Source organism: Rosa chinensis, chromosome 5 (assembly GCF_002994745.2).
Source record: "Rosa chinensis cultivar Old Blush chromosome 5, RchiOBHm-V2, whole genome shotgun sequence".
Taxonomy (NCBI): Eukaryota; Viridiplantae; Streptophyta; class Magnoliopsida; order Rosales; family Rosaceae; genus Rosa; species Rosa chinensis.
Genome location: NC_037092.1, coordinates 18,201,005 through 18,272,894, shown reverse-complemented (window position 1 = coordinate 18,272,894; position 71,890 = coordinate 18,201,005). Strand labels below are relative to the sequence as shown.

Genomic DNA, 71,890 nt, shown 5'->3' with positions numbered 1-71,890 from the left:
CAGGTCATTTTGAATTTATGGCCACAAGAAACTAATGTAAAAATTTACTATAATCTGGATGGTTGCAGACTTGCAGGTATATGGGTACAGAATGGCACTATGGGCAGAGCATTTAGGACTTGTTGAAGAATGTTTCAATCAGCCAGAGTCTTGAATGTGATCAAAGGGTAAGGTCATTAGGTGAGCAGAAATGGAGTCAATACTAGAGCTTCTGCAAGGTCCTTGTCCATCATGTGTAGGATCGATGGCTTAAGAGATCGAAAGACTGCTTATCATCTTTGCCTACAAGAGAGCTTCTACAAGAACAAATGAAGGTGCATTAAAGGAAAGCAGCAGTAATCTATGTAGTTTAGGTCTTCCTAGCTAGAACATTTTACAAGTATAGACTCAATCTCTGTTGTCCCAGCTTGAATTATAAGGATTGTAGTACTGTTGCTATGGTCATATATTGAGCATTACATATATTGAGCATTATTTCTGGAAACGTTTATATGGATATTCTTCTTGTTGTCCAAGTTCCATTCATACAACACAATACAAAACAATGTGTTGTATGACTGTAAAAGAGTTCAAAATTAAGGCTTTTCCAACAACAGTCATTGGTTGTTAGCCAATTTAATTACGATATTCACACCACAACTAAGCAAATATAATTGTTGTGTGAACTAACAACCAACAACAAAAGAAAACAAAATTCTGTTGTGTGAGATACATAACACACAACAAAAATAAATCATCTCTGTTGTCTGAGTGATCAACAGACAAGGGAGATAATTTTACTTTGGTTGTGTGTTACATATCTCAGATAACAAAGAATGAGTTATATCTGTTGTGTGTTATTAATCTCAGACAACAAAGAATAAGTAAAATCTGTTGTGTGTTATGAACCTCAGACAACAAAGAATGACTTATATCTGTTATGTGTTATGAATCTCAGACAACAGCAAAATTTCTCTCTGTTGTCTGAATGTACCAAGGCATCCCCTCACATGCCATGCCAGGCACATGACTGCACAGAATTCACACAACGGAAATATGTTTTTTGTTGAGCAAATTGTTATCACACATTGGTGAAATCACCGTTGTCTGATTTTTCAATCACACAACACTCACTTAGACCATGGTGAGCTTGGTCATCAGACAACAGAAATCCACTGTCGTCTGATGGCTTTTTTGTAGTAGTGAGAGTAGTATGAATAGTATTGGTTTGGATTTTGGGAGGTGGATATGAAGGTTTTATGAAGAGAGAAAGAAGATGTAATGGGGTGGAATATGGGTGATGCCTTAAGAGTGTAATGAAGGGATGCTTATATAGAGAAGAGAGAGAGGAGTAAAATGATGAAAGGAAGCAAAAGGGAACAGCTCAAGCATTTTAAGAAGCATAGAGGTAGAGTATGAGAGTGGTAATAGATCCTAAAAACAAGGGAAAAGGATATGGAAGAGATGAAATAAAAAGAGGGAAGTAATAATGAGCTATTAAAGAGAATAAGGTAGAAAAATATGGCTAAGGGAAAAGAGAGGAGCAGCTACCTCTTTAATATGCATGGAAAGCATAAAAATAAAGAATGTTGGAGTGGTTTTGGGTCACCAAAGTCAAGATGACAAGCATGAGAGAGAAAGTGTGCAAGGGATGCCTATTATCCAAAAGATAATATGTTGGATTAATCTTGTCATAGTCTTGTAGTATTCTTCTAGAGCTATCCTTGATAATTTCAGTATCATAGACCTTCCAAAAATGCACAAGAAATCCGCCCAAAGAAGGTTCTAGGCCAAACTGCCATGTTTTGACTTTGTTTTCTACTTCTGAAGCTTCGTTCAATTGAATCTCAATCGAGACTTTAGAATTTGCCTTCGACTTCTTGATACCAAATATTTCATGATAAGTGTAGATCATCTTGATAAAATTTCAGAGCTTAGTTCACCTTGATTTTTCCGAAAATGCTGTCGGAAACCGTACAGGTCCTATATTGCATTTTTTTCTTTTAGTCAGAAATTTGGACTGATCTTTTGAAGGCCTTCTACTCAGAAATAGCTCTTTCACTATTCATAATAAATGATCCTTAAGATGTCTATAATGGACCTGAAAAGTTTCAACTCATTTGGAGTTCGTTTGATTAGGCTGCCGCCCCTCGTTTCTTGTTTAGCTCGCTTTCTCCTAGCCGGAGTGGAAAATGTGTTATGGTTGACTTTTTAGTTCATTTCCATGTTTCTCCATCATTTCCTAGCATGATAAGGAAAACGTAATAAATACATATAAATAAACACAAAAGTTAAGCAAAAGTAGCAGATTAGGGGAATAATGGAATTTGATTAGTCAACATTAAATTGGACTTTAGAACAAATAGTTTTCATGTTTTAGGGTACAAATATGTATATGAATTATGATTCAACAAGCACCTTCTTTCCATGATGACATGTGATTCAAAGAACAATTGCAGTGTTGAGAACAAGGTGGACTACGACCTGAGCCTATATTAGGCCCCAATTCAATGAGCTTTTAAAGTTTTGATAAATAAAATAGGACACACTTTTTCGAACGAAAAATTTATCGACGAACAATTTATCAGAAAAGTCTTCCCATAAAAAAATAAGTTTGTCGTTATAAAACATTTATAAATAAACAGAAGTTAAAAAAGGATGCACCATTTTTTGTGTGGATAAAAAATGGAAATAAATTTGCAAATCTATGTTCCTGGCAAAGGCTCCCATAAAAAGTTAAAATAAGAAGAGATAAAAGGAGACACGCATTAAAAACTCTAGAACTTGCCTCACGCGCCTAGGAGTTTCTTTAACGATTTCTTGTGTTGTCCGACCATATGTCTTTGCGGTGTTGTCGTCGGACAAGCTGCCTCATGTCTTTCCTATTCTCTTTGAAGTGCTAGTGTGTCGACCCTTGTTAGAAATCATGTGTCATGGACAATAGCAGCGACTAGCGGTGAGTGGTGGTGGTCTGTGTGGTGGATGAGTTTGTTTGATCTAATTTTGGTCACGGGGGCCACTCTGATTCGAACAGTGATAAAGGGAGCTTGGATCTAGATGCGATTGCTGGTGCATGGTGGTGGTGCAACGACAGAAGAGTAGGGCTCCTAGTTTCCTTTGTTCATTGGGGAGTTGAGCACTCAATTTAGGGGCGATTTGGATGGAGGATGGGTTGTTTGGCAGAGGTCGTGGTTATGAGGCAACGATGGTGGGGCGATGGAGGTTGTCCGTCAGGAGTGGTGGTGGTCTGGAGGTGGTGTGATTGGGTCAGAGATGTTGCTGTGATGGGTTTCGTGTTGGGATTGTGGGCTTGGCTAGCGGGCTGTTCGACCCCATTGCTGATTGGGCCAAGTTTGGCTATGGTTTACTTTGTTGTTGATTTATTCTAGTTGTTTTTGTTTATTGTTATATTTTAATTAAGTTGTGCCTTAGACGAGCAATAAATTCCTACAAAGGTTTTGTAGGACTATTCAGACTACATGCCTGTGTGTGCACTCAAAGTGTCTTGTCTGGTCTAGGTAGTCGGCGAGTTCTTTGCTTTGTCAAATGGTCGATACCTTCTAGTGACAAGGTGAGGGTAAATGTCGTCAGAGTTATCCTTCAGCGGCGGACACTACTAGAAAAACCCCCCAGTGCATACGGATGAGAATCCATGTGAAATCATAGTATTCCACACGGAAATCCGTGTGAATAGGCCAATACACACGGTACAGTGACGGATTATATATCTGTACGTATTACTGGCATTGCTAATGCTACTTACACACGGAGTTATCTGTCCGTGTGAATATATTCAGTGGGTCCCACTTAAATCACAACTCTATCAATTATTGCACAAAAATTAAAAAAATAATCTGTGTGTACGAAATATATTTATTAAACTTTATTAAATTATTTACATATTTATTTTTTGGTCCCTCAAGTTTTTGTCTTTTTCATCCCCAATAGCACCGTATCAATACCACCAATCCATGGGGCAAGAAGAGTTCAATTACAACTTGTGCTGCTGGATATCATATCTTCATAAACGCTACCCAATCCATTCATCTGAGCTGCGACCATTCAATATAAGCCACTAGCCACTACTCCTGCTTCTCACCATTTACACAAATTTTCGCTGCAGTAAGGAGGAAGACATAGATCAAAAATCATAAATTTAAAATTTGCGTAGCAAGCAGGAACTGAAAGCTATTATCCATGTAAATTCACATAGAAAGAGATAGCTGAGTTACTCAGATCTACAATATGAAGGCTCTGGAGGGCTATAAGCATCCCAACACCACTTCTTCTATCTTAAGGCAGCCACAGAACCTAGAAAACTCTATTGCCAAGCCTGTCGCAAGTTCGAAGTGTTGGATCCAAAGGGTTATGGCTTGAGGTGGAAGACCCATACTGATTTGAATCCAAATTGGAGGATATTGGAAGAGAAATGGGTCGAGAGATCATATTAAAACCAGCAAAATTAGATAGATCTACGAGAAATTGTAAAGAGAGGAAATTGAAATACCCATGCCTTACTTGGGGATTTGACATCTTGAAAAACATATATGAGCTTTGTAATCGGCGATAGAAAAGCAAATTGGAGCAAAAGGGTTTCAGTTTCAGTTAATGAACTGAGAACCCAAATCGCGATTGTGAAGAAGAAGCCATAAATCTAGTCGGCAATGAATCGTGTTCGCAGAGGGTAGCAACGTCGGCGGGAGGAGCAGCTTCCTCATCGGCGGTGGTGGAACCGGAAGCGGCTTCTGGGCTTGGATTGCTCCCTCCAATGCCAGATTAGTCAAAGAGAGAGAGATTAGAAGAGATGGATTTTGAGAGAGAACTTCGAAGAGAGAGGGATCTGTGTTTGAGATAATTAATGAAGAGGACATTGGACTTATCAAAAAAGCTTCACACAGATATCTGTGTGAAACAAAATGTTTCCCAGAGATAATTCCTAAATATAATAAGTTTATTAAATTTATTTACTTTTGTTTTATTTTAAAATAAACATTCACACGGATGTCCGTGTATACAATTAAATAATAAATTTTGATACCTATGGAAAATCTAAAGAAGTAGATGAATTAAATTTTTACACGGACATCTGTGTGAGTTTCTGCCACGTATGCACACAGAAATCTGTGTATTATCATAATTCATACGGAAGTCTGTGTGTGAATTTTTGCAGCCCCACTTTTAGAATATATTTCACACGGATCTCTGTGTGAATGTTGTTTTCATACAAAAATCTGTGTATATTGCCGGTTTACTCATACAAAATCTTATCTGTGTGAATATCCGTGTGAATGTCATATGTGTGCATTGGGGGGGGTTTTCTAGTAGTGGGATTTATCCTTGGGCGGGTGGCAACATAATATGAAAGCTGTGCTTTTGGTAATTATGCTTCGTTATAATCGAGTTAACTTTCCGTTGTGTCACCACTTCATCAAAGCAAATGGAGTAGTCATTAGAGCACTTTTTGCTAGTTAGTGTCTGGTTGAATACATATATTTGCTAGAGACTTCTAATATCATTTCAAGACGTTCTCTATATACTTATTGTAATAAGGAGTTTAGGCTTAATGTCGACAATTTCATTAACAAAGATTTGAGGGCAGCCGCACCAACTCTTTATTCAAAAAAAAAATAGGACACGCATAAGCCGTCGAAAACTTCCATAAAAAATACCGATAAGGGGAAGCCGAAGGCAACTTAATGTATTAATTTATTCAAGATCATTCATACACTTGCTTATCAAAATTACTAACATTTTGCATGTGTAGATAATACATAAGTTGCACTGTAATTAGCTGCATGTAGGTTTCAATTAGTTTAGTCGCAAGGCTTCAAGCACATGCACTGTCGTAGGACATGGGAGCATTTGCCGTAACCGTAACCCTCACTGTGACATCTCACTACACAGTTCCTGTCCTTGACGCACAGCCCCTTGAATGTTTTGCTCGGGACTTGACATATCCTCGCTTCGCTGCGAATCACCATCTCTTCTATACAAATGTTTACAAACGTCCATTTAGTAGTTAACTAAATGATTAAGAAATATAATGATATATTGAGAAACAGACTTACGAGACGTCAGGAGGACGATGAAGAACAGAACACGCCCTAAGAACTTCCTGTCCATGCCTTCAGTTTTTGGCTTCTACGAGTACGTACTGTCTGATCAAAACTCAGTTGTATTATCTTATACCAATAACATATGCATACTTGACATCCTAGACCCTGCTTTTATAGTTTGGATTTCAAGGTTTGGAAGGATTGACTATTAATGTAAAAATCTGCTTCTGGTGACTTTTATTAATTATGGAAATCTGTGTAGATATCAATATATGCTAGCTCAATCTCAGATGATCAGATAATGTTGCATTGCAATAATATTCCGCACTTTCTTACTGCATCGCTTTAACTTTTAGCCACTTTCTTGCTGCATTGCAATTAAGTTCTACCATTTTTAAGTAACAAATAACTACACTTTCCATCAATGCAATAACTTACTGATTTTGTAATCGAATTTTTTTTCTTTTTGATTTTCAATTTTTTTTCAAATCCATTACAATTCTACTTCACATAAAAGTCATTTATCGGGTTACATATCAAATTATCTTTTCACTATGTCACTGCTATGTTAAAGCAAATGGAGTAGCTACTTATGCACTCTTTGCTAGTTGGTGCTTGTTAGAAGACAAGTCTCCTGTAGAGTTTTCTGATATTATTTCAGAAAATACTCTAGATGCTTATTATAATCAGGGGTTTAGGCTCAATGTCCCTCTCTTATATTCAATAATTTTATTAATTAAGATTTGAGTGCAGCAGCACTAGCCTTTTATGTCATTTATCGGGTATCCCATGTACTTCTGATACTTTTGGGGATCAAAAGTCTCACTTTTTGACGGGGGATAATAGTTCACATTCTCGTACACGCCCGCATTCATTTAAGCTATATATCTGGACAACCCAAATTAGATGACGTGGAGCATGCATGTGCGATAGTTAGATTTACATACATAGAACATAGAAGAATCCAGTCTACGTACTACCAATATAAAATAAGATAAAGCTTCATGACCAAAACCAATTAGAAATCATTGGAGAGGACCGAACCCTGCTAAACGTACACATTTACAAGGTGTCACTTTTTCAATATGGGGCAAATACTCTACAATATTCTGAAAAAAAAAAAAAAAATTAGAATATAAATTGTAATTAATGATTGTTCTACCAAAATAAAAATGTTATTGACGATTATGGTTCTCGCGTCTGTTGCATATCTGTCAAATTCTTACTTAATAGATGCATCTGAGGAGTCATGAAAAAAAAAAAAAAAAAAAATCTAGTCTATCATGAAAAAGAAAGTTCAGAATTTTTTTTGTCCAAAGTCGGAAAAATTAAGAAAATCGTGAAAAAAAACAAGGCTCGATATTTCAAGTTCTGTCAATTGAATAGCAATTTGAAAATCGAACTTAACCAACATTGAGTTCATAATATGTAAGAATTTGAATAAAAAGGGATTGACATGATTCGGCATGTTTGGAAGTGCTACGGGGTCATCTTCTGAATTCTACGTGTCATATGAAATTCATGTTACACCCCACATCTGATATACCTTTTTACTGAGTTACGTGAAATTCGTTATGGTTACCGTTCGCGGTTATAATTTTAACGTTTAGGGGGTGGTTAAAAATTGACTTTTTATGAGTTATTAATTTGAGAAAATTTTCCTTCATGAAAGTTGTAGAGGGCGTTAAACCGAGCATGTGCATATGTGGTACGTAAAAATCGGAGTTCGTATGCAAAAGTTATGAGTGAAATACAAAAGTTAATGTTCATGGTAAAATTTGAATAAATATGGAAAGTTACCCGGGTAGGTTTCCAAAACCGGAAACCCACCCCTCTTTCTCTCTCCTCTCCCTCGACTCTTCCCCCTTTCCCTTCGGGTTTTCTTCCTCCCTCCGATTCTTCACTTTCCGGCCACCATCCGGCGTGCAACCGGTCACCACAGGGGCGCCTCAACCCGCTCTTGACACCAATGACCTAGGATTTTAGAGTTTTGGCCGTGAAAGTCCGGATCGAAGCAAAGATTGCTCAGGCTGCAGTTTTGGGATTTCGCCGATTTCCGGCCATTCCGGCCACCAGGTTAGCATCAAAGGTTTGGTTTTTGATGGAGATCATTTCCCCTAAGGTAGTTCGTTCCAATTTACATTGTAGTGATCGAATTGACAATTTTTCATTTCTAGGGTTCTTGAGATTTCGGGGCATTTCTTCACCGGTTTGGTTCGGCCACTTCGAGGTAAAATTGGATAATGTTGTAGTTGGGAAAATTGTTGGGCCTGTTGTGTAGATGCTAGTGCCGGACTTTAGTGGTCATCGGAGGTAGTGGTCGCCGGCGCGTGGACCCCACACGCCGCCACTGTAGGTGGTGCGTGGTGGCGCGTAGAGCTGCGTTTTAATTGTAGTTTTAATCCCATATACCCTATAACGATTGTAGAATGTAATACATGAAGTTTGGTGGAAATCGGAGGAATTACGAATTGAGTTTAATTGATTAATTATTGACTTTCGCGAATTCGATCGCCGATTTCCTTTCGGATTCACTTTAGATATTACATTGATGAAAGATTAATGTTGGAGTATTAAGGATGGATGTTGTAGAGAGTTGATGAGTCGGATTTTAGGAAGGGGGATGTTTTGAATTTCCAATTATAAGTATCGTAAAGTTAAAATTCCGTCATGTGAATTATATATATTTATGAATGTTATTCGTACAGGACGAGAGGAGTCTCCATACGAGGAAAATACCGAGCGACGTCAGGATTGAGCATATATCGTGAGAGGACTTTTATTTTTCAAAGAATGATGCATGCATTTATTTAATTGGTTCCGAGCTTATAATTTGTTTATAGTATAAATTTCCCGAGTATATGGTTAATTTCAGGAAGGGTTTTGGTTATTTGATTATTTGAAGATTTTATGGCGTGCGGGGTCACGTCATTGGTTTATGCCTATTTTTCCTTTATTTATTTATTTCCGGTATGATTTCCGGATTTATACTATTTATATTATACTTATATTCGGCGATTTGAGATTTCTATGAGATTCGATGAAATTAATCTTTATACTTATTTATATCCTATTTATTTTGATGATGAGATTATCTTGGCGTGTGGGACACGTCGTGGGAAATTCATTTACGAGAATTGGGGAAGTTTTATGGATTTATACAGTTTTCGGATTTTCTTTTGCCATACTTTGGGTGACTTATCATTGCTAGCATTGATCTTCCGCCTTTGTGGCGAGGTGATGGGATCACCGAAGCCCTCCGCCTTTGTGGCGCTGATTACTGTCTCCGTGACAGTGATTCTGAAGCCCAGTATCCTATCGCTACACTTAGTGGCGTAAGGGTATATTACGGGAGTAATGGGAGTACTTTAGCCTGGGAGGCTATCACCCGAGCCTGGGTGGCTCACTCGTATGGCTATCGTCTTCCCCTACTCATTATACTATTTTCGACTAGCGGGGCTAGTCCGATTTATTTTAGCCAGCGGGCCTGGTTCTATTTCTTTGAGTATCGGAGTTTCCACCTTTTCTTTTATTCGTATGTGACTAGCGGGGCTAAGTGGCCTTAAAGAGCGAAACTCCTCTTATTTTATTTTTGTTAATCATCGCATGCATCGGGAGTTTTGATTGATATAAATGTGAAAAAGTATAAAATCCCTTTTTCCTTTCAATTATTTATTTTTGTCCACTCACGCTAACGTTTTTATATACTTTTCCCTGGGCCCTTCGGTTTCAAATGCCCAGATTGCAGTATTGCTGCTCGGTGTACGAGTGTGAGCCATAGTGACCGTACCTGCTTCCGCCATCACATTCTGTAGGTTACCTGTTTAACCTATTGCACTCCTTGTCTATTTATATTCCTAGAATGCTCTGATTACTAAGGGATATGTGACCCAAACTTGTATGAATTATATTTGAGGTCTACGACCTAACTTTGGTGATTGTAGTAACTTTTAACTTTTGGAGATTGTGTATCATGTTATTAGCTTTGAGATGGGATTGGTTGAATTTGGGAGCAGGGTGGCTCCAGGAGTTATGGTTGGATTATTTGAAGTGAATTTTGGTTTTCCGCAGGATTTTGGGTTATCCATTTTTAAGGGAGGTTATGCCGAAATTTTTGGTAAATCTCCTTCAAAGGTGGGTCCCGCAGGGCCACTTCTGATTCCAGGGCGGAATTCGGGGTGGGTCTTGTCAATTCATGTGTACCGTAAGCTTAATATTCGTAGAGCATGACTTTGAGAATACTGTTGAACTTGTGGAACATTGAAATATCAAATCAATAATTTCTTTATATTAATTTTCTTGCTTTTTTACTTTGAAAAATCACAAAAAAATCCGTGAGCGATTTCGGAAGTCCATCAATTGGAACACATTTTAAAGATATGATCTTACCAATTGTGAGATTAAGAAACATGACAATTTGAATAGAATTGGGGTTTTGCATGGTTTGGTACATTGGGAGGTGTCATGTACCGAAACATTGAACAAATTTTTCTAATAAATTTTATTGTTTTTTGACTTTGGAAAATTGTAAAAATACACACACACACTTCGTGATTTTTGTTTTCCGTCCATTCAAGAAGTGTTTAAAAATTGTTATTTGAGGGTGAAAAAACTTTTCGTGAGAAAATAAGAACATGCGATTTTGGCTAAAAATCGTATGCCATAGTCAATAATTTTGGGTAGAACCATAGAAATCATGGTCTTGAAAAGTTTTTTTTATTTTTATTTTTTAATTTTTTTTAAAGAAAATTATGGGGTCTAGTTGTCACGGGGTGGCATGAACTATAATTAGTTTATTGTTGTAAATATTATTATCTATGTGGATGTCCAAGTAAATACTCATTAGTTATGTACTGTGATGTAAACCCTACCTCTATATAAAGGAGGCTAATGAGACTGAATGATAACACTTTTCCCTCCTCCTAAATATTCTCTCTTCATCTTCTTTCTACTTTATAACACGTTATCAGCACGCTTGTTCTATTTTTTATAAACTCTATGATGATCCTAGAATTTTTGGTGTAACGTTGTTACTTCTGACCATAATTCATGATCTATGAGTTCATCCTATTTTTGGTGTTGCCTAGCTATATGCATATATACATGCTTATTGTCTCTTATATATAATCACTAGCGAATCAATATATTTGATGTTCTTATATCTTATAATGGCACATGTAATCTGATGATCATATATGTCTGCCATGATAATATCTCCTCTGTTTATGATGGTGGGTGCATGGAATTCTCCACACTATAGTATATCGTTAATATTGTCTTACCATGGTTATATCTTCTATTCATACCTACAAGCTATTTTGGCTTTTCGAGATCTTCAGTGACATTTAACGGTGAGCAATTTCAACTACTAGTAAATAAGGTATATATGTTTTGAATTGAGTTTTCAATTTGATCCTTCTTCTTTTTATCTATTAGATAAACTGGTACATCATACTCACTTTTACATATATATTTTTTTGGCTGGAACTTTAACAGATATATGGTTGTCAATATTATTCTCGTGGACTATAACATATTTTAATAATCCAGTTATAGAATTATATACATATATATGATCGGTGCCTATTTCAGTCTTTCAATTGAAAGAATTTCAAGTATATATTTATTTGTTTTGACCATTTGATTCACCTTCTTCTTTCATTCAATTTGGAAAATTGATATTGTGGTGAACTATTTATTTTTTGTAATCAAAATAGATCGAGACCTGAAGTCTCTTGATTCGATTACAGAGGGCCTGAAGTTCCTCGAGAGTTACATGATCAAAGCTGTGACCTAATTTTTTTTTTTCAAAGCTTATACAATTAATGAGGGCCAGAAGTTCCTCAGAATTATACAATGATCAAAATCTCATGTTGTTTGATCCCTGATCACATCGGGACCTGAAGTTCCTCTAATATCTTGAAATGTAAATTGAAAAATTGTGACATGAAGCTCTTCAGAACTTATGCAATTACGATTTACGAGGCCCAGAAGATCCTCAGAGCTATATAATCAAGTATATGAACTCAAATGTTTCTTAATCCCCAATTATAAGAAGGCCTGAAGTTCCTCCAATTATCTTTTGATGTTGGGGTTCCTTCCTCCTTATGACTATTTTTGAATTTGGAATTCAAACCACCTTTAGAACCTGTAGTTCAAAGTTGGACAATCAATCGAAGCTAGAAGCTTCTGACTAGCATTTAGATCAGAGGACTTGGTTCTCCTATTGTCTTTTGTGAGATGAGATACAAGATTATCATATATTGTGAAGTTAATCAGATCCAGAAGTTCTGTGCAATTTTTTCATTAATGGAACCAGAAGTTTCCACAGTTAATTTTATTGCTAGTTTATCTATTTATTTTTCTTCCTTGCAATTTTTCTATTTTGTTATGTACTTTTGTTACAATACTTATCTTTTAAATTAATTTTTTTTGTTACTCATACGGACTAGCAGTCCTATACCTCGAACATATGAATTTCGAATGTAATATTTTTGAACTCAAAGTTCAAAATTTCATAGTAGAACCTGAAGTTCTAACAGTAAAACTCAAACCCGAAGCTTTGAGTATAAACTCAATCCTGAAGTTCTAACAGTAAAACTCAAACCTGAACTTGAAGCTTCACTTTAGTCACCTCGAGCCTGAAGTTTCGAAGACCAAATTTATTTGAACCTGAAGTTCAAATTACGAAATCTTAGAACTTGCAGTTAGTAGAAAAAAAATTCGAACCTGAAGTTTCGATTACACATATTGACAGGACCCGCCCCGGATTCCACCCTGGAACCCGAGGTGGCCCTGCGGGGCCCACCTTAGTGATAACTCTACCGAGAACTGGTCGAGTCACCCCTAAAGTGGACTACCCAAAACAGTAACCCACAATAGATCAGAGCCAAACAAAGAAGTGCGGAAGCTATTCGTCAACTATGCCTCGAACCACGTACGCCCGACCTCAACTAATAACGCCTGCAAACTGGGCATTTGAAAACGAAGGGCCCAGGGGAAAGTACATAAAAACGTTAGCGTGAGTGGACAAAAATAAACAAATATAAACCAAATGGATTTTATACTTTCCCACATTTATTTCTTTTAGAAATTCCCGATGCATGCAATGATTAACGAAAACAAAACAAGAGAAATTCCACTCATAAAAACCGACTAGCCCCGCTAGTCCCATATGATTTAAAAGAAAAAGTTGGAACTCCGATACTCAAGGAAAACAAGACCAACCCCGCTGGTTAAATGAAAATCGAGCTAGCCCTGCTAGCTAAGAACAACAATCAAAGAACATAGGGGAAATGGGTTCACCATACGGGAATGGAGCCCCTCAGGCTCTACCTACCCTCGACTGCCATTCGCACATAGATTGTGCGAGGAGGAGAACTAATAACCTCAACTACCATTCGCACATAGATTGTGCGAGGAGGAGAATATAACCTCGACTACCACCCACGTGAGGAGGAGAAAGCTACCTCACTGCCACCCACAAACACAAAGTAAGTGAGGAGGAGACCTAAACACATGACCCGCGTATGGTGAAAAAGAAGATAGTCGAAAGCCAAGCAAAACTGTATAATTTCCCCACTTATTTCACAAAGTAAAAATCCAAATGTATAAAGACGTGACCCCGCACGCCAAGCTCAACTCAGGTTCAAATATAAGTAAGGTATAAATAAGTATAAAATTATACTTCCTCGAAACTCATTAATAATCTCAAATCGTCGAGTAGAAATAAATAAATAGTATAAATTGATCCGCATGAGTCAAAGTCCTCAAATCGAGCATAACGAAATTTAATTCAAATGTTCAAACCAATAAATCAATCATAAACCAAACAAAATAAAATGCTCGATAAATAAGTTGATAAATCAATATCTTAAAACATGCGGAATTTAATTTGCATGCATCAATTAAAATCAAAGGTCCACTCACAGTACTATTGGGTGACCACACAAACGAGTTCCTTTATCTAGCCGTAGCTCGCAACATTGCCCTGTACACAATTAAATTTCCGTAAACGGCAATTCGATAAAATAATTACGAACCTAAACGAAACCTGAAAATCTCTATCTCCAATACTTCTCAAATTCACCCCAAATCTCTTCCACAATTCCAATTCCTCAATTTACATATTCCAATAATGAAAACGAGGGAAATCCGACGGCCGGATGTCCCATGATTCCACCACAAAACTCCAAACTTCGAAAATTCACAAACAATTCCAAACTCCTCCAAAATTCACCAAACTTCACATATATGCCCAATGATAATTATAGAATTTAACTAGCCAGAAAATGAAATTAAAAAGCTTCCCTAGCCGCCGCTACCGCCGCCCACAGTGGCGGCACCGCCGCCACCGCCACCAGCTCCGATGGCCACCAAACTTTGGCAGCAGCACCTACTCAACACACTGATTCAACTTCTCAACTACAACATTCCCAAATAACAACTAGAAACAGTCGAAATCAATCCAAGAACACAAACCCAGAAAATTTCAAGAACCCTAATTCGATCCGGCCCCTACACTTCAAATCGCGTTACAAGACCATAGGGGAAATGATCAGTGGTAAAAACCAAACCTTCGACGAAGAAATGGGGACCGGAGGTGGCCGGAATCGCCGGGAATCGGCAAAAGTCCCAAACTGCAGCCGGAGTGGTTTAGGCTTCGATCCGTGGTTTTCCGGCCAAATCGTGGAAAACCAAGGCTGCTGGGGTGCTCGGAGGGAGGAAGCGCTCCTCTGGTGACCGGTGGCACGCCGGTTGGTGGCCGGAATCGCCGGAAATCGGAGGGAGGAAGGAAAGGGTCGAACCGGAGAAGAGAGAGCTCGGGGGGGGAGGAGAGAGAAAGGGGAAGGGTGGGTTTCCGGAAATGGAAACCTACCCTAGGTAACTTTCTATTTTAATCAAAAATTACCATGAACAGTAACTTCACATTTTTGGCCATAACTCTCGCATACTAAGTCCGATTTTTACGCACCACATATGCACGCGCTCGGTTTAACGTCCCCTACAACTTCCATGAAGAACCTTTCCTCAAATTTTGACCCGAACAAAAGGTCAACTTTTAGGGCCACAAAAAGTACTAAACCGAAAGTAAAAGTGAAAGTAAAGGCTGTTTACCGTCCAAATGACTAGTAAACCGGTAAATTCAGGTTCGGGACGTTACACATATAATTCATTTATAGTTTATTTGACTTTATATCAACTCTAACCAGAAGTTTCGAGTAAATTTTCATATATCGATTGATACATTCTTCTTTATGCCTGCTTAAAGCATTTCACCTTAGAACCTGAAGTTCTAATTGTGCAGACTCGAGCCTTAAGTTTCAAGTGGATATATGGCCAATTTATTGAAGAGTTTTAATCTCGGTCAACCTCAAACCTGAAGTTTTGAGGGAATTATATTGACACCAATTTAAAAGTAAGCAGATATTTAACCGTTGGTCTATGACGAATGAGTATGAGTATACCCCAAATTTGTGATTGTGGATTTTGTAATTAAAAGAGATCAGAACCTGTAGTTCCTTGATCCTTAATTACATGAGGACTTGAAGTTCCTCAATGACCAAACTAACTAGATGACCATCTAAAGTCCTTTACTCATAAGTTATGGTCATAAAGTTTAAACTCGATATTTCGAATAATCATTTTGACCAGAAGTTCAAAATGCATTTGAAGTTATCAATCTACATCGAACAACAATACAATAATTGAATGTCATGTTTTACCTGTATAACACGAACTAGAAGCTTCGTGTATATCTTATGAGATCCACTGTTCAATTCTTGCAAATTTGATTTATGTCATCTTCAAACTTACGTTTTGAGTGATTTTCAGGCAATGCAATTTTATCCATGGTGTTCAGAAAATATTATTAAGGCTTATGCTTATGAGGGTAATATAAAAATCATCTCAGATCTTACATATCTGATTTATGGCTCCAGAAGAGCACACATTATTGTCTCTTTGCATTTTGTGCCTCCAATATTACCAGAGATGTATAATCTCCCCATCTCATAGATCTCATTGTATAGCAAGAAAGCCAATTGACATGGCTACACCATGGAATGCCACCAGAAGTGGATCATGGCAAGAGAGAAATCAGGAGTCAAGGTAAATACTACCCTAACAGCCACACATGTGAGGAAATTAAAAATTGGGTGTGTGTCACCTATGGTACACTATATGGTGGATGTTTATCAAGCCATTTTCAAAATGGCACTAGTCAAATTAAATTTCATTGACTAATAAGAACATTGAGATCATCATACATCCCTGATGTCTTTTGCTTACAATAAGCAACTTGAAAGCACTATTGTGCTACTCCATAGATTTATTGTAACCTTTTGAGTTCCCATTAAAAGTAAATGTTTCTTAATCCGATTAACTAGGAACCTGATGTTCCTTAAGAGGTTGTTATAAATTGAAAAAAATTGAAACCTCAAGTTTCTTGAATCTTCAATTATATGAGGGCCTGGAATCCCTCCTCTTTATGACTACGTCATTTATATGGGACACAGAACTTGAGGTTCTCCACATGATGAAGTTACTCTATTATTATGGATTATAGTCTTCAACTTGAAATTCGGAATATATCATTTTGGCCAGCAGTTCAAAATGAATTTGGTCCATTCCAATTGTCAATATTTCACAATTGACGTTTACTCAAGCTAAGGTAACACTCATATCATGAGTTGTAGATCTTGATTTATGGCTCCAAATGAGCTACTATCATGTTACCAAATTTGAAATATTGTTGCATTAATTGCCTCCTATATGGTTGGAGAAGACTTTATGCCATCGGATATATACTGTATCGAATTTTCACAATACATTGTGGCATATATGTAATGTCATGAACCAGAAGTTCATTGAACCAAATACACTATTTGGCATGATCGATTACATCATCTTTTGTCTACCATGTTGCGTGGAATCACTTACAAATTTGATGATTGTTAATCTTACTCACAAGCACATTATTTTTTTTTTGCATATTTGCGAGTTGACACTTTAATGAGACAATAATCCTCCTGCCATGAGGGGGAGAAAGATTGTTCCTGAAGAACGATATGAATTGGTGTGAGATATTTATCCACCGTCTCATTTTGACTTCGAGAAATATCAAAACTAGTGAATTGATAAAAGAAAGTGACAAAATCATATGCTAAATGCAAAGGCATCTGCTTGGGTTAAAGTCCTTGAGACCGACCATATTAATACAAACAATGTAGACTCCATTTGATTTGTGGGATGCAAATGTATCCAATTGACATGGTTCTCCTGAAGAGAATGTCATTAAACAATATCACAACTCCTAATATGGCTACACATACAGAGGGTGTAGGTACGCCATTAGGAAATGATGTCTTAGTGATACAATAATAAATCAATATGGTTGATGATAATGGACAAAGCATTTTTGACCTAAAACTTGGTTTGGGTTCGCCACCAGCCAATGAACATCTTCACTCCAAAGAAAGTGATAGATTTTTGAATGCATGTTTTGAGCATGGTCATAATAAGACAGTCTTCCCGCCGTTAGGGGGAGGAAAGACTACTGTCATTTGAATAACAGCGTGAATTTGTGTGGATTGTATCCACCAGGTCTAAAGTTTTAAACTCCTAAAACATGGAAGATTATACAAGCCCTATAATGCTCTATATGAGATTATAAGTAAAAAGATCCATATTCGCTACATATTTCATCTATGAGAGATGATTGTCCTAGAAACAACAATGTATGCCCCAGAAGTGGCATGGGTACCCAATATCAATAAGCTTATTATAGTTAATGCATGCATATAAGAATGTGTGGGATCTATGATTGTTGATCATCGATGATAATTTACATTTGGTAGCTACCAAAAATCTTTAAGGGCTGTATGGATGCTATACCACGTTTCACCATGAATGTCGACAAAGTATATTATTGGCCAAATTGGAAAGAGGCAATTCCAATGAAATTGAATAATTGAAACGTGATGAAATACTTGGACCTTTAACCCTACATGGTACAAAAGGGTATTTATCAAAAGTGAAGATAAATCATTATGACACAATGTCTATTTATCGAGACATGAGATTATGAATATCTTCCCTTATACGAATGACAATTTTCTATAAGTACAGTGTTACATATAGCTGTTATATTGACGAGAGATTTATGTCATGTTGTCATCATATATTATGAAGATCTTAAAGACACATTGCTAAAAGCAAAATCTCAAAAGTAAAGTGTCATTATAAGTGTATTGCTTATCAATCCTCAAGGGATTCAAATACATGAATAATTCAAATGCAAGTCCATGAAAGGTTGAAAGAGCCTAAAGCTCACTCATGGAATCAAAGAGTCTAAAGCTAGCTCAAATGTACTCATTTTGTTCTAGTCAATGAGATCTAAATTGCCTTAATGAGTACTATGAAGAGACTACTATCAAATTCGAATTATGAATATAATGTTGCAACATATTCTAACTTTCGCAAAGTAATGAATTACTTAGAGCTCTTGAAGTGCTTATATGAGACATATCAATACACAAATATATTGATGTGTATGGCTAGGTATGCCATGATGATTTTTCAATGTTTTAAACTATACAAAGTTAAATGTGTCAATTTCTTTATATTGTTTAGCTATTACTTTGTGTATGATTTTGAGCATATGAGATTGTTTTCTAACCTTATCATATGAGGTAAGGCTTGTTGAAAATCATCTAGCTTTGTTAGTATTGCTTTAACTTTGCAGGTATGAAATTTTGTGATGAGCCCCTATATGCAAAGCACACATGGTCTCACTTCAGTGATAGACACATCAAACTACTATATACGGTACATGTAGCTTATCGCATACATGAATGAGGCTTGCAACAATCAGGAGGAGATTCTCATCAGGGGGAGCATCCAGAAGCATGCTACCTAGGACATATGCCCGTTGTGCTCTTTTTGTCATTCGACCAGGGTTATTTTTTGTCCCACTAGGTTTTTGTTACCTGGCAAGGTTTTTAACAAGGCAACAATAAGCATGTCCAATGCCATCATTCATTGGTGGACATCCAATGGGGAGTGTTGTAAATATTATTATCTATGTGGATGTCCAAGTAAATACTCATTAGTTATATATGTACTTTGATGTAAACCCTACCTCTATATAAAGGAGGCTAATGAGACTGAATGATAACATTTTTCCTTCCTCCTAAATATCTCTTCATCTTCTTTCTACTTTATAACATTAATTTATAGCTTTTATTATTATTTTCCCTACCTTTATACTTCATTCCATGATATAAGAAATGATCTTACTCATTGATTTTATTCTTAAAATCTAATTTTTTAACCTGACTTTTAGGTTCTAATTAGAAAATTCTAATAACCAATACAAAATTGATCGAGTGTGACATAGTTGCATAAAATTAATCATCACAACAATAAATACTCTTTACATAGTAGTAACGGCGCATATTTGCTTATTCATTAGCTAGCTATAAAAATTCACTATTCGGATTCACGACCTCAATCTTATGTGTTTATAAAAAGGCATAAATAAAAATATAACTATATAATAAGTGAGCTTCACGTTGAGATCGGTAACCCAACCTCTCTGAAGACTCAACAATCACAATGATGGTTAATCTCATCCACATTTATAATTCTCTCTCACTTATGTCTCAGATATTTCAATTTATCATTATTTTAGATAAAAAAAAGTGCCAAAATATGACAATTTCTAGAAATCATTGGTTTGTACTAGAAATGTAACTTATTTATTTATTGAACATGCTAAATAGCTGTTACATAAGTTGGCACAAATAGTTGCATGCTAGCTTCGATTAGATTAGCAAGGCTTGTAGCACATGCACAGTCGTCGGATATGAGAGCATTTGCCCCAACCGTAATCCTCACTGTGACATCTCACAATACAGTTCTTGTGACTGAAGCACAGCCCTTTGAAAGTTTTGCTAGGGACTTTGCAAATCATTGCTTCACTTTGCATCACCATTTCTTCTGTATAAATAATTAATGACACATGAATTAAACTAACTAATTTGTTAACAATGAACTACCTAAGCTCTTGGAATGTAAATATTGAGAAAGACTTACGAGAAGTCAGGAGGATGATGAAGAACAAAGCGAGCCCAAAGAACTTCTCCATCCCTTTGCCTTGTTACAAAGCTCTCTTTGATTAGCACTCCGTTTATAAGATTATATCGTAGCTAGACCTTGCTTTTATATATAGTGAATTCCAAAGTTACTTTGGTGAGGAAAAGTGATCAGGAAATGTAGTTTTAATGGCTTTAATTAATTAGAGATCGAGAGTAGATATGCTCAATCTCAGATAATAAATTATGAAATGACTTTTTTTCCTTTCTTTTTTGACATTTTGCAAGCTCGATCATCTACTTCACCGGATATGGGGAAAAAAAAACAAATTACTTAGAGCATCTCCAACCATTTAGCTATAAGTCATTTTGACATTGGCTTTTTGGTAGAGGAATCTCCAACCATGCTCTTGCTTTAGCTATTTTGACTCTTGAGCCATAACTGGAGTCATTTTGACTCAAGTTTGTAGAATAAAAGCCAAATTTCTTTGGCTGAAAAAATGGTGGGCCCCGCTACATATGCTGTAATTGTAGTTAATTAATTCTGGAAAATGATTAATTTATTAAATAACTTTGGTTTTTGACTAAAGATGGTTAGAGATGCAAAAATTGAATGAATAGTGATGACATTGGGGGAGTCATATTTTGCATATGGCTTTGGCTTTTGACTAAATGGTTGGAGATGCTCTTATTATATACTAATGACTTCATCATCAAGCAGACCAAAATGTCACTAAATGTTAAGCAACATGCATGGGTGAATTCTCCACCACTATAGTAAATTGTTATATTTGGACATGAAAAACAGGGTTGCTTTCCCAACAAAACTGGAATAAGGTTGAACTGAAAAGTTTTAGTGAAATCTTTCAATGTCTTGTTGAACAATTTTTCTCCATATTCCACTTTTTCTTCAAGTTTTCTGCTCGATCATGTCGCTGTATTTCTCTATCCTATGAGTACGTACATGTACTTATCGAATTAATTAAAAATACCTGATGATTGTTTCTTTGAATAAAAGAATTTCAATTTCTTTTAATGAAATGAAGAGGAATACAAGGAAAAACGCGTGTCCCAGTGATAAAGCTAATAGAGACCGAGCAGAAAATGGTAGAACACAAAGCAACACTCGTTCACTCCCCCGAAAATCTAACAAAACAAGAAAAATACTAGTACAAGCAAAAGAGCTGATGGATCAGTGATGGATGCTAAGCTTATATTGACGTCATACACACACACAGATCTTAATCAATTGTATCATAACAAATTAACACATGAGCTAGCTAACACATCTGAATGCCTAGGCTTAGTTTCTATAATTAGAGACAAGGCTTGGAGCAGCGAGGCACGGGCCTAGAATATGGGAGCATATGGGATAGCATTTCCAGTAACCGTAACCGTAACCCTCGGTCTGTCATCTGAGAATACAGTTGGTGACTCTGAAGCACAGCCCGCTCAATGTCTTGCTTGGAACTTCGCAGATCCTTGCTTCACTGTGCACCACCATCTCTTCTGCATGGATAAACAATTATAACCTTAAGAAACTGCCTAATTCTCAAAATATGTGCCACCTTTACATCTAGATAGTAGTCCAGTAACATATAAGATATGTTAGAGAGGGAATTGCGAGAAGTTAGGAGGATCATGAGGAGCAAAACAAACCCAAAGAACTTCTTTCAATGGCTTTCAGTGTGGATCCATGTATGTTCGTTTATAAAATGAGTTTGTTGCCCTAAACCATAGACATCTGTATTTGGTCATATTACTATATTAGCATTTAGCAAGATCTGCGCTGCCATCTGGGATTGATCCAGAAAGCCTTTTAGAAAGCCCATCATGCGAACTTCACTCCTTTTAATCAAATCCAAGACCGGGGAGAATGTATAAACAATGCAAGCTTGACCATGATGAAAGGGGTTTTCTATACCAATAATAAGATCAAGTAAACTAGTTCGATTAAGAAATAGAGTACTTGCTCTAGACGGTATCGTACTAAATTTACTTATTATACTGTAGATGTTCCCCTATTAAAAGATAATGGCACAAAATATAACAATCAGCGACATTCGGACATTGTGCAGGGAAATGAAAAGTGATTCAAGCCATTATATATAGAGTAGCCTACAACTTTATTAATATCAAACAGTACTAGCTAGTAGCTCACGCCTCACACACATGCATTGAGCTTCTTTAATCGATAATGAAGAAGACAGATGGCTAGCTAGTATACAGCTGCATATAGAATACATTATTTAGGCTAGGGTTCTAGCAAGCCTTCAAGCATCTGCATCGTCTCAGGATATGAGAGCATTTGCCGTAACCGTAACCCTCACTGTGGCATCTCACGATGCAGTGGGTGTCACTGAAGCACAGCCCGCTGAATGTCTTGCTTGGCACTTCGCAAACTCTTGCTTCACTCTGAATCACCATCTCTTCTGCATGTAATCATATATCATAAACAATTATTTCTAAATAGTGAGTAAATACCAATTTTAATTGAGGAACTGAGAGAGGAAAAGAGACTTACGAGAAGTTAGGAGGATGATGAAGAACAAAACAAGCCCAAAGTACTTCCTCTCCATCTTGAATTGATATATGGTTTATTACACATTCGTGACCCTTCTTTTATAGCATGCAAATTCGAAGGAAGAGACATTCTAGACATTAGTCGGTCACAGGTGGATCTGTGCATGTATAGCATTGACTTCATTTGCTTTAACCATGGACATCTGTAACGGGTATGAATATATGTCTTGCCATCTGGGTCGATTCAGCATGCTTCCGCTAGAAAGAAGATTCATGCATGCAACTTCACTCCTATATAGTTAATCATTTGAAAAAAAAAAAATTATATTAATTTCATCTCTATGCTTTAATTTAAAGGGTTTTTGTCGATTTGTCCTATTTTAGAGATTTTTTTCCCACTTATCTTATTAAGTTTTTTTAATTCTCTCTTAACCAAAACACTCTAAGGAGGTATTTCCTAATACCCCATTAAGAATTTTTTTTTTTTTAAATTTTTTTTAATATCATTTTACCCTCACCCCTTTGTTACTTAGAGAGAGAAAAAAAATGAAAGAGAGAGAAACCATAGGAGACTTCGCCGGAGCCCCGTCATCGGTCACTGGCCGTAGCTCACTGTACTTTTCTGAAAACCTCATCGGAAAGGTTTATTGCCCCAATAGACATCTATGGTACCCCAATAGAGGGGCAATAAAGGTCTATTGCTTCCCAATAGACGTCTATCAGCCATGTATTGCCCTCTAATAGACGTCTATTGCCTCCCAATAGATGTTTCGAATACCGAAATGGAAACTAATTTTCCTAAAATTACACAAATAAAACTTTGATTAAAGAAAAAAAAAAAGGAGATTACATCAATTCAAAACGTCTATTGTCCCCCAATAGAACATTTTTTTTTCAATTTCTTTCCTTCTAGGCATTCAGCCCCTATTTTATCAAAAAAATAATAATAATAGTCTTCACCTTCTCATGCTTTATCTCGACTGAAAAAAAAAAAATATCCAGTAAAAAAAAAAAAGACATAGAGGAGACTTGGCCAGAATCGAACTGGCTTCTACTCCTCCTCTGGCAAGGTTGAAGTGTCCCACTCGCACATCAAACACTTCACCAGGTATGCCCATTAACGCTAAGGACATCTTCACCAACTACGCCGCCGAACGCCTTTGCCGGATCCGACTATTTCAACAACTACCATGACCGGGTCAACGTCTCCAATCTCCGATTCACTTCCTCGACTCCAGCTCCAATAATCACAAGCTCTCCTTCACCAGCTACAGCCCTCGCTTTCGCCTCCACCAGAATTTCATAGCTGTGGTCGCCGGGATGCACGCGCTCGAGATGGAACCCGACCCAATGACGACTCTGGTTCTGACGGAGCAGTATGATTTCAAAGGGATGTTGAAGGTGGTGGAGAGGTTCAAGGTGACGGTGATATTCTGGCCGAGGACGGAGACCGTCTCGGAGATGGTTTGGTACGGCGGCATTCAATTGATGATGAGAGAGAGAGACAGAGAGAGAGAGACAGAGAGGAGTGGTTGTGGCTGTGGCTGCGGTTTCTTAATTAGACTAAGGGCAAAATTGTCATTTTTCTTTAAATTGGGTTAGTGGAAAAAAAATCTGTTATTGGTGGGGTAAGTGGGAAAATTTTGGGCAATTTTGGTGTTTTGGGTCAAGATCCCATTTAAATTTGGAGCAGCCTGGGTTTGGGCCCATTTTCTGGGCATGGATTGGGCTGGTTTTTTTTATTTATGTTTTTAATTTAATTTATTTTATTTGGTTAGTGTTGTCTTGCTTTTGGCGTGTAATAAGTCCCTGCATGTATCTTGTAAGGATAGTCTGGCCAAATGTCTGTGCCTACATTCTTAGTGCCTCGTCTAGCCTAGCGAGGGGAGGCGATCCATTGTTAAATGGTTGCAACCTCCTGGTGGCATAATGAAATTAAGTGTCGTTAGATTTATTTTCCAGCGACAACATAGTAGGAAAGCTGTGATTTTGGTAATTATGCTTTGTTGTAATCGAGTTATCTTTCTGGTATGTCAAAGCAAATGAAGTAGTCAGTAGAGCACTTTTTGCTAATTAGCGCTTGTTAGAATACAAGTATTTTATAGAGTCTCATGATATTATTCCAGAATGGTTTCTAGATGTTTATTGTAATAAGAGGTTTAGGTTCAATGCCCCATTTTGTATTCAGTAGTTTCATTAATCAAGACTTGAAGGCGACTGCACCGGCCCTTCTTTCAAAAAAACAGAACAAAACAAAAATCTAGAGCGGCCGGGTTGATTGTTAATTGAATTTAAATTGCTTGTAATCAATCTCCAGCGCCAACGGCATTTTATCTTCTAACATATTTGGTGAAGAAATAAAACTCCAAATTTTGAGTGTTCACTATATTTTACGAACATTCATGCTGTACGTGATTGTTGAACCATCTATTCATTCTACTAATTGCTCCTGTTAAACATCTACCTGCTCAGGGTCATTTGTAGTTTTGTACCATGAGAATTTATCATTTGAATAGTTGCTTTACTCTACCTTTTTTTTTTTTTTTTACAGAAAAGAAACTAATTATAGAAATTAAAATTTCGAAATACCTAAACAGTTCTCATTACAAAATGAAGCAATGAAAGGAGGAGCAATATTCCACCCTACAAAACCAGTAGTTGATGTACCATACTATACTTAATTTCATATTTATACTTCCCTTTGGTCAATACGAATTAGAAACACAGTAGATTAAGTAAAACAATAGTAGGTTAAATATTTGGGTTTTTTTTTTTTTTTTCCTCCTTCTTCGTAGCTATAAAAATTAAGAGTTCGGTGTTAGCTTTTGACTATCTATCATGTATAGCTTAGCTAGCAACTGCTAAAATGCTTTTCTTATTTATTTGACCATTTAGACGGACCATGTAATTTTGGATGAATCTAGCAGAAAATGCATTGGCCAAGAAATTACGTTTATTTGACCATTTCCGGAAATAAGCTGGTTCTCATGTAATGCAAGGCAGTGTTCAAATCTTGCAAGAGTTGGTTCACTATCTCATGTAATAAGGTGGTTCATTTCTGGCCTATATATGATCGTTGTGGGTGCTTTGGGAGAAAGTCCCTTGTCCATAAAGACTGAGAGTACTGGGTGCCGTATATCACTTGCTACTTCTGGACTTAATCTACTATAGTCACCCACTAAACTTAGTAATTAAATTTAAAGAAATTATAACTTGAATTTCGCTAGAGATCACCTAGTCTAACATAATTTCACTAACATATTATTATTCTCTACCATAGCTAGCTACTAAACGTTTTTTTTCCTCAATATCGGAAGAAATGTCAATTCATTAATTATTCACTGAGATTACAACATCGGAAGTCACTTCAGTGTAGCTATTAAAGAGCTGTTACTTAAGCATCCTCATCTTTTTCAACGATATCAGACTCATACAGCTAAACACTAGCAATTCTCGAAAAAGACTCAAAGAGATGAGATCCATATATTAACTTGTGACATATCCCTTACGCAGAAGAGATTGCATGCCTTCCGACCATCAAAATATAAAAAGTAAAAATAAAATCCCAACGCTAATTACAAAACCGTAGGCCCAATATCCCAACTTTAAAGTCATGACAGAGAGAGCGCAAATTACTGTATCAAAGCCCTGTCATTTTCTTCGTCCATCACAAACTCTCATTCTTCGTCTTCGTCTTCTTCTGCTCAAACAGGTCTAAATTCCAGATTAAATTCTATCGTTGAACACTTGAACTCTTAGGTTCTTATCTCACATTCTCACTGCTCCTACATTCCCACACTTGTGCATAATTGTACTAAAAACAAAATAAATTGGGCAAAACTCAAAGAGACACATGAATACGTAACCCACCCTATTTTCGAATCCTAGATGCGCACTGCTTGGGGAGTTAGAAGTTAACCTGATTGGAGATCGAGACTTGGTATCATGGGACGAATAATACAAGAGGTGGTGATTTTGGACTTGATTTGCGAATTAGACATGGAAAAATTGTGCACCATACAAGACCACGTAAAATTAGTGAGTCATCAAACAACTTTGTGTTTGTTCTATATGTTAAGTCACAAAATTTGTTTCAATTTACCCTATTTATAAGTTTATTGAGATTTTAGATTAAGCTATATATAGACAATGTTTTTTTGTTTATATGAACCATTCCTTCATAAAACTTTTTTCTTTGGATAAGAAACGTTATTTGATGTCATTATATATCAACTATCTGTATATTACCAATTTATGGCACGTTTACTTACTTGGAATGGAAAATAATCATGAATCGGAGACAAGTGGAATGAGAGAAGAAAGGAATAAGTATTGATTCAAGAGGAATGATTCCTAAACTCATCTCCCCCCTTCGTAATCGAATTCCTGAGTATTCAGAAATCGGTTCCTGATAAGGAGGTGGGACCTACATCCATTCCGATTCCTTCATGTGTTAGTAAATGCAGGAATTCTTTTACCCGGAATCATTCCGATTCCTTTATGTGTTAGTAAACGCAGGAATGTTTTTACCCCGTAATCATTCCCTTTCCTTCCAAGTAAATAAACGTGCCCTTAAGGTATTGGAGTAAACTATAATGACGGAATGTAGTTCAGTAAATAGATATTTAATTTACGTAAATAAAAATGATATATGTAGGTAGGTTAATAATCACTTGCCGGAAGAATGTCATTGTTGGGTCGAATCAGTTTCTGGACTCCCTCATGGTGTTCGACTCCAAGCAAAGAGAGAGAGAACGTTTTCTGATTTGTGATAGATTATTATGAATCTAGAATTCAAAATCCAACATCATCATTTTGTCCTTAAATGGAGTAAATAAGAATTTTAATCTGTTTGGTGGACTAATGGGGAATGTTTTGTGTAAAAATTGGGTCAAGGCCCATATTTGGGGAATAAATATGTAGGTAATTTAATAATGACCAACCAGAAAACATTCGTACCATTCTCATTGTTTCACAGAAGCCTTTCTTGTTCGGAATACCTATTGGCTTTCAAGCCTTCAACAGATTACCTAATATAATTATTATTTAAATTTGGAGTATCAGTTGTGATTATTTATTTGATTATGATATGTTTGAAGTAAATATATCATCACATGCTTAAGGTTAAGAATTTTAGTTTCTATAGAAATTTCGGAACTATAAATGTAAAAAAAAAATTAGACGAAAATTCGAGGGTCGATACAAATTTCAATATATTTCAGTCAATATTGAATTTTGAATATATTTTTTTTTTTGGATCAAAAAGAACTTCATTAATAATGAAATATTACAATGAGTTGTGGAGCAAGACTCGGCTTCAGTATACCGACATGGTGACTAATGCCCGAATAGTGATCCAACTAGACTTCGCAATGGAAATCCATACTGACAGACTGATGGAGCCATGAAGGCCCCGACTCCAAACAAAGCAAAGGTTGACTAACTTTTAATGCCTCTTTTGCAAGACGGTGGGCAACCCTGTTGCCTTCCCGCTTCACAAAATGGCAACTACGAATTGGAAAAGACTTAATTAAAGACTTAACTTCAGCAATAATATGACCTTCAAAACTTAGATCATCAGAACTATCATGTAGAGTGTTGATGACTGAAAGGGCATCACCTTCAACTTCCAGGTTTGAGAATCCAACATGGATCGCAAAGCGGAGTCCATGTAATAGTGCTAAGGCTTCTACTGACCTAGGAGGGAGATTGCCCACCTGTGGAACCGCTAAAGCTCCTTTTAACGACCCTTGATGATACCTGAAAACCACACCCAGTCCACAAACTCCATTCTTCACATCACAGGCCCCATCAAAATTCATCTTCATAGACCCTAATCTTGGAGCTGTCCACTTCACTTGATCTTGGGACCCAGTAACCTTCCCAGCTTTATTTGAAGCCCTTATATGCACACAATGATTTTGCCACTCACCGCTAAGCTAGCAATCTCAGTAGGGTCCATTGTCTTTTCTCCATGTCTAGAAAGATTTCTATTTCTCCAAAGCCACCAAGCTACATAACAGAAATATTCAAACTCATTGCCATCTACAATGGATAAAACATGGTGCACAAGGTCCATAAAGGAAGGTTCTTGCCACCCTTTGCACACCCCATGTAGAAAAGTCTTCTTCCATGTCTTTTTTGCTTTTGGGCACTCCCATAACACATGCAAGACTGACTCCAAACGGTCGCCACACTGCCAACAGCAAGAATCTTCCAGAATTTTCCTTCTTTTCAGATTTTCCGCGCATGGCAAGAAGTTTTGCATTGCTCTCCACATAAATACTCGCACTTTATGTTGTGTCTTGATACTCCAAATTCTCCCCCACACTTCTTTCCTTCTATTTGAGCTCGAACTAGGCTCAGCACCTCCTTTACAGACATGCATATCTTTTGCAACCCAGTATCCCGACTTCACGCTATATACTCCGTTTTTGGTGTAATGCCATACCAATTTGTTGGGAGTAGTTCTTAACCCAAGTGGCATACTCAGGATCATATCAGCTTCATGGTGTAAGAAAGTATCTTTAATCAAAGGGACATTCCATGCTCCAGAGACTATGAACAAAAATTCTACCTTTTGCTCCCCTGAAAACGGAACCAGACTAACCACGTTAAAATGAATCGGATAAGGCATCCACCGATCGGAAACAATACTCACCCGCTTTCCATCACCAATCCTCCACCGTGTCCCCCTATCAATCACCTGTTTACCCATAGAAGACTGATAGGAGCATAAATGCGACGAATATAGTGTGAAATCCCTTACACTTTTCTTAGTTAATTCCTTGAAAAAGTCGGTTTTAACTTTGTTTTCTTTTTAGGTAGTTCATGGAGTGATTCAAGAGAAATAGGAGCTGAAAGGGAGCAATGGAGCCATAGATCATGAAGTACTGATGCAGAGGACCAAGTTTGATCAACCTTTTGGCCAGAAATTACAAGGTAACTCCACGGAATTCATTGTGCAAAAAAGTTGCTGCGAAGCAGAAAACTGCAGTTTCAGAATCAGCTTTCTGGGAACGGTTTTGAGGAGAAATTCTTGCACCATTCCAGATGCACTTTTTTGGAAAGGGCCAGCGATCCTTGAAGACATGATGTTATACTTCAACTACAGCTAAAGAACTGGTCAAAAGTGTCAACAAGGAAGTAGGAAATCAAAGTCGAAGTATGCTTCCCAATAAGGCAGAAACTATCAGCTTTTCACGAAGCTTTTTGGGAGATCTTTTCCGGCGACTTTCTTGGAGTTTTTCCAGAAGGTTATTGATCATTCTAGATGATATGATGTCATAGAGCACGTGGGAGTCAATAACCATCCAGAAACTTGTCAAGACGAAGTCGTTCCTTCTCCAAGAATGAAGCTTCAGAGTCAGAAATCGAATCCTAGTCAAAACAGGGCATTTTGGCCGAGATTCTTCTTTGGACGGATTTCCAGGGCATTTTTGGAAGGTTATTGCTGCTGCAAATATGAAAGAGAGTCCTAGAATGATTCCTCAAGATTTTGGGAAGATTATTAAGGCTTGAAAATCATTTAATTATGCACCAAGTAGAGTAATCCTCAAGCAACTAGGGGAGGCTTTCAAAGCAGAATTGGAAAACGAAACTTTGGCTGAGTATTCTATATATATAGAGGCTCTGAACACGTTGAAAGACACCATCCTACAGCGCCATCTTCTGCTCCCAAACCCTAGCACACAAAGTCTCAAAAATTCCCAAGTCTTCAAGAAGAAAAACCGTGCACAACACCATCCATCTTCCATCAAGCTTAGCCGTGCCCCATCTTGAAGGAGTGCCTGCATCTAAGGCTGCCTAAAAGTGAATTCGTGGCTCTCATACTCTCCCTTTTACAGTTTTTATCATCTTGTAATCTAATACTCATGCTTTTATTTGTTGAATTTAAGACGATGTGTGGCTAGTTACTTTTTGTTAGGGGCGAGGTTTGAAGCCCCAATTATGTAGAACATATGTTTGTTTAAATCTAGTTTCTTGATATTTGGTGTGAATTGGTTGTTTATTTCTGATTGATTCAAAACTTTTGCATGTGTATGTTTTATGGTCGCGAACATAGGATTTATGCATGTAATTGGAGTTAGGTTTAGAAAATAATTCACCTAATCGTCTTGTTTTCTAATCCACAAGTATGCAAGGCTTTGAACAAAAGTTGATGTTTTAAACAACTAGAAGAGCATGCTAGGTAGGCGTTCCACACTAGACTGCAACTCTATAATCAATCGTTTCCATGAGATCTTAATGCTTCAAATGTGTTGACACTATATGTGTTGTTGATAGGACAGCGTTCTATACCTTGATTGCATGTTTGATAGGCTTAGCTATTGTGTGTTCACGTAGACTAAGTAATTAGGGAAACTTTAATAAGGGACATGATCTGCTCCGACTTGTTTCTTGGTTGATTTCTGTTCACACCTTAGTAATTGGAACTAGGTTAACTTAACATTGTTCGAAAGTAATTGGTGGTGGATTTCCGAGTCTCTAACATATTCTCCATCTTATTTTCTCAAAATCAAAAATCAAATTCGTTTTCCTTTTATTTTAGTCAAAAACCAAAAACCCCTAAATATTTGTTCTTGTTTAGGATTGAAACGCACCTTTCTATCCCCTTCTGTTTCCTGCCATCTTTTTCTCTCTTTTCTAGTGTTTGACGTTTTTGTTTTTGTTCAGTTTCAGAGTTTGTTTGTTTGATTTGTGTTTTAGTTAGTTTAAATTAGTTTGTTTTTACTTTGTGTGATTAATTTGTTACCCTCAATCCCCGACTTGAACGATCCCTGCTTACTCTATATTACTAACGACTACATCTTGCAGGGTTAAGTTGAGCGCCTATTTTGGGCGTATCAAAGACCCCTTCAGATTGCAGACGGAGTGCGTCCCAATGTCGCGTTCAAGAAACATGTATCTGGAAAATACTTGGCTTGGAGCATATTACGAACCAAAGAGTGCTTCCCCCAGAAAATCCGCCAAACCGTCTTTGCCAACATAGCTTGGTTAAACGCTTGTAAATCCCGGAAGCCTAGCCCTCCTTCCTCCTTTCTTCGACACAACTTATCCCAACTACACCAATGGATGCCTCTTGAATCTCCTCCTTTCCCCCACCAAAATCTACTGACCTTGGATTGGAATTTCCTACAAACTCCCAATGGCAATTGGAAAACACTCATAGAATAAGTGGGAATAGCTTGAGCCACTGCTTTAATTAGCACAAGCTTACCCGCTTTTGAGAGGAACTTCCCTTGCCACCCTTGTAAATGAAAATCCAATCTATCATTCAACCTCTTGAAGACATCTTGTTTATTTCTCCCAATTGTTGTTGGTAGTCCCAAGTACTTCTCATGAAAATCAACTACTGGTACGTCTAGAATTTCTGTCACTTCATTCTTCACATCTTCAGTGACATTGGGTCCAAAAGAGAGAGCAGACTTTTGGAAATTAATTTGGTGACCTGCTGCATTCTCATAAAGTAGAAGGCATTGTTTCAAAGTAACGCAGTCCTGCACCGTTGCATTAACAAATAACAAACTATCGTCCGCAAATAACAGATGAGAGATCGATGGTGCGTGAGGAGCCACTCTAACCCCGTGAATGAGAGCCATATCATCTGCATGTTGCAAAAGCCCCGATAATCCTTCCGATACAAATAGAAATAAATATGGAGATAATGGATCCCCTTGCCGGATTCCTCGAGATGGCTTGAAAAACCCCACAGGTTGACCTTTCCATAATATTGAGAAGGATACAGAACTAACACATTTCATGATCAGATTCACCCACTCCTGCACAAACCCTAGCTTCAACATCACCTCTTTCAGAAAGCTCCACTCTACCCTGTCATACGCCTTACTAATATCCAGTTTAAGTACCATTTTGGGTGACACCGTGTTCTTCTGTGTTCTGATGGTATGGACTGTCTCAAACGCTGCAATTACATTATCTTGTATATTTCTACCGGGAACAAAAGCACTCTGAGTTCCAGATATAACTTCTGGAAGGAACCTCTTTAATCTTTTAGCTATTGTCTTGGAGATGAGCTTGTAGACGATGGAACAGAGACTAATGGGTCTAAATTCAGTCACATGCTTAGCGTTTGAGCACTTCGGAATGAGAGAAATCAGTATATGATTAAACTCGCCAATATCTTTGCCATCATTTAACATCTCTAGACAAAAATCACAAACTGAGTTTCCAACAATATGCCAGTAATTCTTGAAGAATAATGCCGACAACCCATCAAACCCTGGTGACTTTTGTGCTGCCATATGTTTCAAGGAAACCTCAATCTCCCATCTTTCAAACTTTTCCATCAACTTATTGTTCATCTCATCAGACACACGACGTGGAATTTTGTCAAGCACCAGGTCAATATTATCACAGCCCTCCGTGGTATACAGCTTCGTGAAGAAAGACATAAAGGCTGCTTGTACTTCATGTAGTTCCTCACACCATACACCATTCACATCCTCCACTCCTTGCACCTTGTTTTGCTTACCCCGTCCTTTTGCATAAGCATGGACAAACTTGGTATTTTTGTCACCCTCCTGCAACCAATCTATTCTAGACTTTAGAATATATTTTAAATACCATTCAGACATTTGAGATTCCGAAAAATTCCGACCAAAATGTAATAGTTTCTAAAAAGATTTAATCCCTTGCCCGTTCACTCTTATCAGTTATAGTTCAATATGTTCTCTTATTTCTAGACCGGAGAAAAAGAAGAAAAAATATAACCCAATATTAGGGTTAAGAAAGCCAATTTTTTGAAACAGAAATTTGATTTTTTTATTTTTTATTATTCACTCAAAATACAATAAAGTCATCAAAGACATATCAGATAGTGCACTAAATATTTCTCAAAAAAAAGTATTGTACTAGATAATGCAAATTCCATATCAACAATCCAATCGACTGTGAGGGTGTAAAAATTGTAGATTGAATTAATGGTGATATCTCTATTTTGGTCGTCTTATTTTTACAGACAAACCGAATCAATCACAAGGCAGCACAACTCATAATTCACCACTCCAGCAGTCCATGGACTTTGGCTGCATTCAAGCAACTAACTACTTTTGATTACGCCATTCTCCTTCAAGTACTCGACAAATTCGTCTATGAGATAGGGCCAAGCACCTTCCGCATCATAATTTGATAGTGATGAATCAACAGCCTACGAAAACAAAGATCAAATTTGGGTAGTAGAAGGAAAAACAGTAGTCCCTATCAGATTAGAATCAAATCAAGTCAACAGAAGCCTATCTCATACAAGTTACAAACACATTGGTGCTCTTGTTTCTTTTGTTACATTTCAATGCTTGATAGATAACTTACCCTTGCAAACTCTAGTAGTTGGGACCATGTGTCCCTAGAAATTGCCTTGTTATGCCGAGCCTAGAATCAGTGGAATCAAGAAAGAAAAACAATTAAACGGATGTAAAAAATACACAAATATTATACATGCAAAAAAAGAATCCCTTGTTTCTCGCAACTGCAGGACATCTAATGCCACTTCTAACCAACATACTTTCTAATATGAAAAACAACAGGGAACGGTAATTTAGTAACAATCATAGGACTCAAAGTAACGGAATGAAGCCTCCAATCTAAGAATACCTATAAACATTCATCAGAAGTTCTTGGCAATTTGCATGTCCTTTTCATACCAAACATGCACACTGTTCTAGCGGTTACTGTCAGCTAGGATAACTGACTACTGCAAGTCCAGAGTAGCTATTTTCAACAAATGCTAAAAATTACCTGTAAGAACTGACACCAATGCTCAACATATGGCCACTGCTTTTCAGCAAACAGTAATTGCCACATTCCAATTGCAGTATCCAATGCCAGTGACTTCTGACCCTGAAATGAAAAATAAACAAATTGTCTATGTATCAATGCCTGAATATATTTCAAAAACCTTATCAACAAATATCTTATTGTTCCAGGTACTGCACAACAGAGGATGATACAAATCTTTTTTAAACGTCTTGATTAAATAGAGTTCTTATGCACATCTTTTTTCTTTCTTCATTTTATCTTGAGAGGTTCGAAAACTACCTACGTTTACCGCTTGGGATAATCCCAATGGTTTACTTTTTATGCCCATTGAGGGGGACATGTTCATAAGTCTGAATAAGCACCTATCAAGACATGTATCAAAGGACTGTTTCTACTTTTACCAATGATATATGAGAGATAAGCATTATCAAGAATGCAAAAAACTCTAAACCTCTGTAAACACCCATACCTTTTCTTTTGCCCAGCCAAAAGCAAAATTATATATCTCCCGAAACTTCTCTGAAAGATGAAAAAAAGAGAGGATCATTTCAGCAATGAAGTACCACAGTACCATTCCTCTCACAAAGTGCTAATCAAATCGGTATTATAAAGAAGGATCAAGCTCTTCAAACAAATATAAACATGATGTACAAAAGCATTTCTTGAATTACTGTACTACAGATATAATCATATTTCACCTACGTTCATCTCTTAGCTCAGATCGCATAAAGGGCATCTTTTCGCGGAACTTCTCCAGAGAATCTATCCTGCCATCAAAAAATGTAAACTTCAGTCCACTGAGTTTATGTAATTTGGAGGTTATAATTTAGGTAGTTTACCATTTATAATAAACATACAGTACTTTTAATACCTACCCTAGTGCTTCTAATCCATCTATGAACTCATTCTTGGAAAATTCACACATGGTGGCTGCCTTCATGTGCCAGGAAACAACTAACTGCATCAACATAACATAGTAGCAGATACAACATCAAACTTATAAGCATAAATTGGCAGACTCATACAAATTGATAACCAAAGTACTGATAAAATCCAACACTTATTTCAGTTTTAATGATGCTTTTATTCAGTTCAGGGAGCATTAAACCTCATATCTCACTAATATAGATATTCCATTGACTAAACTAAGAAATTAAACTCAATTGAAGAATGAATTCAGAGACCACTAACATTTGTCATATTAGTATTGTCAAACTAAATACTAAACTTAGAAAAAGATTTTGCTTTCATTTACACATACCATGACTATATCTTGAGGATCCACCTGTCAAATAACAAACAATTACATGTTAGCTAAAAGGAAAGGAAAGAAAGTAATTACAATCCACAAGAAACAAGTAATATGTCAGCTGAATAATTGAGACAGTTACTTTCTGCATAAACTGACCTTGAGATCAGTGCAAAGGAGACTGATACCATCAGCGAGTATCATGTCAACACTTGGATCTGGAAAAGATTACTTCATTAGTAAAAAGGAACTTATGCAGAGCTCATAAAAAAAGTAATAAAATAAAAATGTGAATAAATTATTCAATATAGGTGGAACATTATAGCAAATAACAAAGCATACATTTGAAGGTGTGATATAGTTAAGCAGCATGCCCCTTAAATTATATTTATATCTATAAAATACTAAAATAGGCTCTCCAGGATTCACATGTCCGATGAAATTTCTGACCCCAAAAAGAAGAGCCCAATGATTTTTTTCACATACCAATAAGCAGGTAATTTAGGCCAAGGATTGGCAACTTAACAAATAAAGCATACCCAAATCAAAGTCACTCTTGGTCCTTGAGCAGCACATAATAACATAGTTGATGAAAATACTTCATGAAAATCAATTCCATCAATTTCTCTTGTATTAAATAAAGTTCAAAACAGATTTGGAAATCCATAATGATCGCTACTATAGGATTAGGACTGAATCCAAACTCGTATGAGGATTTTGTTACAAATTTAGACTGACATTGCAAAATTGTGAGAATATAAACTGGTTTACATCTGGGTCTTCTGGATCTATTATGAAGGTGCAGAAAAAGGATAAAATATTGATTCAGGAAAACACCAAGTGGCAGGACATAACTTGCCTTTATATCTATTGTATAGTTTCTCCAAATGTCTAGAATCAGTATGTGCTTGAATCTGAGGCTGGCTGTAGAATATATCAAATGCTCCTTCAAGATGCCAATCACTCGCTTTCAGAGTCTGCAGAGAGACTTTATCACTGCATATGATGGCAAGTTAAAATTACCAACTATTCCAAGAAACATGCTGAAACTGCAAGGTACAAAAAAGTACTAAACAAGCCCACTAAATATAATAGAAAGTACGGTGGTTGTGGAGTATGCATGCACTATTCATCCAACTCAAGTTCCCCAACTCAGCTCAACCTTACTCTTTTAACAACAAAACTGCTACAGAAAATAATAGTACAGGAACAAGAACAAAACTAACACCAAACAAGCACAATCTGTCCATAGAAAGGACAAAATTATGTGGAGAACAGGTAATAACATTTCAATGGCAACTGGTTTTAAATGGTGTTTAAATGAAAATGCATTAAAGCAGCATTGCTAGCAGAACTCAACATATGAATGGGTCTTGTTAAGAACCTCAACACAGACATTTTTCTATTATTCATCTATTGTGATATTTTCAATGTGGTTAAGGCATGTCAGGATTACAGACATAGCTATGTTTATCAGCTCTCACCTGCTGATACTTTCTATTTTGTCAAGCCCTGCTTTATAAGTGCAAGGCACCAGAAGTATCTCATTTAAGCTAAGTGCAGAATATTCCAGAATAAAGCAAAACCCAAATAATTATCAGAGTAGATGGCTGTACCAGTTACACTTCGATTGAAGTATCATACTATGAGAACTCATTTCAATGACGTTTTTCAGCTTGAATTACTTTAAAACTCATTTCAATAGAGCTCATACAGTTTTCCTTATAGTTTGGTTACATTTGATAGCACTTTCTACAAAACCATTACTCCATTTTCATTTTACAACAGATCAACCAACTATATTCCAACTATGTAATGATGATAGACTTCAACTTGCATACACATCAACTATTTCATACTTATGATAGGGAACAATCATGCTACACTATTGGCTACATCATTATCATCTTAACTTAGATGAATTTAACGATACATTAGATAAGGAACACTTAAAGTTGCATATGATTGCTAAATTACCTCGCTCCAGTTATTGTCATAAACTGTTGCATCTTCTCGCGTTGGCCTCTACCCAACTTGCTCTGTCAAAAGGAAAAGAGAGAGATTATGCCTATATCAAAATTCAGGTATCTGCTAGTGTGTAGATGTACAGGTGAATGCATATAAGTAGCAAATACAATACAAAAAACCAAGAGAAAAGTTTGCCGACATCTATAATCGCAAACTGAGTAACGATTACTACGTGATACCCTACATAGAGTTTCTTTTTTCCCCTGTCAAGAAAATCTATAAAAAAATCTGAAATATAACAGAGTTTTCTCTGTTTGAACATCAAAAGAAAATGTTTTTACACGCCCCAAACTTTGTCTGCACTATCATGCTTCGAAACTAAGAAACCAAAAGCCTCTCTTAACTGAAATTACACATCTTGACTGAACTTTCTAAATTTAAGAACTTGTGTAAGTTTTCAACATTCTGAAAGGTCCCAGTTATCTCTCCCTTTTCCTCAGCTTTCTAACCTACCAAGGAGAATGTTCAACACAATCAACAACAACGCCATAGCCACTAAAGGTTGAACCTTTAGCCTCACCATCACAAAAAATGTGTGCTAAAATTCACAAACCAAGTTACATCAAGAACAAACACAAAAGGAAAATTAAGAAAGAAGAGATGAAAGGGGTAAAGGCAGAGACTTTCAAAGACCAATATGTATGCATGAAATGAAGAATTCAAATACAGAATCGAATCAATGGCAAGAGATAAATCTAAGTGCGGAGAGTGAAAATGAAGCTGAGAATTAGAAGTAGTAACCATTGTGGAGGTGGGAAGATAGCCGAATCTTAAACCTCGAACAGGTTGTAGAGAGAGGATGTTAGGGTTTGATGAGTCTCTCTGACGCTAGTACGCACAAACAGAGTCGCTCGCTCTGTATATATCTCAATAGACAGGATTAGGGTCTGGGTTCTTAACCTTTTTTGTGTTTTCTTAATTATTTTCTTTATTTTTATTTTTATTTTTAAAGTAAATATGTTAAAGATGATTCTTGATTCGTCAAATTATTTTCAAAGCCGAATGAGTCAGTAACCGTTTTTTTGATACATTTATTTCATAATTTTTATGAAATAACATTGGATGAATTGATTTGTGCAACCAAAATAGTTCCTACATCAAATGGGGTTCACCTTGTCACCAACGATTTTGTGATTGGTCACCTTTAGATTTAATTTATTATCAAGTGCATACCAAAATTAAATGCATGGATTTTGAGTGTTTTAACATTCAATATTTAATTCAAGGCAGAAATATCACTTTGGTCATCGAACTATGTTTCATTCGACATTTTGGTCATCCAGCTTTTAAAAACTTCACTTTGGTCACTCAACTATATCACCGTATATCAGTTTGGTCTCTTCGTCTATTTTCTTCGTTTACTCCATTAACTCTAAGGGTATTTTAGAGATGAAAAGTTTTGCCCGCCACAAAGTACTCCAACTTTGATTAAACAGAGTCTGGACACCACTTGCAAGCCAATAATGCCATAACATGGTTCTGTGTTCCACCTCTCTCTCTCTCTCTCTTTTTTTTTTTCTTCTTCGATGAAGTCCAACTCTCTTCCTTTAGAAAGTATGGGTGTGGAAGAAAGAAGCCCGCAAGTTTTATGAATCAATCGCATCCCAGGCATCAATTCCTCACCCTCTATTTTCTTCTATTCTATTCTTTTCCTGGTACATTGCGGAGGTACTTGATCCCCTCCCACTGTACCTTTCTCCAATTTATTAAATTATCGTATATGTGCCCCCAATGAATCTACCGCGCAACGAAGATTATTGTTTTAGATCCAATTTTAACGAAGGTTTCATTCAGATAAGCTAATCCATCTCCTATCCAATCTTCTGCCAAACACAAGATCAGGTTTGGCCAATCCACTCCCCAATCCAATCTATTCCAGCATATTTCCTTCTCCAATCTAATCTTGTGTGCCAAACACGGCCATAGGCAGAAGAAAGAAATTTGAAGGGTGACCGCAGCTCTTTTCCACAAGAGTAAAAAGAATCAAGGAATCAATTACATACCTTTGTAGGTGCAATCTGATAATCAATTACCCAAAGGTTTTGCCTTGTGGCTTGAAATTTGATAAACATAGAGACATAGAGAGAATCTTTTGGCTTAAATTCTGGTACAGAGAGAGATAGACTTTTAACTTGCAATCTCCAACACTCAAGTCTTTTTTAACTGGGTTGACAAATATACCCCTGCACGTGAGGTTCAGTTGCCACATTTAAACAGAAAAAAAAAAAACTGAGGGACCAAAGTGATATAGTTCAGTAACCAAAGTGAAGTTTTTAAAAGTTAAATGACCAAAGTGTCGAACGAAACATAGTTCGATGACCAAAGTGATATTTTTTTCCTAAATTCAATTGAGGTGGCCGTGAAATCATGGTCATTAGTGACTAGATGAATACCCTTTATTGACTTCTGTAATTCTAACATTGGAGAATGCTAGTTTAGTTTCATCATCAAGACCCAAAACTTATCTGCTGATTTGAGAGTCTACAATTTCTCATTTCTCTCCACCCTTTTATGGTGAGTTATTCTAAGCTTGGTCTCAAATCTGAAACTTTATGTCTCAATTTCATTCTCTCGGTTATCTGCTCCTGCCCAATTTCTCACTAAATTTCCAATCACTGTCACACATCTCATCCTCCTCCAACTCAAATACCTCATCCTCTCATATTCCATCATAATTTTTTCTTTTTCCACAATCTCATCTTCATTTTTTTTTTTTTTTGAATCAAACCCATATCGGGTGTCAATATATTGCATTACAAGCCAAAATAGGTCGTTACATACCATTCTGCAGTAGATAAGAAGATAGTGGTAGTACCCACAGTGGTACATAGCTATAGACCCATTCATTAGACAATTAAGTACGTAGACATAGCGAGAATCCTCTTTCGTTACTGCTCTAGAGGCGCTAGAGGTACATAGGGTGCACAAAAGTGCATAGGTTCCTAAAAAGGAAAATTATTGAAAAAAGACTAAGCTAAATTCATACTATAAGCTTAGGGAAAAACACACCACCAAAATTACCAAACTCTAAAAAGCAGCCCAAAGAGAAAAGTGCTCAACCCAAGGCCGAGCAGGACTAGCCCGGCCTAAACCAAGCATCATCCCTTTCACCCGGGAGATCCATGTACAATTCTAGTGCATCGTGGCCCGACCACGCCGCCATAGCCACCACGAACCCTGCTGCTACAGCCTCCGCGACCCGTGCCACCAAGAGCTAAGCAACCTTGGTCCTTACCGTTACGAAGCAAGCAGCAATGTAGCGCTTAACAATCCAAAGTTCCACAATCCCAACGCCCCGCGCAGGTCTCAGAAGCCTTTGACGAAGCACTTACCACAGTACAAGATGACCACCGTGCTTCAGAAAAACGGCGTCGAATTGCCCCCGCCGAAACACCCTGCTAACACCTCGAGCAAACCACAGTTTTTCCATGAATCATCCCGGGCAATTGCATCAATCACCCATCCGGTAGCAGACCGCAACACGTCGACGAGGCTAGAGGCCAGCCAAGACTTTTGGGAGCCGCCAGACATGAGTGATTTCACGAAGACCGGAAAAAGTCGACCTTAGGGTTTTCTCAGCACGAGAGAGAGAGAGAGAGAGACTTAGTATGATCCTACTTATTACATATATGCTTTTAATAAGTGTATATAACCTCATCGTCATATTCAACCTTTAGAGTCTCAATATAATCTATTCACCTAACTTTATACTTGAAAATTATTGTTGTATCGACACTTACCAGTGGTGTTATATTGCTTGGTAGTCTCTACTTCCACGACTACCTTGACTAAGTTCTTTAGTATCTTTGTTTTTCTTTTACATGCAATTTGGTAGTGGAGAATGATGGTGGAGAGATGTTTGGTCTCTTGAAGTGAAGCTCTTGTTGAAGTTATTTTTGTTTTGACTTGGTGGTTGGCAGCCATGGCAGCGAGTCTCCAAATCACTATGAAGCTTATGGTTTGATATCTAGGGTTTTTGGGTTTCGACTTTTATTTTGTAGCACATTTAGATTATTTTTTATTTTGTCTATTGGGTCTTTGAGTCTAGGGCGCTTGCTCCCTTCATATTACGATTGCAAAATGTGATTCATCTGATAAATGAGATTTTGGAAAAAAAAAAAAAAAAAACTTGGAGAAGCATTTGGTATATTATACTTTATTGAGAAAAGAAATTGAAAAAGACCATTAGTGACATTCCCTTGCTTTTGGATGAGAAAATTTTAGTTATGTAGAAATTTATAAATGAGGGAATCTACAACTCCGATCCATTAATTAGAGGAATTTTAATTTTTTTTCAAAGTGTGATGCCCCGGAAATTCGTAATTATTTTCCGAGGAATTTTCGGAATCTAATTTATGGTTGTTGGACGGTTTCGTGGCTCGTGGATGGAGCGGAAGTGTTTCGGACGAATTTCTATTTGAAAGGTATGACTTTAGGGGGGGCTCAAGGTTGACTTTTTATTCGTTGGGATTCTCCGAAAACTTCCTTCACGAAAGTTGTAGAGCGTGTCGATACGAGTTCGTGGATATGTGGAACGCGAGAATCGGAGTTCGTATGATCGAGAAAGTTATGGCCATTGGAAGAAATTTCCATTTTGGTATAAATAGAAGTTTCCCGAAGGAGAAACTTACTATTTTCATAATTTCCTTTTCCGGAAACCATTCCTTTCTCTCTCTTCTCTCTCGTTCGCACCTTCAGAATCGAAATTATCCGGCTGACCCGACCCGAACCCGAACGATCCGACCCGACTTTTCCGGCGAACTGCGGCGGTCTCCGGCGACGAAACTTTCCAGATCAGTTCGTCTCCTCCGTCTGGTCGTCCCTGTGGTGTCCTCTAGCACCGATTCTCGGTGGTGGCGGCGGTAGAAGGCGGTGCAGGTTGCCGTTTTCGGACCCGATAGGAAATCCTTGTTCCGACGTCAGCGAGGCTTCAAGTCTTCTTGGTTGAGCTCAGAGCAGCCTCGTTGATCGATCCTTGGTGGTTGTTTGGATCGATTCACGTAAAACTTCGATCAACTCAGATTGGATTACTGTTCACAGCTTGTGAGGTAGTTTTCGATCCCTTAAGCTTGTTTTCTGACTTCGAGCTAGTTATGAGAATTCACAAGCATGCTTAGATGAAGAACTTTGATGTTGGGAGTTTTGTGAAATATTGAGTTTTGGCCGGCCGCGGTGCGCCACCGTCTGTGGTGGCGTTCCGGCGGTGTTCCGGCCACTTAAGGAACTGTTTTTAGTATTATATATGTTCTACTCGTTGATACGAGCGTTTCGATATATAATATGCAAATTTTGGAGTTCGTATGGAATTGTTATGATTTTTGCTGTTTCATGTCGGTGAAATTATTCGTTCAGTGAGGATTTGAGCGTCCGATCGACTTGTGGTTTGGTCACATCGATCGTGCACGTATTTCGGAGACTTTGGGAGGTCTCGGATGTGGTTTTGCCTCGATTGGCGCCACTTTGGGGATTTTAGTTCAAAATAGGGGTTTCGAACTTTAATCAAATGTGAATCGTTACTGATTTGAGATCATTGGTGATTAGGTGCTTCTAAAGGTGAATTGGACGAGTTGTTGGTGATAGTGTTAGTTCGGTTCTGTATAGAAGACGCAGCGGGAATCTGAGGTGAGTAATCTCACGAAGTTCATTTACGAACGGGCTTACCTTTATCTTTTGAGAGTTATTTAGTTAACTACAAACTATAGTTGGTATTAGTAGGCATTCCTGAGCGGATGACTACGTATATATATATTTACGTGAAATATATGTGTTTTGGTGGTTTGTGGATTTTGAAACAATATGCATGAAGTGATGCTTTTTATTGTTTTGGGTTGTGGCTTTTGGAAAACAAATGATTGTAGAAATGTTGATTTCGATTTGTTTTGAAAAGAGTTGAGATTTGTGTATTTGAGGAACATTTTAGTTCGAGGTTGGTTTATTTAAATATGGGTTTTTACTGGGAGTAATTGATAGGGATCAATTACGGGGAATCTTTCATTTTAGATTCGTGTAACATTTTGGGTCCATTGTGACTTCTTTAATGTTTTGGTATTTATACCGCGGGTCCAAAGACTTACGAGTTGAGGATCGTGGGTGGGAAAATCGGGACTTCATGCCTTTGGCCGGGTTAGTGAATACGATCAGTTAGAGCTCTAGTCTGTCCGCCGTGCTTGTTTATTCATTTAAACGTGTGAGTTTATCTCGTGATTTGAGTGAGTTTATCTCGTGCTTGTTTATTCATTTAAACGTGTGAGTTTATCTCGTGATTTGAGTGAGTTTATCTCATGATTTGAGTGAGTTTATCTCGTGCTTTGTTTATTGATTTAAACATAATTTGAGTGAGTTTATCTCGTGCTTTGTTTATTGATTTAAACGTGATTCGTGTGAGTTATTCTGGTGATTCGTGTGAGTTGTGTGTGGTTTGAGTTACTCATACGGGCTTGCAAAAGCTTACCGGGTTTGTTGTGTGGCAACCCGGTACACCATTCCAACGGTGTAGGGGTTATTCTCCAAGTCAGGTTGATCGTGGCTGATGCTGAGGTAGCGTGCTTGCAGCTTAACGGTAATAAGTCAATTTTGTGACCTTACCGTTATAGAGACTTCTGTTTGTAGTGAGCTCTGAGGAGTATTTACGTTTTATTTTGTTGTTGACAATTTAATTCGTAAACTCATGTGTTGTGTGACTCTATGGGGCGAGTCAATATAGAATTTGTGGGTTCAGGGCATCAATATGTACTTGGGTTAAAAGGGAATAAGTTTCTAAGTATTTTGTATTGATAGCTGAATATTTCACGCATATATAATTATAGGGTTATATATCGATTTATTGTGTATAAAATCAGGGGCGTGACACAAAGAGAAAGAGATTTCATTAATCCCAATTCTAGAACAACACATACAATAAATAAGTTATACTTGCACCCTAAATCAGTGGCCAAGTAGTTCGGGAAAAACTAGTACCATCATTCGTACATTGTCTCTCACTTATTAAAAGCAAGCATACAAAAGATAAAAAGTCTCTAATTACCTAAGCAAATAAATGACTCTTCCACCGCTAATGTACTCAATTGTGATACGCTTGAAAGATTCTTCGATTAAATGATTATGTGAAATTTTCATAATTGCAAGCTCAAGAAAACCAAGCATTAGGAGAAAAGTGAGGATGCCAAAACACTCTCCCTTAGGGCCTAGCCTAACATGGTAACCCACTCCAATTGAAGCTCAGAGTGACACCTAAAAGCCCCACCCCATACCCAACATATGCGAATCAGCCTGGCTAGGCCAAAGTTGGTGGATGACAACACTACCCAAATGGAAGAATCCGGCAGCTTGGACTGCCATCAATCCATTGCCCCAAAAAAAGATCCTCGTAAAAATCCGCCGACCCGCAACTATTGTCACTGCCAAATGCTTGAGCCGCTGCCAAATAATCAATAAATCAGCAAAAGCACGTGCCAAATATATATTAACTTAACTTTGAGAGAATCGATCTTGTGTGGTTTTCTATTACACATATGTGTGGTGTATGTCTGTATGAAGTTGTCATTTTTACGTCATGTTTACTTTGCGAAATGAGACTGTTAAAAAAAAAAAAAACCAATGCTGAGTAAAAGGTAAAAGCTTACGGTCGAGTTGTACAATGTGTGGCCAAAGCCGCATTTTTTTTTTTTAATTTTGTTTTATGAGATGTTATTGCTAGATAATTAGCCTAATGTGATAGGTTTTTTTATTTTTATTTTTATTTTTATTATTATTATTTTTTTAACACTTTACGAAAAAATATAATGTAATAGTTTATTGTTAAATGGGAAGTAGTACTAACTCTTTCCTTTTTGCAAGACAATGTTTTGATCTTGAATATGTATGAATGCATGATTTATGTTACTCATGAAATATATTTTCATATCACACACAAAAAAATGAAAAAGGGAAAAGCAAACTGAAATTACAGAATGGATATATGTATTTCCCAACCAAAGCAACTGATCAATGTGTCAACAACTTTAGAAATCAGTCTTAGGAGTGCAGCTCCGTTCGCATCCTAATATAGGATTGAAGTTGAACTTGAGTCCTAATTGAAGATACAGATCTTTGATGATGTTATGATTTAATCAATTCACCAAACCATCCAAAGTAAAATCATCACACATAACACAAGATCTGTTGACGCATTAAAACCCTCCAAAGAGGTAAACAACTGCGGGCACTATGCCGGTGAACAATCCACTATATGAATAGGAAAGTACATAAAGATCTTACACAACTCATCTACTAGAACCAATCTAGTGGGCATCGGTGTCTTCTCATCTTTGCTACTTTCAGATCAGTGAACTTGTTCTCCTTTGTCAATCTTGAGATGACACAACTCTCACCTCGGTTGTCAATCACCTCAAGGCACCAATCATGCATGAACTACCAACACACATGAAGCATAAAATCAGAAAACTTTTTTGACAGAAAAAAGCTTGGGATTTGATAATCCTTCAAGAGCTAAACAAAGAACAGCTCATGAAGAATTCTCAACAACAATATTGGCTCAATACTTTCTGAGGATGAAAGATCATAAACCTCTTTAGAAACGTAGCAGTGATATCTTTTATGTTCTGGTGTACCGACCCTAACAACGTGAAAAACACACACACACACACACACACACACACATATATATATATATATATGAATGAACTAGGGTCTCCTAGGGTTTCTGCTACGGAAAGGCTTTTCAAAAAGGTTTTTATCCATGGATTAAAATCAGACATTTGAAAGGAAAAGTCCATAAACCAATTTAAGAAAGTTTGAATGCTTTGGATAAAACCTTCTAAAAATTTGCATATCAGTACATTAGGATTGAAAAGATTTTCGCATCCTACAATAGGATTTAAAGACAAGTTCAGTCCTAACTACTTTACAAGCATGCACATGTATGCAAGACATACCTGATTGATGAGAGTTGTGGATGAAGCTTGAAGCATTCCATTCTTCTAAGGATCCAAGAATAGAAAGCTATTACATGAAAACATGACTCTTGGTTGTTGCGCTTAGGAAATGCCAATCAAATAAACACTGCACTAACAAACCCAATGCACCCTACCTTGTTTGGTTAGCATAAATAAAAGTGTTTCCTTTGTCTTTTTTTATGGGATAGAAAATTAAGATTCTCATGAACTTTTCAATTCTAATGTTCGGTAATACTAAAAAAGTTATTTTAAAAAATGTGAGTAATTAGTGTAAGGACAAAGTAAGGGAAAATGAATCCTTTTGGAGTATGGGAGGATTCACTTTCCCCCACTTTTTTTTTTTTTTTTTGTTGGGTATTTGGATGGGGGGACGCAGCCCACCAGTACATAAATTATAACTCAATTGTGGCCCATAGGAATCCAACTAACATCTGTGTCCAGCGCCAATTACCACTTGAAGGCAGTCATACCCCGCTTGCCAAGATTTTCTACCTTGAAAGCTCGCAGGCATCCTACAATCAGGTCTTGTGATGACTCTGACTCTGACTCTCTGGAAGCTGACACCTTTACTTAGGGGTGTGCAAAACATGGTACAAACCGGCCAAACCGGTCAAAACCGACCGATAAATATGGTTTGGTTAAGGTTTTTTAACTTTAAAAATTGAAAATCGGTTCAATACCGAACCAAACTATTTATAAACTGGGTTGGTTCGGTTTCTCTTGTACTTAAACCGCGAAACCCAAACCGACCGGTATGTTTGAAACATAAGAGAAAAGGTTTATATATATATATACACACACACACACATAATAAATATATATTCATTTGTCCGGTTTGTTCTAAGTAAGTTCTAAATCTCCAGTTATAACTTTATTCTCAAATGATATACTATCGTATTGAATTCAAGGCTCAAAGGCCTAAAACCTTAGTATATAATCGCTACAATTTTTTTGATCATTTCATATCACATCTCTGATCTCTCAATCTCTCATTCTTTGACCTTTAATACTATCATATTAAGCTAGTATTGATGGCTAAGTCGTTAAATAAGTGAATCACTTTGAATCTAATTTAGGTTTTAGTTTTGGACTATATATTTTGGATTTTAATTATTGAATTTTAAATTTAGATAATTTAACACAATTTCAATTCTTGAGACTGAATTTTTAATATGAATTTTTTTATAAATAGCATGTTAATATTATATAGGTGAAAACCGCCTAACCGACCAAACCAAACCATCTTTAATTGGATTGGATTGGGTCGGATTGAGCTTCTTCTTTTTTGATGACCGGTTTCCAAAATGCCTAAACCGCTTATTTTGGCATAGAGATGGTTTTGAGTCAAAACCGATCCAACCCAATCCGTGTGCAGCCCTACCTTTACTCGTGTCACATTGGTCCCACATGATCCCAGTACTCAGCAACCTACCAATGAGAGACTTGTAAATATTGGAGCTCGAATTTGGGTGATTTTCGTGGATTTGCTGCTCTTGTTTTTTCAAAATATTTTAATATTTAATTTCTACAATTAAATTAATTAGGAACAACAACCCACAGAAATTGTTGGAGTTCCACTTAAGCAAGTGTCTCTTGCCATCTCTGCCAACCTTCATTGGCTTTTTCTTTTCTTTGGTAAACTTGTTTCTCTCCTTGTCTTATCAAATACATGAAGTGAATCAGTTTCCATCAATTCCACGAACCAAAAAAGACATAAAGGTTCATTTTTTCACTTTTTGGCAAATCGAGGGGCAGGAATCATTCTCCTAAAGTATCACTTCATCAAAAGTGAAAAAGTCGCTTTCCAGATACATGCATCAACAGCTATGCGGGTTGAATCCATTGTTCGAAGTTAGAACCACCTAAAAAATCGACAATGACTTGGAAATACACGGGTAACAATCTGTGTTCTTTAGTCATTGTGCACTAAATGTGCACACTAAATGGAAATTAGAATCAGTGTTCTTTAGTCACATCTGATCCACGTGTCAAGCAAAGCACACCAAAACTATTATAAATCTTTATCTCTATGGTCTGAACAAGAGGAAGACAGATTCCCCAAGTAGATGCTATTAGTTCCTTCCACACACATTTTATACAAATGGGGTACATATTCCTTGCACGAAAAGTCAGCTCTTATGGTGCCATAGACGAATATACTTTAAAATTGTCTCCAATTTCTGAAAACTGCATGTTATTCCGTATAAATTTTTAAGGGTGACTTTGTACTGTTAACATCAAACCAACATCGTCCATGCTTTCTCTAGTGACTATAATATGATTCTTCAAGTTTCTGACTGATTCTTTCTTGACTCGGAAATAACATTTATAACCTTGCTATGTTTTTCTTTATATATTGAGTCACAATACTCGCCTTCTCTATAGCAAGTCTTTCTGCTCAGAAAAATGGTGACAGAACTTCGAACAGATTCTTTGGATTACCGCACAGAGCTGTTGTCGCCGGATCTGACAAGAGAGACTGTGACACTGCCAAGTGAGCCGGCGTGGCGGCTCAATATGGATGGCTTCAAGCTTCCAGCTGAGAGAAACAACATGGATCCTTTTTTTGGCTTTGGCTCTTTTGTTCAGTCATTACGTGAGGACTCATGTCCTCTTCTTACAGTGCTTTGAATCTGATTCACAAAGAAAAACTAGTATTTTTGCTTAAAACTTGAGTTAATATTGAAATTCTCTTTCGTTTTTTTATCACAGGGACGAAAAGAAAGGTTGCACAGTATTACAGGAGGCAGAACAAACTTCTCAAAGGTTTCAATGAATTAGACTCATTTTCTGAAATGGGTTTTTGGCCTGGAAGTTTAACAAAGGTTTGCTTTTAGATTGGTTTGCAGTAGGATCAGTTGCCCCTTTTTGTTTACACATATGTACGTTTCTTAGATTAGTGTTAGGGCAAATTTCATTTTATCTCCATGATCTTTACACCCTAAATCATTTGTGTCTTAAAAGTGCAGATTTTATCATGGGTGCCCCTGAATTTACCAATTTCAATCAATCTTGTCTAACTCTTGGCTTTTTTGCCAACTATTGTGCGATGTATTTTGGAATTGTAGTCACAGATATAATTTTGCATGCCACTTTAGTGAATCATTATCATTAAGGGAGCCCATAGAAGCCACATTTTCAATTTGCAAAAACTTGATAAAAAAAAAACTAATTATTGGACATGATTGGTTAAATCGGAGAGCATAGGGATACATGTGATGAAATTAAAAGTGCAGGGCCACAACTGATTTAATGTGTAAAGGGTAAGGAGGTAAAATGAAATTGGTCCTTAATGTTAATTTGCTTCTATAGATTTTCTTTTGGTCAAGAATTTGCTACAATAGATCATCAACATGAATTAAAATCTCAACGCCGCATTGCAATTCATGTCACAAACTTAAGCAGTGTGATATAATCAAAACCTTTATATTGGTATTCACCTAAAAACTTTTGGTTTCAGGATGAGATGACACAGCTTGAAAGGAGTGAAAGGATAGCAATATATGCATCCAATGCGGCTAATTTGGTGCTCTTCCTAGCAAAAGTGTATGCTTCTATTCAGAGCAGATCATTGGCAGTAATAGCTTCAACTTTGGACTCCCTCTTAGACCTCTTGTCAGGGTTCATCCTTTGGTTTACAGCTTCTGCAATGAGAAAACCAAATCAGTATCACTACCCGATTGGCAAGACTCGGATGCAACCTGTGGTAAGCATTAACCAACTTCAGGAGACATCAGTGAAAACCTTTAAGGAGTCATCAGTGATCATAAGTCATAACAATCTATTGCTTTTCTTTTCCTTTTGTCTTTGGCTGCATCTAGTAACTCTCAAATGCATTGCAGGGAATTGTTGTTTTTGCATCAGTAATGGCAACTCTTGGATTGCAAATTTTGTTTGAATCAGGCCGACAACTTGTCATGAAGGTATCTGAAGAGTTCACTGAAAGGATGATATTCTTCACGTATACAAAAATGTAACAGAAATGTAATTTTGTTTCAATACCATCTTATAAATTCACCATTCACTTCTTGCAGACTCAACCTGATAAGGACCCAGAGAAAGAGAAATGGATGATAGGGATAATGGTCTCTGTCACAATAGTCAAGATTGTTCTAACGGTATACTGTCGAAGATTCAAAAACGAAATTGTTCGAGCATATGCTCAAGATCATCTATTTGATGTCATCACTAATGCAATTGGTCTTGCATCAGCAGTGTTAGCAGTCAGGTTTTACTGGTGGATCGATCCAATTGGAGCTATCATCGTAAGTTCAAGTTACTAATTCTCAAAATTTATCTCTCATCATACAATGTGAAATGTCACAGTCCTAAATTTGTTACTATCAAGATTCTAATCATACACATAATGAATGCAGATTGCTTTGTATACAATGGCGAATTGGGCAAAAACAGTGATGGACAATGTGTGGTCGCTAATTGGGAAGACAGCACCAGCAGAGTACTTGGCCAAGTTAACATATCTAATTTGGAACCATGACAAGGAGATCAAGCACATTGAGACAGTGAGAGCATACACATTTGGTGTTAACTATTTTGTAGAGGTTCATGTAGTCTTACCTGGGGACATGTCTCTCAGTGATGCACATAATATCGGAGAGGCACTCCAAGAAAAGCTTGAGAATCTTCCTGAGGTTGAACGAGCTTTTGTTCATGTTGATGTTGACATTACTCACAAGCCAGAGCACAAGCCAAAGGGATGAAGTTGAAGAAAATGGGACAAATGCTAGAATATATGCTATAATGTTGTGAGGTTATTATTTGGTGTCAATTGGTTTTTTTGTTACTATTACTTGGTATCAATTTGTTGACTGTTGTAGAAGGGTTCATTTTTTTTTTTTTTTCTGAACAAGCAATTACAAAATTTGAAGGGGAAATTGGATATAAAAAAACCAATAAGGTGGGATGTATGGCCATTTGCTCAAGTTATTTCCCAACCTAAACTAGTTGAAGCTTATATGATTAGTAAAATACTTGTAATCTGATTGGATGTGAATAAAAAGTCCTTGTTTATGAGAAGTTTCTCCTAAAATAATGTTTAAATTGTTGTAGAGAATTGGATAATTGTATTGTATTCATCTCACCATGAGGTTTATATAGGGTTACATCATGTATACAAAAGGCAATACATAATAGCTATACTAATCAATCGCATATTACGAGTATGTCAATCGCATACATTACGAGTCTGTCAATCGCATACATTAAGCAATACCTATTGCATGAATAGTCATTATCATTTACAACACTCCCCATTGGATATTCCATGTCAATAGTGTTGCCTCTGCTATGCACTTCTAAGTTGTCTCATCAAAAACCTTACCAAGTAATTAATAAAAGCCCTGTGGGAAAAAACAACCTTAGTTGAAGGAGAAAAAGAGTACAACGCGCGTGAATGTGGAGTAGTCGACATTCTTCCACACTCCCCCTTGTGCCCCTCAAACTCAGTGATGACGTTTTGATCGTTGCCTCACTAAAAACCTTGCCAGGTAACAAAAACCCTATGGGACAAAAATAACCCTGGTCGAAGGGCAAAAAGAGCACAAACGTCCTTCACTCTTCGAGATCGAACATGTAGACATCATACCTCCCTCTGATGTCAAGGTCTCCCCCTGATTTCCACAATTATGGGAGTTTGGATAACTTTCTTAATCCGATGCTCTTCACATGTTTCTCGAATGTAGATTTAGGTAACGACTTGGGAAACAAGTCCGCTACATTATTCTCTGAACGGATTTGATTCACTTCAATATTTAGAAGTGTTTGTTGTTGCTGATTGTAAAAGAACTTAGACGATATATGCTTGGTGTTGTCGCCCTTGATGAAACCTAACTTCATTTGCTCAATACAAGCTGCATTATCTTCATAAATGCATGTAGGTTCATCTGTGGCAGACTTCAAACCACAAGTTCCTCGAATGTGTCTAACTACAGACCTTAGCCATATGCATTCTCGCACGGCTTCATGTAGAGCGATAATCTCTGCATGATTTGAGGAAGTAGCAACAAAGGTCTGCTTTGTAAACCTACAAGATATCGCAGTGCTTCCCATGGTAAAGATATAACCTGTTTGGGAGTGACTTTTGTGAGGGTCAGAGAGATACCCTACATCAGCAAAACCCATCAAGACGTCGTTGTCATTTTGATGGAAGGGAGGAGGAGCACAGAAGATGGCGTTTTGCCTTGTGGAGTCCGATCCCACACTTCAGTTATTTCTTTTCTCTCTGTAGGGATAGAACAAGCCCATATCAATCGTACCTCTCAAGTATCAAAAGATTGTCTTTATGCAAATCCAATGGCGGCGTGTTAGTATAGAACTGTGTCGAGCTAACAAGTTCACTGCGAATGAGATGTCTGGTCTTGTGCATTGAGCTAAGTACAATAAATGGGCCTATTGCACTTAGATAGGGAACTTCAGCCTCTAATAAGTCTTCATCCTCATCCCTTGGACGAAACAGATCTTTTTCAGGCTCAAGACTACGACCGATCATGGGAGTACTCATAGGCTTTGCTTTATCTTCATTAAAGCGCCTTAATAATTTTTTAGTATATGCTAACTAATGGATCATAATCCCATCACTACGGTGCTCGAGTTCTAGTCCAAGGCAAAACCGTGTTTTCCCAAGATCTTTCATCTCAAATTCGGATTTCAAGTACTTAGCAGTTTCCTTCAACTCATCTAGAGTTTCAATTAGGTTCATGTCATCGACATAAACTGCTATAATTGCAAATCCAGAACTTGTCATCTTTATAAACACGCATGGGCATATTTCATTGTTGACATATCCCTTCCCAATCAAGTAGTCACTTAGACGGTTATACCACATCCGTCTGGATTATTTCAATCCATATAGTGAGCGTTTCAATCTTATTGAAAACGCGCTCCGTGGTTTAGAGTCACTTGACTTGGGTAATTGAAGTCCAGTTGGAACCTTTATATATATATATATATATATATATATATATATCTCTCTCTCTCTCTCTCTCTCTCTCTCTCTCTCTCTCTCTCTCTCTCTGAATCTAGATCCCCATAAAGATATGCTGTAACCACATCCATAAGCTGCATGTCAAGTTTTTCAGAAACTACCAAACTGACAAAGTAGCGTAACGTTATAACGTCCATTACGGGAGAATATGTCTCCTCGTAGTCGATTCCAGTGCGTTGTGAGAAACCTTGCGCCACAATGCGGGCTTTGTATCTAACAACCTCATTTTTCTCATTACGCTTTCTAACAAATAACCATTTATGGCCAACAGGCTTTATACTTAGAGGTGTCAGCGTTATAGGCCCAAATACCTGTCTTTGTTAGTGAATCCAATTCAACCTGGATCGCATCTTTCCATTTAGGCCTGGCTCTTCGTTGACATTCCTCAATGGAGCGAGGTTCGATATCATCGTGTTATATAATTTCTTGAGCAATAGAATATGCAAACACATCATCAAGGATAATTGAATCTCGATTCAATGTCTCATGTACACTAGTGTAATTCATGGAGATCTCCCTATTCCCTGGAATTGGTTCTAACATTGGAGCGTCTCCCAATGATGTCTCTTGGACATAACCATAATCCGGAATATCTTCATGAGATGGGTTATTTATGTTGATGATTAATGGATCTTTCTATGCCAAACTTGCTTTCTTCTTGGGCAAGAATCCATCGAACCTTTGGGCCTACCACGTTTCCTTGCTGGGAGCCCGGCCTGAGCCACATTGCCATCACTATTAGTGGTGGAGGCACCCTGCCCAATACCCCTAGGGGTGGCGCCATGTCAATGATTTTTAGGAACATCAATCCTTGCAGGCACATTTGTAGCATGTATATGTGATCTTGTCACTTTAGCGATATCAGAAAACGCATCAGGCATAGAGTCTGCTACGTTCTGAAGATCGAGAATTCTCTGCACTTCAATTTCAGACTGTGCGGTTCAGGGATCAAGATGAGACAAAGTGGGGGCAGACCACGACAGTTCCTGTCGTTCCTGGTGAACATTATTGTTCCTATCTCCCCTAACGATGGGAAGACTGTCTCATCAAAGTGACAATCCGCAAATCTAGCGGTAAATAGATTGCCTGTCAAGGGTTCTAAGTAGAGGATAATGGTTGGAGAGTCATATCCAACATAAATGCCTAATCGTCTTTGAGGACCCATTTTGGTGCGCTGTGGCGGCGCAATTGGCACATAAACTGTACACCCAAATATGTGTAAGTGTGAGACATCAGGCTCATATCCAGTAACCATCTGGGACGCAGAAAAGGGTTGAGTGGCAGTAAGCCTCAGACGAATGAGCACAGCTGCATGCAATATTGCATAGCTCCAACCAAAAATAGGGAGATTGGTGCACATAGCCAATGCTCTAGCGACCATTTGAAGTCTTTTAATGGCAGCTTCTGCAAGACCATTTTGGGTGTGAACATGAGGAACAGGGTCTTCAACCTCAATCCCAATGGACATGCAATAGTCATCAAACGTTTTTGATGTAAACTCTCCAACATTGTCAAGACGAATTGACTTAATGGGATGATCAGGGTGGTGAGCCCTTAATTTAATGATTTGTGCTACGTGTTTAGCAAATGCAACATTTCTTGTGGACAATAGCATGACATGTGACCATCGTGTCAATGCATCACCCAACACCATAAAATATCTAAATGATCCGCAAGTTGGTTGAATAGGTTCACAAATATCACCTTGGATTCTTTGTAAGAATGGAATATTTTCTTCAGTGTCCTTTGCATAGGATGGTCTCGATCCTAATTTTGCTAAAGAGCAGGCTTTGCAAAATGAAAGATGGGTTTTAGAAGCAACTAGAGAAGTATCCGGTTGAGCCACGAAGTCACAATTGACTTTAGAAGTAGAAAAAGGAACCAAGGAGGTATTGGTGGGGTCAATACCACTTTTGGGCCGCAGGAGGTAGGCGGCGCAGGCCCTACCTTAGATCAAATTTTGGTTCTGACTTCTTTTCGTTTTGAAAAATGGATGTCCGTGTGAAGTCTTTAATATACGGATCATCATATCACGACATGGGTGTCCCAAACGGTTATGCCAAAACCTATATGTGTCAGAATCCCATAAGTCATCTCTCATGACATGGTTGGATTCAATAATTAGAATAGTGGTTGCATACAACCCACTAGATCGACACATAAGTTTCTCTAATACTCGTTTATGTCTGTAGTCATTAGAGGTGATGCAAATGAACTCTTGTCCATTCTCACAATGTGGTTCCACATGAAAACCATTGGCTCTTATTGCTTTAAAACTCAAAAGGGTCCTTCCAGCCCTAAGAGCATATAGAGCTTCGGTGACATTAATACTTGTGCCATTTGGCAACATAAATTAAGCTGGTCCTCGACCATGAATCAATTGTGATGGTCCAGCCATCATAGTCACAGAAGATTGACTAGGCGTCATCCATAGAAATAGTTGCCTATGTCGCAATATAGTATGTGTGGTGCCACTATCAATAAGGCATTCCAACTCTCCAAGAAACATACTGAAAAATAATAAAGTTCGGATTTAAAACATGTCCATGACATCGAATAATAATACGATACTTTATTAATAAAGATAGCCAATGATTACATCAAAGGTCCCAAAAAGTCTAATCCAAAATAAAATCAAACTAAGACACATTGTAGTCACTCTATCCGTTTGGTAACTCCAATTAAAATATGACCAGGAAAGTAGAGAGAGATGTTGGTGGAGCGAGGCTCTCTTAAGTACCATTAATCCCAATGACTTTCCTAGACATCATATTTCATTGGGTGCACCACATAAGAAAGAGTTTAATATAATTGTCATTTATTGACTAAGGCATATTGCCATTACAAAAATTCTTGGAAAATAAAAGGACTAATCTAATCAAAGTCTGCGGCATCTTTGTGCACTTCATCGTCAGCGTTGAAGTCCTCTATGGTGAGATAGATGTCTCCACCATTTTCTTCTTCTTCTGCAAGGTACACTTCTTGCTCCCTTAGGTCCCTGTATGCCCTGTATCTTGAAGCTAGTTGCTCGCTTGCCTTGCATTGCTTGAACCAATGCTCACTTGATCCACATCGATGACACATGTCATTGTGGTTGTTGCGCCTCCACCACGAGCCATGGCGCCACCACCACGACCAAAGATACCACGACCACCTCTCCCACGTGTGGCATTGCCACCACATGTATCCCCACCAAACCTGCGGTTTCCTTCCTTGTTACGGTTTCCTTCCTTGTTAGGGCGGTTATATGGACCCATACGTCCCTCATATCCCTTATTCTTAGGGTTCCGCTCCTTGCGCCTTCTTTTGGGTGCATTATAATTCACCTCATGAACGCTTTTAGTTCCAATGGGCCTTGAATTATAATTCCTCACGAGTATGTTATCATGTTTCTCAGCTACAGATATGAGATTGATAAGTTGATGAAACCTCGTGATCCGTCCAGCATTGACTTCAGTGTGGTATTGCTTTGATACCACAATGGCTGAAACGGGGAAGGTGGAGAGAGTTTTCTCAATTAGCTCTTGCTCTGTGACAGGTTGTCCACAAAACCTCAACATGGACTATAGGCGAAGAGCTTCTGAATTATATTCAGCAACAGACTTGAAATCAGCAAAGCACAGATTGTTCCATTGAACCTTCAAGTCAGGGAGGAGGGAATCTTGGACATTGCTAAAGCGCTCTTCTAGCGCTACCCATAGCTCTCTTGCATCCTTGATCGACATATACTCCAATCTGAGTGCCTTGTCCATATGGCGTCACATCAAGATAACTGCTTGAGCATGCTTTGTAGGTGTCCGCACAAACACACGATCTGGGTTAGGTGCCTGGATTATGGGTAATATTCCCTTTGAAGTGAGGTGGTTCTCAACATCGGTTACCCAACTATGGTAATCCGAGCCTGTTGAGTCAAGCATGGGAAAGTCGAGTCTAGGTTCATTCAACATCCTGAAAATAAGAAGAGAAAATATATTAGTTTCGGAGCTAAACTTCCACGAAAACTAAAATAATAAGATTTCCGAGCTATGCTACCAAGAAAACAATTTCCAAGAATCTCTTTTGGATTATACCAAACAATAATGTTTTAATATGGTCACAATTTGATGCTTACGGACGCTCTTAGTCTGAGCATTATGAACACTCTTAGTTCGTTAAGCGTGAATCCCCACAATTCCGCTTTATTAAATAATCGAACCCATGTTCGTATATTGAAAATCCTGCAGAAAATAAAGGAATTTAAAAGACAAGAAAGCAGGAACTTTAATATTTAAAACTTACTTGTTGAAATTCAGAGCAGATTTGCTTCTGAACAGCTCTCACTTTGAATGGTGTACAGATCTCAAAACGACTCCAATAGGGCTGAAATTTGGAAGTCAGATAGAAGAGGCAGAGACGAACAACTTTGATGAAGGAAGGATTTTGATCTGAGGTCCTGATCAAGACGTTTCGGGGCTTGAAAACAGGCTGATCTACATAGGAATGAGCGTACTGCTGTGCTGCAGGGGCAGCAGGCGTGCGACGATGCTGCAGGGGCAGTAGGAGGCACACGGGTGCTCAAGGGCTGCAGGAGCAGCGCACGGTATGGCTAGCAAGGGCTAAGAGCTTGCGGCAGTTTTTGGTGAAAGAAATTTCGGGTGTTAGGGTTTTTTTTTTTTTTTTTTTTTTTTTTTTTTTCTGGCTAGGGCTTGGATTAGAGTATCGTGCTGATAACGTGTTGTAGAGAATTGGATAATTGTATTGTATTCATCTCACCATGAGGTTTATATAGGGTTACATCATGTATACAAAAGGCAATACATAATAGCTATACTAATCAATCGCACATTACAAGTATGTCAATCGCACATTATAAGTATGTCAATCGCATACATTACGAGTCTGTCAATCGCATACATTAAACAATACCTATTGCATGAATAGTCATTATCATTTACAACACAAATTATTATTTCGAGCTATTTGAACCGCAACCAACTTTGCCGATAACGACTTATACATTCTTAACTTCTAGTCTTTTGAGACTCTTATGAGATTCTCTTACGCGAGGAATAAGATGTATAAACACTGATGCTGTTATATTGTGTTGGTGGTTGGTAATTTAAGTGCAAGGCATTGATAATACCCGCGTTCATATTCAATAGGACTTCAGTTCACATCATTCCAATATACATATTTAGGTGTTGAACGTTTCCTTTTTTATCATGTTGTGTAGATGGAGTAGTTGCATGTATGGTTCTTTTTCCTGCTGTTAATGGAGTTGTTAGAGCTATGGCTACGTCGTTACCATACCTACAAAAACAAAAAAAGCAACATCTTAGGCGTAGATATTAGTGTCGTTTTGTAGGAGTGGATATTTCGGTAATTTTGTAAGGGGTCGTTGGCACAGTCAGAATCAAACCAGCGTCATTGAACATGCTTGCTATATGTTTTTGTTTATATATCGAGTCACGGCACTTGCCTGCTATTGCTAGCAAGTCTTTCTGCTGAGAAAAATGGTGACAGAAATTCGAACAGATTCTTTGGACTACCGGACTGAGTTGTTGTCGCCGGATCTGACAGCAGGGAGTGTGACACTGCCAAGTGATTCGCCGGCATGGCGGCTCAATATGGATGGAGTCAAGCTTCCAGCTGAGAGAAACAATATGAGTTCTTGTTTTGGCTTAGGCTCTTATGTTGAGTCATTAAGTGAGTACTCGTGTCCTCTTTTGCCTAATTAGTACTCTTGCTTAGAACAGTTAGAATTCAAGTTCTCTTTCTTTTTTATCACAGGGAGGCAAAAGAAAGTTGCAGAATATTACAAGAGGCAGAATAAACTTCTCAAAGGATTCAATGAATTAGACTCATTTTCTGAATTGGGTTCTTGGCCTGGAAGTTTAACAGAGGTTTGCTGTTAATTTGGTTGCAAAAGGATGAGTTGACCCTTTTTATTTATGCATATGTTTCTTAGATCAGTTTTGCTTCTGTACATGATCATCATGGACTAATATTTTAAAATTATATTTCATCTTATGTTAATTATCATCACAAACTTAAGAAGTTTTCTACAAGAAATTAAGAATAATGTTTATCTTTACGGACCTTTTGGTTTCAGGATGAGAAGAAAGAACTTGCAACCAGCGAAAGGATAGCAATATATGCATCGAATGCGGCTAACTTGGCGTTGTTCCTAGCAAAAGTGTATGCTTCAGTTGAGAGCAGATCCTTGGCAGTTATAGCTTCAACTTTGGATTCCCTCCTAGACCTCTTGTCAGGGTTCATCCTTTGGTTTACAGCTCATGCAATGAGAAAACCAAATCAGTATAGCTACCCGATTGGTAAGCATCGGATGCAGCCCGTGGTAAGCATAAACCAGCTTAAGGACGCATCACTGTAGTAACATTTCTGAACGTTAAGTCATTAGTGCTCATAACAATTTCCTTTTTGATTGTTTGGTTTTTGGTTTACTGCATATATCAAATCTCAAATGCACTGCAGGGAATTGTTGTTTTTGCATCTGTAATGGCAACTCTTGGACTACAAATTCTGTTTGAATCGGGGCGGCAACTTGTCAGTAAGGTATCTAAAGAGTTCATTCTATGAATGAAATTTTAACATCACAAAAGTGTAAAAGGAGAGTAAATTGTTTTCCTTATCATCTTCTAAACCACCATTTACTTTATGCAGACTCAACCTGATAAGGACCCGGAGAAAGAAAAATGGATGATAGGGATCATGGTCTCTGCCACAGTAATCAAGTTCATTCTAATGGCATACTGCCGCAGATTCAAAAACGAGATTGTTCAAGCATATGCTCAAGATCATCTATTTGATGTCATTACTAATGGAATTGGTCTTGCATCCGCAGTTTTAGCAATCAGGTTTTATTGGTGGATCGATCCTGTTGGAGCCATCATTGTAAGTTCAAAATACTAGCGTATTGAAACTCATCTCTTTCTGGAAAATCTGGCACGTCACAGTCTGAAAACATAACATGTCAGATATATATCTAGTGTTTATTACAATCATTACTCTAATCATATACATATGAAATGCAGATTGCTTTGTATACAATTGGGAATTGGGCAAACACTGTGATGGAGAATGTGTGGTCACTAATTGGCAAGACAGCACCAGCAGAGTACTTAGCCAAGTTGACATATCTAATTTGGAACCATGACAAGCAGATCAAGCACATTGACACAGTGAGAGCATATACATTTGGTATTAACTACTTTGTGGAGGTCGACATAGTCTTACCCGGAGAGATGTCCCTTAGTGAAGCACATAATATTGGAGAGGCACTCCAAGAAAAGCTTGAGAATCTTCCTGAGGTTGAACGAGCTTTTGTTCATGTGGATGTTGATATTACTCACAAGCCAGAGCACAAGCCAAAGAGTACATAAAGATGGGAATAACAACTGCTTGTTTATGTTGAGATCTATGTTAAGTTGATGCTAAAATAAACTCATTGAATTTAGAGGAATTCGAGCTTTTCATTAAAGAGGGAATTTTGCTTTCCTTAAGTTCTCCTAAAAAACCAGCTGATCAATCAGAGTTGGATTTATTGTACTAGTTGTGTATTATAAGTTCAAGGGTGTGTGAGATTTCTCCACTTAAAGTGTAACGCTGTTTCGGTAATACACTTATATTCATAACCTCGATACACAAGCTGGACTATTCCCGGTTCGCTCGCCGTTACTAAGGGAATCCTTGTAAGTTGCTTTTCCTCCGCTTATTGATATGCTTAAATTCAGCGGGTAACCCTGCCTGACCTGGGGTCGCGTTGAAAGCATCGACGAATTGACACGCATTGTTTATGAAAGCACTTGATCAACATGCACGCACGATAGGAAACCGAGGTTTGAAAACTACCAATTGTCGTGGCGTTAGCATAATCCAAGCAGAGGATCCTAGTTTGATATACATCTCTTTTTGTCTATCTGTGAAGTGCTTGTGAAGCAATGAGTGCACTATCAAAATCTTATCACTCAGATTAAAAGCAAATATCATGACATTCTACATTCAAGGATAGAAAAATAGCAAAACTTGAACATCTAGATCTCAATATATGGGTACCAAAGAATATGGAAAGAGAGCTGATGGGTACCATAATTGGACCCAAGCAAATTCTTCTTTTTAAGCACTATCAATATCCATCAACATCTTATCACTGAGATCAAGACAAAAGGTATGACATTCGTCATTCAAGGATTAAAAAAAAAAAAAAAACAAACAAACAGTAGCAAAAAGTCAATATCTATATCTCATCTCTGGGTACCAAAGCATCTGGGTAGAGAGCTAAGAAATTTGGACCCAAGCAAATTCTTCTTTGTACGCCACACTGGCATCACAAGAGGCTTCACATGTATACACAACAATTGTAGCCCAATCAAGAGAGTCTGCATCATTCTTCACATGAAAGTAATATAGCAACTGAGGCAAAATCTGAAGCCAACACAATAAACATGATTAAAAATTTGTTTTTTATGGCATCCATGAAGGTGAAAGAAACAAAGTAGCAAAAACTTTTCTTCCAGGCTTGAATCATAATAAAGGAGGTTGAGAGCAGATTGATGATTCAATACCTGAAATTCAAAACACAATGGACCATCACAATAATGGCATTTAGGAATGTCAGCCTTTGATGGTCGGCCGCTAGTCAGGGGCCATAGGGGTTTAGCACCAGAACTCCTACAATACCTGTAATATTGAAACAAAAAAGAAATCGGTCCATAGTCTTTAAAATAAGATAGGCTATTGTGTTTTGATCACTCAAGGAAAAGAATGCTAGAATCACCTTAATACTTGTTCAGGGGCCAGGTCTATTCGCTCTTGAAATGAGGCCCAGCTCTTTTTCTCACCATCACCCTTTCCATTACAGGGACATAAACATGTAAGGTCCTCATCATTACCAAATGACTTATCTTATATGAAGAACAAATAAGAGGTCCAAATCAAGCTTAACATTCATTTATAACAATAGCATATATATTGATTATGAGTGATTAATCTAGTACCGCGAAATTGTCTGCTATTGACATCAATCCATCATCCATCTGGTTCCTAGAGACCATGGAGTTAGCATTCACATTATCATCAGGCATCCGTGTGTCATAAGCACTTTCAAACTCCTGTATGATCTTGTATTCAGGCCATAAAGCTTTGCTTGCAACTGGTGGCAATTGAAAAACAGAATAGAGGTTCTTAGAGAAGTCGTTTATCAAGGACATTAGTAAGACTTAAAAAATGTGTCAATTTTATCAACAAGGAATCCTCAGTGCATTCAACTTCCCTACTAAGAAGAAACCCAAAAAAAAAAAAAACTTGTACTTGCCTTTCTGGACTACAGAAGAAGGGTTTTCAGCGGTAGCAGAGCTACCTTCAACCAACTGAGAACTTATCCTCATACGCTGACAGTCAGATTCATGACCGGAGCGGGAATGCTTGACCTACAAATCACAGAATAAGTTGGGCTACTTTAGGGATGATTCTTGCTCTTTTGGGGAGCAGGGGGAGAGAAACATAACAAAAACCCAAATACATTCAATTACCCAATGTTTCTCTGAGCAATAAAGTGTTTGTCTGCAACCAGTACAGCGTTTAATCCCTTTCCAGGTACCACACCAATTGCAGAGTGCAGCTAGACAATCAGAGGCCAAAGACCATCAATAGAACCTTTACATTGGTATAACATTTGAAATACGTGAAAAGTGCATGATTTATAATCGGAGGTGAATGTATTCAAGCAAGGATGAATATGGTAATACAATCTAGCACAAAGGCTACCAACTATGAATATGAAGTAAAACTAAATGCTACCTCTAGCCAATGGAGGCTCAGTACCCTTCTTTGGGGGCTCACTTGGGTAGAAAGGATTATCACGAGGTAATTGGCAGCGGAAAACCTTCACACTTTTGAAATACATTGCAAAATCAGGAACAGAAAGCACAAATCCTTTTGTCATAGACTTTATACAAAATAGGGAAGAATAATACCTTCTGGAAGGGTTGTCCCGATGGCATTTCCATTGCTCATGTTGATCTCGACGAAGACACGCCATTGACGTACACATAAAAACAAACAATGTTCGATGAAATGTGGATGGCTTCTCCTCTGGTGCATACACCTACCAACCAAGTAACTATTTATCACAACCTAATTGGCATTTCAAAAAACAAAGGATAATATTAAAAGGAAAAGTTTATACCAATGACATTTAAGTATCACCTGAAGCATAAATTGCAAAGGTTCACCACATAGATCACAAAGACACGATCTTCCGGATGGCAAATTTTCTGGATCCAACCAAGCCTGCATGGAAAAGAAGTAACACCATATTAAAGGCTCATTTTGCAAGTAAATAGAAATTTAAGGGTTTAATAGCGTACAGGAACTCCTCCAGCCTTTGAAGGGAAGAAATGGCGTAGAAGAGAGCTGGCTTTTTTGGGCCTTTTCACAAAACCTAAAACCACAGAATCTCTTGCTTCTTCATCTTCTTCCTCTTCCTCCTCATCATCATCTACAACAATTTCTTCTTTCTGTTGTAGTTCTTCTTCATCACTCTCATCATCCAGTGAGGTGATTCGAAGACCCTTAAGCTCTTCTGTTCCGTCACCTCTCAGACCACCCTCCATTTCCCTTTAGCAACTAAGAGCTCACAAAAATGGTGTCTGTATTCTTATCTGAGATATCAATAATTCGCTGAGAAATTTAGATGCAACTGAATGCTGAATGATAATACATATTTCAATAAATTCCCAACAGCAACAATCTGACATCACAGGAAAGTCCAGGAAACCCAAGTTCTAGACAAATCACAAATCTCGAAGCTTTACCATAAAAACTAAATTCACAGAACTCCCACAGATAAACTATCATGAAAAAGCATACAGAACAACTACACAAAGTTTGCTTCTTTTTTAGTTTTGTTTTTGTTTCCGACCAAGAACCAAGGAAAGACAACTTCTTTTTTACTCTTACCATCCTGAAAAACCATGGCATTTCTGCACTAAGAACCACAACCAGGTAGAACAATCCTATAGCTCCAAATTAACCATCAATAATACATCAAGCAAATTTATCAAAACATACATGATATCATTACAACCCAAAGCAAAAAGGTTAGAGCTTTATGAGAAATTAGAACACAAATACCCAATTATGCATTAATTCATTAAACCCTAAACCCTAACAGAGTGTGGAGGAGAGAGAAATTTACCTGAAGAAATCGGCAGCTGGAGAGTGCTGAGTTCACAGAGAGAGACCGGCGCGTGCTATTTTGTGTAAGTGTTTTTCTTTTTTTTTCTTTTTTTGCAGAACCAAAACGACGTCGTTGGAAGTTTCTAAAACCCTAAAAGGCCCAAAAACTAATAAAACCTTGGCTGACCGTCTCTACTGAAATTTGGTTACTCTGTCGCGGTGAGCTCCCTTCCCATTTTCCAATAAAGGCCTGCAATTTCGTCGCCGTCTCCCTTTTCTCATCTCCCTGTCTTCGTTAATCGGAAACTACTCAAGGTATGTGATCTCTTTCTCTTCAAAGATTAGATCTTTTGAGATTCGCGTACTTACTAGAGAACTAGATCAAATTCTGGCCGAATGTGAAATATGATTGCCTAATCAGGAGGATTGGATTGGTTGAATTACTAGTTACTGCTGTGAATTATGTGTTGGTAAAAGTCTTTTAGTGTGTGTAGTGCTCTGGTTGTTGTGTAGAATATGCTAAATTTTCTTGTCTAGGTGACATTTCTTGTTGAAAATTTGGTGACTTTTAGCTTTTTGAGTTTTGTTTAGGAGCGTAATTAGTTGTAGAATCGATTATGGAGACGAAAATGTTCGCAAGACTACTTTGAAAGTACCATTCTTGAAGCTCTGCTTTGCTTCAGAAACAATGCAGACCTTTGAACTACAAATTCTGTTACCATTTCTTTGGACAAAGCGTGTAGAGACTTGAGAGTTATTTAGTGTAAGAGTAGTTCTTTTAGATGAATTTTCTAAGTGTTAAGACATCATATAAGTGGAGTTCCAGTGATGTAGTTCTGGCTTAGGTATAGGGGCATGGCTGTATGGAGTATGTCTGCATCTGTTTGTACTTTATACAGATTGCTGCCATTTCCGGAACACTACGGTTTCGAGGTTGAGCACGTGTATTATATGTTTAGCAGGATAATTGTTCTGTTGGTCCTTTTTCTATTTGATTAGATGTTTTTGAAAACAGTGATAACAACAGGCTAATAGTGCGAATAGTATAGGTCACCTTCGGTTGAATTATTTCAAAGCTTGAAGCTCACAGTTTGTGTGCTTCTGTGTCTCAGAGAATGACCAAGTTAAGGAAGCTGAACCGAACCACAGCTCATCGCATATCCATGCTGAGGACAATGGTGTCGCAGTTGGTGAAGCACGAGCGCATTGAAACCACCGTTGCCAAGGCAAAAGAGGTTCGACGTCAGGCTGATAGAATGGTGCAGCTTGGAAAAGATGGTTCACTCTGTGCGGCGAGGCGTGCTGCTGCTTTTGTGCGTGGGGATGATGTAATTCACAAGCTATTTACCGAACTGGCCTATCGATACAAAGATCGAGTAGGTGGATATACAAGACTGCTTCGGACACGTATACGAGTTGGTGATGCTGCACCCATGGCCTATATTGAGTTCATTGACAGAGAAAATGAGCTCAGAGAATCAAAACCACCGGCCCCTCAACCACCACCACCAAGAGTTCCCTTGGATCCTTGGGCAAGATCCAAGCTTTGCAAGCAGTTTGCACCCCCTAAAGAAGATAAAAACAAGAGCTCCGAGATTTGATATCTTTGAGATTTTATACTCGTTATTTTCTGAGAGAAGGTTTCCATTTTCTTGCGATTATTCTCATGCAAGTCTTTGGCTTTTTTTTTTTTTTTTATTCAAAGAACTTTATGTATCGCACTGTTGTAGCAGTATGATCTAAATAATAGTCCAAAGTCCGAGTTCTAGTGTTAAGCACTCGTGTTTTCTCAATTAGAATAGTGATGTCTGAATCAACGTTGTTTTTTCTAACATTAATTAAGCTAGTCATCTGTTTCTATGTTGGTAATATCTTCACTCTCGATAGGCGTTTATCTAAAGTTGAACCATTACTATACTAAATGACCAAGCCTTTTTGCAGAGTTGATGGTATTCTTTGTTTAACTAGGAATCTACGAGACATCACAAGGCGTTGCATTTTCCATGATTCTGATGTTGGCGTCAGGCCCGCGCTGTGTGTACGCGCGCTTCTTGTAGGGCGGGTATTATTTCCTAACGCCCTCTTCAGCTCATCGAATTTTGCCAGTAATTCCGCCACTTGGTTCTGGGCTGCTGCTGTTGTGAATTTGGCTCGTTGATATGCCTAAGTTGATTAGGATTCAAGGCAAAACCAGATGGGTAAGTGAAGATTAGTGCGCACAGGAATTCTTCTAGTATCCTAATGGGTTTTGGAATAGGAAGAGTTATTCCTATTGATTTAGACCTGGAAAGTAAGTTCTATTCTAGTTAGAAATAGGAAAGCTAGCTCTCTTTCCTTGTTCTAATAGTTTTAGGAATCCTAATGTGATATGTTTGTAACCAGCACCTATAATCTATAAATAGGGCTGCAGGGAGCTCATATAATGTGTCCTCAGATCAGATCAGAGAAGAGATCAAAGAGAGATCTGAGAGAGTTCTCAATTAACATACAAACACAGGGGCAGGGAGAGCCAAGGGTGATAGAGAGATCTAGCAAAGAGGTTGGGGATTAGCATAGGGATTTCAATAAGTACTTGTAATCAAGTTGTTATTCTCCATAGTGCTAGTGATTCTCAAGAGAGATCACACAGAGGACGTAGGCAAAGTTTTTGTCGAACCTCTATAAAATTCTGTGTTCGTGTGCTGTGGTTTTCTGCTGTGATATTTAGCATCATCATCCTATTATTGTTTGCACAGTCATAAGCCTATAAAGAGAGACAAGGTTCTGGGTAAAAGGTGCATATTTACTTCAAAGTGGTATCAGAGCTTAGGCTCAAGGTGTTTCTAAAATGGCAGATGACAAGGCAGACGCAGGCAGCAATGTGATGCCCATTATGTTGAATGGGAATGATAACTTCACATTATGGCAGAGGAAGATGAAAAGTGTCTTGATTCTACAAGGTCTGTACGAGGCTATTCTCGGGATAGAGAATAAGGCAGCTGATATGGCAGACAAGGTTTGGCAGAAGATGGACAAGAAGGCAAAGAGCTTTATAGAGCTACATCTTGCTAATCATGTATTGGTTCATGTATTGGCTAGTGCCGGTGAGAATATGAACAGCAAAGAGACCTGGGATTATCTCAAGAAGGTTTACGCGGGTAAGGTTCATATTGGTGAGAATATGGACAGCAGTAAGACATTGGACAATGTCAAAGAGGTTGACGCGGATAAACTCTTCTTGAAAGACGAACTCTATAGTCTTCGGATGGAAGAAGGCGGGGATCTGCAGGGTCATCTGAATAAAATTCAGATTTGTGTTGCCAATTTATCAAAGGTGGATGTGAGGTATAAAGATGAGGAGAAAGCACTTATGCTGCTAAGATCTTTACCAGCTTCATTCAAGCACTTCATCACCAGACTCGTTTCCGGTAAGGATTCTCTCAAGTACGATGAGATTACCGAAGCTATTCAATCTTATTTTAAGATGAGTAGGGAGACCGAAAGCTCTCAAGGCGGCCTTCATGTCAAAGGCAAGGAGACAGGTCAGTTGACGAGTAAGAAGGATAAATTTGGTAACAAGGGTACATCAAAATCCAAACAAAAATACAAGAAAGGTTGCTTCAAATGTGGTGCTACCGACCACTTGAAAAGAAACTGTAGAGAAGGGAAGATGAAAGCAGAGGCGATGGCAGGGAGTTCAAACACAGCCAATGTAGTCATCAAACAAGATAAAGATGACGGTGAACTCCTTGTGGTAACATCCAGCTCCAATGCTTTCAGAAATTGGATTTTGGATACCGGTTGTACATTCCACATGTGTGCAATCTGAGAATAGTTTGACACATATGAGGAGAGTAGCAGCGAAGAGGTTTTTAGGGGAGATCACTCACCGTGTAGGATCCTAGGTATTGGATCAGTGAAAATCAGAATGCATGATGGAGTTGTTAGAACGCTGGAGAATGTCAGATATATTCCTAAGTTAAGGAAGAACTTGATATCTTTGGGTACTTTGGACAAGGCCGGATATAGGTATCGCTCTGAAGAGGGAAGACTCAAAGTTCTCAAGGGATCACTTGTTGTGATGAAGGGCGACATTCAACCTAACAACTTATACAAGCTTCAAGGGACTACAATAATAGGTGGAGTTGCAATGTCTACTGAGGTAAAAGACAAGACTGAGCTATGGCATCATCACCATGGGCACATGAGTCAAAGAGGAATGCAGGAACTCCACAAGAAACGTAAGCTAGAAGGTGTCAATGTTTGCAAAATGAACTTCTGCAAGGATTGTACTCTTGGGAAGCAAAAGGTGGCATTCAAGTTAGCAAATTGTGAGAACAAAAGCAAAGGATTGCTGGATTATATTCACTTAGATGTATGGGGCCCGGCACCAATAAGGTCTATGGGAGGCTTCAAGTACTTTGTTACTTTTCTAGATGATTTTTCGAGGAAGATTTGGGTCTACTTTATGAGGGAGAAATCCGAGGTTTTCACCAAGTTTAAGGAGTGGAAAACAGAAGTAGAAAATCTAACAAGCAGAAAAATCAAGTATTTGAGAAGTAATGGTGGCAGTGAATATAGAATGAAAAGGTTCTTACAATTTTGTAAGGATGAAGGAATCACGAGACACTTCACAGTGAAGGAGAATCTCCAACAAAACGGAGCTGCTAGAAGGATGAATAAAACTCTATTGGAGAGAGAAAGAAGCATGCGGTTGCATGCAGGATTACCGGACACGTTTTGGGCGGATGCAGTTAACCATGCGTGTTACTTGGTTAATCGGTCACCATCAAAAGTCTTGGACTTCAAGTGTGCAGAGGAGGTATGGTCTAGAGAACCAGTTGACTACTCTAACTTAAGGGTGTTTGGTAGCAGTGCATATGCTCATATTTCCAACAATGAGCAAACCAAACTCAGGCCAAAGTCACGCAAGTGCATATTTCTCGGTGTTGAGAAAGGAGTAAAAGGCTACAAGTTATGGGATATTGTAAGCAAGAAAAGGGTTCTAAGTAGACATGTCATTTTTGATGAGGAGACAATGCCGTTCAATGAAGTCAAGACAAGTGAGGTGAAAAAGAAGACTGATGTTGTAGAGAAAGCAACCGAAGTTCCTCTAACCAAAGGGATCATGGAAGAAACTCCAGCTCAGGTGGAGCAAATTGAGCAAGTGGAGCATGATAAAGGGGTTATCGAGGAAGAAGTCTTAGAGCAACAACAACAGTCATTAATACAAGCTCAGGTGGAGCAATTAGCACTGCGAACCTACGACTCGGTTCGTCAGTCACTTGGGCAAGAGTTCCAGAGAAGCATAGCATTGGACAAGTATGCTCTAAGTTTTAGTCCAGGAGATCCAACAACATATCAGGAAGCTATAGCAAATGATGTACAAGAAAGTTGGATAGGAGCTATGTTAGAACAGATGAAGAAGTCCATACAGAAGGACTTGGTTCAGGAGTCGGTTCCTAAGCCCAAAGAAAGAAATCAGGTTGGCTGTAAGTGGGTTTATAGGAAAAAGGAAGGAATGCATGATGAGGAAGCCATGAGATTCAAAGCTCAGGTATTGGTCAAGGAGTATTCGCAGAAAGTAAAGGTCGATTTTGACCAAATCTCACCAGTGAATAGCTGCGTTTATCATCATGTGTTCAAGGATAGTATGGTTTTACTATTGCTACTTTATTTAGGTGACGTGTTAACTACATGTCAGGATATGTCTAGAATTCCGAAGTTAAAGACACAACTAGGGAAGGAATTTGACATAAAGGATCTAGAAGCTGCACAGCAGATCCTAGGAGTGAAGATAAGGAGGGACAGAGAAGCGGGAAAAATAGGGCTATTATTTGAACCCGTGTCTACTCCACCAGTAGCACACTTCCAGTTGAGTGTGCAGAGATCATCTACGAAGGAGTTACATGAGATGATGAATGTGTCTTATGCAAGAGTAGTGGAATGTCTTATGTACGCTAGAATCTGCACAAGACCAGGTTTAGCTCAAGCATTGAGCATTATGTCCAAGTATATGGCGAATCCGGGTAGACGACACTGGCAAGCAGTGAAGTGGATTATGTTTTACTTGAGAGACACCAAGGAGCATGAATCTGTGTTTGAAAGACAACAAGAACAAGCATGCATTGCTGGTCCTAAGGGTTCAGATTTGGCAGGAGACTTAGACAAGAGAAGACCTGCAACAAGTAATGTCTTTACTTGTGGTGAAGGTTTAGTGAGTTGTAGAGCAACTGAAGAATCAGCTACGACGTTGTCTACCACTGAAGTAGATTGCATGGCACTAACAGAAGCTTCTGCAGAGGCATTATAGCTTAATGGATTAATAAGTGAGTTTGGAATTCAACAAGAAGTTATGGTGAAGAATAGGGTCATCAATTTGACAAGGAATCAAGTGTTTCAAGCAGAGACGAAACATGTTGATGTTCATGATCATCGCAGCGAAGATTGGGTCATCTCAAAGAAGATAACAACTGAGAAAGTTCATTCAAGGGAGAATGTCTCAGATTGTTTGACCAGGACCATTGCCATGGAGGAGTTCAAGTGTTACTTGAACCTGCTCAATCTTACAGCATGTTGAGATTGAGGTGGAGCACCTCCTCACTTGAGGTGTGTTGAGGCAAGAAGAGTCTTGCCAAGGTGAAGGTTCTTGAAGGTTTCAGGATTACTTCAAGAAGTACAAGATATCCTGGAGGTTGCAGCAATCAGTTTGGTATCAACTCACCAAGGTGGAGATTGTTGTGAATTTGGCTCGTTGATATGCCTAAGTTGATTAGGATTCAAGGCAAAACCAGATGGGTAAGTGAAGATTAGTGCGCACAGGAATTCTTCTAGTATCCTAATGGGTTTTGGAATAGGAAGAGTTATTCCTATTGATTTAGACCTGGAAAGTAAGTTCTATTCTAGTTAGGAATAGGAAAGCTAGCTCTCTTTCCTTGTTCTAATAGTTTTAGGAATCCTAATGTGATATGTTTGTAACCAGCACCTATAATCTATAAACAGGGCTGCAGGGAGCTCATATAATGTGTCCTCAGATCAGATCAGAGAAGAGATCAAAGAGAGATCTG

General features: G+C 37.9%; 5 protein-coding genes across 6 annotated transcripts; 3 read left to right on the top strand and 2 right to left on the bottom strand.

Moving 5' to 3' along the window:
- Positions 1-33,473: 33,473 nt before the first annotated feature.
- Positions 33,474-38,606, bottom strand: LOC112168235 (DCN1-like protein 2). Its single transcript, XM_024305358.2, has 11 exons — positions 38,451-38,606; positions 37,659-37,720; positions 36,541-36,677; positions 35,841-35,899; positions 35,694-35,717; positions 35,308-35,390; positions 35,135-35,199; positions 34,902-34,951; positions 34,412-34,513; positions 33,986-34,045; positions 33,474-33,824 (listed from the first exon to the last, which is right to left on the bottom strand). The coding sequence occupies exons 1-11, from the start codon at positions 38,451-38,453 to the stop codon at positions 33,717-33,719; spliced, it is 753 nt and encodes a 250-aa protein (XP_024161126.1). The 5' UTR covers positions 38,454-38,606; the 3' UTR covers positions 33,474-33,716.
- A 10,354-nt stretch (positions 38,607-48,960) lies between these two features.
- On the top strand, positions 48,961-51,696 carry LOC112165427 (metal tolerance protein 10). Its single transcript, XM_024301925.2, has 6 exons — positions 48,961-49,259; positions 49,376-49,488; positions 50,124-50,369; positions 50,506-50,586; positions 50,698-50,928; positions 51,040-51,696. The coding sequence occupies exons 1-6, from the start codon at positions 49,070-49,072 to the stop codon at positions 51,382-51,384; spliced, it is 1,206 nt and encodes a 401-aa protein (XP_024157693.1). The 5' UTR covers positions 48,961-49,069; the 3' UTR covers positions 51,385-51,696.
- A 7,402-nt stretch (positions 51,697-59,098) lies between these two features.
- LOC112165426 (metal tolerance protein 10) lies at positions 59,099-61,263 on the top strand. The gene is made up of 6 exons (XM_024301924.2): positions 59,099-59,351; positions 59,436-59,548; positions 59,758-60,003; positions 60,141-60,221; positions 60,330-60,560; positions 60,701-61,263. The coding sequence occupies exons 1-6, from the start codon at positions 59,159-59,161 to the stop codon at positions 61,046-61,048; spliced, it is 1,212 nt and encodes a 403-aa protein (XP_024157692.1). The 5' UTR covers positions 59,099-59,158; the 3' UTR covers positions 61,049-61,263.
- A 465-nt stretch (positions 61,264-61,728) lies between these two features.
- On the bottom strand, positions 61,729-64,994 carry LOC112167727 (programmed cell death protein 2). Of its 2 annotated transcripts, XM_024304776.2 has the most exons (11): positions 64,864-64,994; positions 64,034-64,327; positions 63,873-63,956; positions 63,641-63,771; positions 63,465-63,556; positions 63,197-63,285; positions 62,980-63,094; positions 62,663-62,817; positions 62,443-62,513; positions 62,231-62,345; positions 61,729-62,090 (listed from the first exon to the last, which is right to left on the bottom strand). In XM_024304776.2, exons 2-11 carry the CDS (start codon positions 64,277-64,279, stop codon positions 61,944-61,946), a joined length of 1,245 nt encoding a protein of 414 aa, XP_024160544.1. In that variant the 5' UTR covers positions 64,280-64,327; positions 64,864-64,994; the 3' UTR covers positions 61,729-61,943. The 2 variants fall into 2 exon arrangements, with proteins under 2 accessions (XP_024160544.1, XP_040363217.1); XM_040507283.1 differs by lacking the exon at positions 64,864-64,994 and having other exon boundaries at positions 64,034-64,791.
- Positions 64,995-65,007: 13 nt separating this feature from the next.
- On the top strand, positions 65,008-66,619 carry LOC112167728 (50S ribosomal protein L17). Its single transcript, XM_024304778.2, has 2 exons — positions 65,008-65,159; positions 65,957-66,619. The coding sequence occupies exon 2, from the start codon at positions 65,960-65,962 to the stop codon at positions 66,443-66,445; it is 486 nt and encodes a 161-aa protein (XP_024160546.1). The 5' UTR covers positions 65,008-65,159; positions 65,957-65,959; the 3' UTR covers positions 66,446-66,619.
- Positions 66,620-71,890: the final 5,271 nt, after the last annotated feature.

Coding starts and splice junctions, on each gene's coding strand:
- LOC112165427 (XM_024301925.2), top strand. CDS start 49,070: ATGGTGACAGAACTTCGAACAGATTCTTTGGATTACCGCACAGAGCTG. Junction 50,587..50,697: donor GCCGACAACTTGTCATGAAG/GTATCTGAAGAG, acceptor CACTTCTTGCAG/ACTCAACCTGATAAGGACCC. Junction 50,929..51,039: donor ATCCAATTGGAGCTATCATC/GTAAGTTCAAGT, acceptor TAATGAATGCAG/ATTGCTTTGTATACAATGGC.
- LOC112168235 (XM_024305358.2), bottom strand. Junction 34,046..34,411: donor ATTGGTGTCAGTTCTTACAG/GTAATTTTTAGC, acceptor CACTGATTCTAG/GCTCGGCATAACAAGGCAAT. Junction 33,825..33,985: donor AACTACTAGAGTTTGCAAGG/GTAAGTTATCTA, acceptor TTGTTTTCGTAG/GCTGTTGATTCATCACTATC.
- LOC112167728 (XM_024304778.2), top strand. CDS start 65,960: ATGACCAAGTTAAGGAAGCTGAACCGAACCACAGCTCATCGCATATCC.
- LOC112167727 (XM_024304776.2), bottom strand. CDS start 64,279: ATGGAGGGTGGTCTGAGAGGTGACGGAACAGAAGAGCTTAAGGGTCTT. Junction 63,557..63,640: donor CGGGACAACCCTTCCAGAAG/GTATTATTCTTC, acceptor GTATTTCAAAAG/TGTGAAGGTTTTCCGCTGCC. Junction 62,514..62,662: donor CAATAGCAGACAATTTCGCG/GTACTAGATTAA, acceptor TGTAATGGAAAG/GGTGATGGTGAGAAAAAGAG.
- LOC112165426 (XM_024301924.2), top strand. CDS start 59,159: ATGGTGACAGAAATTCGAACAGATTCTTTGGACTACCGGACTGAGTTG. Junction 59,352..59,435: donor CTCTTATGTTGAGTCATTAA/GTGAGTACTCGT, acceptor TTTTTATCACAG/GGAGGCAAAAGAAAGTTGCA. Junction 60,561..60,700: donor ATCCTGTTGGAGCCATCATT/GTAAGTTCAAAA, acceptor TATGAAATGCAG/ATTGCTTTGTATACAATTGG.